This window comes from Lithobates pipiens, unplaced genomic scaffold (genome assembly GCF_037356315.1).
Source record: "Lithobates pipiens isolate NorthernLeopardFrog02 unplaced genomic scaffold, aLitPip1_a1.2 Scaffold_30, whole genome shotgun sequence".
NCBI lineage: Eukaryota > Metazoa > Chordata > Amphibia > Anura > Ranidae > Lithobates > Lithobates pipiens.
The window spans coordinates 50,874,985-50,947,073 of NW_027507791.1; the positions used below are offsets into that span (position 1 = coordinate 50,874,985).

General features: G+C 45.0%; 1 protein-coding gene across 1 annotated transcript; it reads right to left on the reverse strand.

Moving 5' to 3' along the window:
* Positions 1 to 1,216: 1,216 nt before the first annotated feature.
* LOC143942802 (high affinity immunoglobulin gamma Fc receptor I-like) lies at positions 1,217 to 44,799 on the reverse strand. The gene is made up of 8 exons (XM_077464204.1): positions 44,534 to 44,799; positions 42,152 to 42,169; positions 35,495 to 35,743; positions 29,500 to 29,751; positions 26,464 to 26,706; positions 19,352 to 19,609; positions 6,107 to 6,388; positions 1,217 to 2,126 (listed from the first exon to the last, which is right to left on the reverse strand). Exons 1-8 carry the CDS (start codon positions 44,583 to 44,585, stop codon positions 1,993 to 1,995), a joined length of 1,488 nt encoding a protein of 495 aa, XP_077320330.1. The 5' UTR covers positions 44,586 to 44,799; the 3' UTR covers positions 1,217 to 1,992.
* Positions 44,800 to 72,089: the final 27,290 nt, after the last annotated feature.

Sequence of the window (72,089 nt, forward strand, 5' to 3'; positions counted from 1 at the left end):
AATAATTGCACTAATATTAACCTACTAATATTGCACAGTGTACCACCAAATTAAGTGAATAATATTGAACATATAGTGAACCATACAAAATATAAGAAATATATAAAATATATAAAATTCCTTCTGTGTAATGGTAACAATAGAGCAAACTTTTTCCACAGGTAAAAGAATATCACATTCCACTGTGTACAAACCAAAGTCTCTGCTAATAAATTCACATACGTGGGACTAGATAATCAAGCCTTAATGAGTCTTCTGAGTAACAGATGGTTCATTCAGAGATTTCACTGCTAATTCCCATGGATGAACTTCCAGCTTTCAGCAGGACTTCCCCGCAGGATAGATCGCATATGAAATGATCAGTTTCATACAGCATAACGCTGGGATCTCCTCATACGCTGACAGTGCACACAAAACACTGCTGGTAACAGGCTCCTCCTCCCGACTAGTTGCGTCACTGGACACGCGATTTTTTCCTTTTTCCTGACTTTCCTTCAAGCCTCTGTTTGAGATTTGTTGTTTACAAGTTAAAAACATTTTTTTGCTAGAAAATTACTTAAAACCCACAAACATTATACTTTTTTTTTTCTAACAGCTTAGAAAATAAAATGGCGTCGTTGCAATACTTTCTGTCACACTGTATTTGCTCAGCGGTCTTACAAGCGCACTTTTTTAAAACAAAATACACTTTTTTGAATAAAAAAAAGGGGAACAGTAAAGTTAGCCCATTTTTTTTTATATTGTGGAAGATAATGTTATGCCGAGTAAATTGATACCCAACACATCACGCTTCAAAATTGCGCCCACTCGTGGAATGGCGACAAACTTTTACCCTTAAAAATATCTATGCTCAAAGTTTAAAATTTTTTACAGGTTGCGAGTTACAGAGGAAGTCTAGGGTTAGAATTATTGCATGTGATATATGTGATACCTCACATGTGTGGTTTGAACATCGTTTTCATATGCAGGCGCTACTCACGTATGCGTTCGCTTCTTCATGCGAGATCGGTGGGACGGGGCACGTTTCGAAAAATATATATTTTTTCTTATTTATTTTACATTTTATTTTTACACTGTTCTTTTAAAAAAAAAATTGTGTCACTTTTATTCCCTTTTAATAAGAAAAAAAGCATGGTATGACCTCTTAAATATGAGATCTGGGGTCAAAAAGAATATTTACACTATAATGCAATAAAAAAAAAAAATATGACCCTTTAAGAGCTATGGGCGGAAGTGACGTTTTGATGTCGCTTCCACTCAGCAACGGTATGGAGACGGGTGGGGGCCATCTTCCCCTCACTCGTCTCCATACCCAGCAAGGGAGAATATCCGATTGCCTCTGCCACTGGCGACAGATGCAGTAAGTGGTGGGAGGGGGGTCCTCTCCCGCTGCCGATTAAAGTGATCTCTTGGCGAATCTACCACAGAGTCCACTATTATCGGAAACGGGACTGCAGGCCAAAGAAGAGGATACCGGGGTTATGTCAGCTAGCTGCTGCCATAACAACAATATTTCACTTCAAAGTTAGGACGTATATCAGCGTGTGGCGGTCTGGAAGTGTTTAATGTCTGAACAAACTTTCGTAAAAAAATATACTGGTATATGGCCAGCTTTAGGCCAGTATTTATTCATTGACCCCCAAGGTCTTGGTTGGTCCTAAGTTGTGCCAAAACAAAATTTCAGTAATGAGTATTGAATAGAATAGACAGCCATGCATGAGCGCCTAGAAACAGGGCCAAAGTGATTAACAGCTGAATTGCAATTTTGTGCAAACATTACCCTCCTGTGTGGTTCATGCTTAGGTAAGTACACATTATTTTCAATGCAACCAAAACTGCCTTTCGTAGATCAAAACCAGATGGTAATTCTAAGTCAAAACTCCAGTTTATGGTGTTTCCCGCCAAAGAATGCCAGATGTCACTTTGGGGCTTAACACGGGACAGGTCTTAACAGGCAGGTATTAGCCCCGACCCACAACATAGAGTCTCCATTCATGTATTAGACGGTGTAATCACTTCTGTCTTGATGTGATGGATGAGGAAAACACATCCGAGGAACAACACACAACCTGATAGTGCCAGACGTATTATGTTCACTGTTGTATAATCCGTTCTGCGTTTTCCTCCTAAAATTAGAACATGGTACATTAGTATAGTAGGGAAATTACTAAAAACTTTGAAATGTACAACACTTTCAACAGTTTGTATTCACTATATTATAGGTGCACTCATGTTATTCCTATTCACATACAGTATATGGGATGTGCCACTCTATTACAATTTACTTTAGTAAGGTCTCTGTTCTGGTATTGCCATTACAATATATATCTACGAGAGCTCTGGCTACTTTAAATCTGAGTAAAGGGAAGGCTCAATATACTAATTGATTGCATTATTTTATGCTTTATCATAGATCTAATTTGAACTGGACAGAGTGTTGGTTTTGTGTATATTATTTTACAACAGTGAGCTTATGTGTCGGGTAAAAAAGAAGTAGAACTGGGAGAGAAGTTGGGTCCATTGTGGTCTAACTATTCTACTATTTTTGTACATTTGCATAAACAGTAAAGGTCCTCTATTTCTCAATTGTGGTATGTTATGTGTTTAGCTAGTGAGGGGCATTTTTTGGCACAAATGAGTCAAGGATAATTGAAATGTAGCGCTAAAGAAATGTATAGCCCTTTGCCAAATGTAGGCTGCATAAGGCTTATAATAAAATATCAGGGGCCAGGCAAACCAATGCAGGAGTTCATCAGACAGGATTCATTATAACCATTATGCACTTTCTGATCTTTAAACTTAGGTCAGCTGGTTTCGAAGAACCTCCTCAACATTAGCAATTCAACCCTCGTCTTCGTATTCTGATGTACTCAGGACTGTAGCCCAGGAGAATCAAAGACAGAGGATCACAGTTCAGAGGATCAGAGACATGTTTTTTATTAGAGGGGATCCTACCACCATCAGAAACTGCGATGAAGAGCTTCTTTTCCCAGCATCTCCTCAAAGTTCCAGATTTTGAGCACCCTTTGGGATGATGGCAGTAAATTTGCCATCTCACCCTTGTATTGGGGATCTAATAGAGTGACCACCCAATAGCGGCCTCCTCCTTTGATTACCCAAATCCTGGGGTACTTGTGCAGGCTTTTGAACTTAAAGACCCCAGTCACCAAAATGTGCCTGCAGTAGAGGACCTAGAATCCCTCCCAACCTCATCCCACCCACATACAACTTCTGGGATTGGGAAAGGATGAAACCTCTCACTTGAAGTCTGCCCCATTTCCTACTCCACCTCACTGGCAGCACCTCTTCCCTCCTCCCTGTATTCTTCCTCTGCCCCCTGCTGCCTCATTGCATTCCACATGATGGTGGAGGGCAGGAATGGCCTTCTGGGCAAAATAATGGCAGCTGGGAAAGTCTTCTGGTAAGAATAATGGCAGTTTGGTAGCGGCCACTGTGGTGTAGCACAGGCTAAAAGAGGTAAGTCCTTAATCTGGAATCAAATAAACTGCAGATCCAATAGTTTTGCCCAGCTAGCATTAAGATGCAGGGCATGTAGGTGATTTGGAGAATTTGTTTTCCATATACCTCTAACTTTAGGTCTGCTTGAATTTTTTTAAATACATTTAATGACAATTATGGCAATAGAGGGATAAATATGTGGCGCTTTGGATCACACTCCTGATTGTCTCTGAGAAAATAAACTCTAATTTTTATTGCAAGATAAGTGCTTACATACGTTTCTGACACTAGCCAATTTCTATCAAAAACATACTTAAAAGTGTTACTAAACCCAAAACAGTAAAATTAGTCTGTATATGCAGTAAAGCATGCTTGTTATACCCACTGAACCTAAGGGGTTAATCCTCCGGATTGTGTAAAAGGGCTGTTTGGTCCTGTCCGCTCTGATCCTCCCCTTCTTTTACTGTCCCCAATCCATCTGCTGATAGAATAGAGTCTAGGAGGTACTCTGCACATGCTCAGCTTGGTGTGTATTGCTAGAGAGTTTTTATTTCCTGGGAGGGGGCATGTGATTAGCACAGGGCCAATCAGCACTGTCGAGACAGAGGGTCAGGAGTCATGCAGCCTCTTAGGACTGTCAGAGCAGAATAAAAACCTACTCCTACAAGCTTTAACCAGTGCTCAGCCAGACACTGATAGAAGTGACAAGACCGCTATATACTGCTGATGAGAAAAGGTATTTATCAATTTATATTTACTAAAATAATTGCATTTCCATGTTCTGTGTGTAATGGATGACATTTTGGATAAAATGTCATACGCATGTAAATTTTGTTTTTGCCTCAGAACAGTAGGGGTTCTGAGGGTTAATTATGTAGGTTAGGCCTCAACACAAGTCTGGCCAGGCTGTGTTTGGAAGTTCTGCCTGGTCATGTGAGCGGTGAGGTACACATGACAGGCCAGAACCAGGTCTGGTTGGATGTTTAAGTATCAGCCTTCTTGGAACCAATCAGTTGGAGTGCCCGCTGAGGACTCTGGGAAGGGGTACTTAAGCTGTGTGGGTTACGTGTTTAGAGGAGAGAGGAGTTTGTGAGACCTGTGGGGTCTGGTCTTGTTCCAGGACCGGGGTAGGCCCCTGATAGACCCATCTGGTCTGGCGTAGGGATCCATCTGTTCCCGAGTCTCGGACGCGGCTGGTCCGAGGCGCAGTAACTGAGGGAGGATTCAAGGTGACCGGGTGTGCTCTTGGCTTAGAGAGGCACCACAGCTCGTGGAAGTGACTGGGGGAGGACTCTTCGGAGGAGGGTCGGCAAGTGGCATCCTGGGAAGTGCCTGGTTACTGAGTTGGGAAGGACATTGAGAAATTCACGTTTTTCTAGTACCATTGAGGAGATGGGAAACGTTCCAGGTACTGAAGAAAAGGTTCCCGTTCACCCTTAGTTACAACTTGTACACGTTCACGGGACTGTTTCAAGTTTTGAGTCAACGTGCTGACTGCCATGATCTCTGGCTAGAGATTTAGAGGAATTAGGTGGAATTAGAGACTTTGCTAGACCTGCAGTTCAAGGTGCCTGAGTTCTTCACCCATACCCTCTGTTCCTTAAGAGACTGTGTTGTCTGAAAATTATTATCGCAAAATAAAACCTTTTAAAGAGGACTTCATCTGTGTCAGTGTGCAAGTTGTTGGGTATCAACTCTGGGAACCCCTAGACGTGGAAGAGCAGGCCACAGGAAGGTAACTGGTAAGCCCAACAAGTCAAGGCCGCACAGTAAAGGTTGTGGCCGCTACATGTGTACTGTGGAAGACCAGATATAGTGAGTGCAGGGTCCTGGGTTTAGAAATACTTTAAAGTCTACAGTTTTAATATATTGGGAATAATTGGGATTACAGAGACGTGGTTCAGGGAATGTGAGGTTGTAGTTTTTGTGCACTAAGTTTTCACATTTTAATAACATTTTAAGACAATGAAGTGTGGTACACTGAAAAAAATAAATCAATAACATACACAAAATATCTGATGCCAGAATACATTTTTACTGATGCTGTCGGTGAGAATTGTTTTGTTCTGTAACACCACATAGAGCTTAAAGGCATCTCCCCAGAATGTAATTTAAAGGATTGGGGTTCTAACTTCTCCTCCTTAATTGCATTTAATTGCATTAAATTAACCCATAGATACATAGGCTAACCCATTAGCCTATGTATCTATGGTATTTTCAAAATAAAAAATGGCAGAATTTAGTATCAAGATTTATAGACTTCCCTGGGGTTAGCATCAAAGTTTGGGGTTAATGGATTACAAGCAGGAGTCAACCAACCCCTTGCGACTTGAATCCAGGCAGATTCACTTATTTTTGGCTAGCGAGGTATTGGGTATATTATAGTTAAAACATTATGGATTCAATGTGCGTTTATGGAGAACCTCCAGACTAGAGCTCATTCTTAAAGATTTCAGCAGTTGTACCATCGGGGCCTTTCCACTTTATCTACAGAATATTGGTGTGTGCAGATCTTTAATAGGGTTTGACCAGGAGACACGGTTTTATCCCATGGTTCAGCCATGTAATATAACTTTATATCAACATTGTGTATAAGCTCTCTCTTTCATACTGCGATCCCAGTGCCCTAACTATTACACATTATTACCTTGTATCTGGAAATATAATTCTTCACTTCTTTTGATGACACTGTTGGTCGGAGTTCTTACTTCACAGTAATAATTCCCAGAATCCTTTGGCTGAGCAGACTGGACTTCATATTGATGAGATGAACTAAATTTCTGAACCTCTAGTCCATCTCTGTAGAAAGCAAACTGAAGTTCTGTCCCCTGTCTGGGTGGACTGAGACTTGTGTCACATATCAGGGTCATGTTGTCACCTTCTGTCTTTGGATACAGAATGGTGGTAATATTTGGCTTTGAGAACAGGTCTAGGAAAAAAAAAACAATTGTTAGATTTAATAATAACATGGAACACAAACTAAAAGATAAATATGTCCACCTAAACTACTAGCAAGCATGGTTGACTCCTGACATTGGGTCACTTTGTGTCTGAAGAAGTCATATTTTGCTCTGCTTTGTAAAAATAGTTATTTCACAGGAATAATTCCCTAAATCCTCCAGCTCAATGGATTGGATGCCATTTTAATTGGATGAATTGAATCTTTTAACATTCTCTGCAGTAAGCAAACTGTGGTGTCACTTGAGTCTGCGGGTTCTACTGACATCACATCCAAGATGTAATAGGTCAAACAGAGCGCCAAACAAAAATCCTTGGGAGTCCAGAGTATTTAAATATTTAACTGATTATAACTGGAAGAGCAAAAGGACAGCCAATTTGTTTTAAGGGCCATACACCCCTCCCTTCATTAGGGGAGAGCTGGACACAAAATACTCCCAAAAAGACTAATCTGCTGAAGAGGATATTATAAATCACAGTCAGTGTTGATGTTACCAGCAGAAATGGCAAGAACCATATGGGCAATTAAAGATTTTGAACTCTCGAGGATTTTTGTTGGGCACTCTCATTGACTTATTAAATTTGCGGTAAGCTACCAAACACAAGCCATTAGGCTCAAATAATGATTTAGTCTGCCTTTTGATGATCTGTGAAAACGCATGTCCAGGAGCCTACCACCACATCTTCTTCATTCCATCCAAGTAGGAGGTACCCAACAGCAGTCTCACGGCTTTTGGATTTCACAGGGGAGGCTTTTACAACAAAATCATACCGTATCTCACAAAAGTGAGTACACCCCTCAGATTTTTGTAAATATTTTCTTCTATCTTTTCATGTGACAACACTGAAGAAATGGCAGCTTGCTACAATGTAATGTAGTGAGTGTACAGCTTGTACAACAGTGTAAATTTGTTGCCCCCTCAAAATAACGCAACACACAGCCATTAATGTCTAAACCACTGGCAACAAAAGTGAGCACCCCTAAGTGAAAATTGTGGAAATTAGGCCCAAATTAGCAATTTTTTCTCCCTGGTGTCGTGTGACTCATTAGTGTTACAAGGTCTCTGGTGTGAATGGGGAGCAGATGTGTTAAATTTGGTGTCGCTCTCACTCTCTTATACTGGTCACTGCAATTTCAACGAGGCACCATTTGGCAAAGAACTCTGAGGAACTACAAAAAAGAATTGTTGCTCTACATAAAGATGGCCTAGGCCAGTGATGGCTAACCTTGGCACCCAGATGTTTTGGAACTACATTTCCCATGATGCTCAACTACAATGAAAAGTGTATGAGCATCATGGGAAATGTAGTTCCAAAACATCTGGGGTGCCAAGGTTCGCCATCACTGGCCTAGGCTATAAGAAGATTGCCAATACCCTGAAAATGAGCAGCAGCATAGTGGCCAAGACCATACAGAGGTTTAACAGGACAGGTTCCACTCAAAACAGGCCTCACCAAGGTCAACCAAAGAAGTTGAGTGCACGTGCTCAGCATCATATCCAGAGATTGTCTTTGGCAAATAGATGTATGAGTGCTGCCAGCATTGCTGCTGAGGTTGAAGGGGTGGGAGGGCCAGCCTTTCAGTGCTCAGACTATACGCCGCACACTGCAAATTGGTCTGCATGGCTGTCATCCCTGAAGGAAGCCTCTTCTAAAGATGATGCACAAGAAAGCCTGCAAACAGTTTGCTGAAGACAAGCAGATTAAGGACATGGATTACCAGAACCATGTCCTGTGGTCTGATGAGACCAAGATAAACTTATTTGGTTCAGATGGTGTAAAGCGTGTGTGGCAGCAACCAGGTGAGAAGGACAAAGTGTGTCTTGCCTACAGTCAAGCATGGTGGTGGGGGTGTCATGGTGTGGGGCTGCACGAGTGCTGCCGGCACTGGGGAGCTACAGATCATTGAGGGAACCATGAATGCCAACATGTACCGTGACAGACTGAAGCAGAGCATGATCCCCTCCAATTGGAGACTGCAGGGCAGTATTCCAACATGTTAACAACCCCAAACACACCTCCAAGATGACCAATGCCTTGCTATAGAAGCTGAGGGTAAAGGCGATGGACTGGCCAAGCATGTCTCCAGACCTAAACCTTATTGAGCACATGCGCGAGGGATCCAAGATGGCCGCCAGCGCCTGATCCTCCGCACCACGCCGGACCAGGGGAGCTTGCAGAACGGCGAATAGCTCGCCAGGAAGGTGACACTCCGAGGCCCCTGTCTCCCGATTACCCAGGGATCCCCCCCGAATGTCCGCTGTAGCGACCAGGCGCGATCTAGTGCCACAATTTGAGGCGGCCTCCAGAGCGGGGTGTACCAAGATGGCCGCCGCGGCCGAAGCACACAGACAGCGTGCAGCACACAGCGCGGAACACGGCGCTGACCACAGGCAAGTGCTATCCCCGGCCATCCTGAATTATACACCCACAAACCAGGGGAACTTCCCCATGCGCGGAGCCCCATCACCGGCCTCCACAGAGTCCCTGATAGGCATGTCTATGGCAGACCAGGCCTTGTCTCCCGCGGAGGACTGCAGGCCTTCATTCCAAGGCCCCATCTTAGCAGATCAGTTCCCTCAGGAACAAGACTTGTCCACAGCAGACCTTTTTATCAAACTCTCGTTGTTACTTGAAAGGGGATTGGCCTCCACAGCAGCGAAAATCACCGGGGAGATTAAATCAGACCTATAAAACATTGGTCAGAGAATGGAAGCTATAGAATCTAAGCTTGATGTTACGGCCGCAGTTGCCAATCAGAACTCTGACTTGATACATTCCATGCAAGACCAGTTGGACACAGCGCTATCGCGAATTGACGACCTTGAGAACAGGTCGAGACGTTATAACTTCAGAATCAGAGGGCTGCCGGAATCCATCACGGACGTGACTGCTGCCACCCAAGACCTGATCAAATCGCTATTGCCCAATATTGATCCTCAGCGATTGGAGCTGGATAGAGCCCACAGGGCCCTGGGTCCTCCCAGGAAGGACGGCCTGCCCAGAGACGTAATAGTTAAGCCGCATCACTATGCAGTAAAGGAGGAAGTAATGAAGCAGGCCCGTGTGGCCCCACAGGTGACATGTCAAGGCCATGTGATTCAAGTGTTCGCAGATCTGGCTCCGTCGACCATTCAACGTAGACGTGCTCTGAAACCACTTTTGAATGTTCTTATTCAGAAGGACATTAAATATAAATGGGCATTCCCCTTCGCGGTTAAGTTCACACATATGGGAGCAAACTACTCCTTCGCCAACTTTTCCTCTGGCGAACAAATCCTTCTACGCCTGAAGCTTATCTCCCAAGATGCCGGAATGGACACATCGGCAGCTCCACCGACGTCGTCAAAAAGACCCCCCCCGGCCAGCCCATCAATCCCACTTTGGTCCAAATCCAAGTCACGACGCTCCGGTGACAATGGTCACACCTGAAATTCTTTGGTCAAGTCCATTCCCTACATCTCCCGTGATCAGAGATGGTCGCGCAACTCGACTCACCTCTTGTTGACTGTTCCTGGGTAACCGTACCTCGGAAACTTCCCATGTTTGAAGAGGGCCTGTGTCCCCTACAATACCACCGGAACTCCTCTGTTTCCCTATTTCCCACCTTTTTGGGGTTTTTGTTTTGTGTTTGTTCGATACTAGACTTTTTCTTCCTCACGGTACAAGATATTTGCCTTCATAGTACATGAACGTAAGCTGAACATGACTGTTCGAATTAGACACAAAATTTTTTGTCTATTTTTTATATACTATTTGCTCCTTTATATGACTACTCTCCTGGGTGGTGCACATGTTTACAACACAAGTTAATGTTTTTTCCTTTGCTTCATGTGTGTTCCTGGTGGTATTTTCACGTTTAATTTCTTCAAGCCGCTTTAGTGTTATGCTATCTACATTTTTCAGAAGCCCCTTGGTCCGGGGCGGTACACATGTGCCTTTGCCTACCCCCTGCAACCCTTCGGGATTTCAGGGGCTAGGACTTCCGAGAGCATGCTCTCTGTGATTTCTTTTTTCTCTTCGGAGATTTCTGACTCCGGAGTTTCTCTCTCCCCTCCGGAGGCAGGCGCTTTTCTTGGGAGACTACTTTCTACTCTCTTCCCTCCCCCCCCCCCTCAGGTAGAATGATTTGTGTTTGCTATTTTACCCTCACTATTTGTTTTTTGATTAGCAGGGTCTCCGCTACTAGAGATGGCGATAGCATGACTCTCTACGAAACTGGAAATCTCCTCTTAGGTCCCAGAAATTTTCTACTAATGGTAAGTGAAGATGTGTGTGCCCGAGATCCGAACCTCTGCTCCTATGGCTGATACCATTCCTAAGTTGTTGAAGCTAGCTTCTCATAATGTGCAAGGGCTAAATTCTCCCCTTAAACGCAAGAAACTGTTCAGCCTATACAAATCCCTTAGACTAGATATTTTATTTCTTCAGGAGACGCATTTCCCGAGCCGGTACAGCCCACCTTTCCTGCATGCCAACTATCCCAAATTTTTTCTTGCGAATGCCGAGAACAAGACAAGAGGAGTTGTAGTTCTCCTGGCGAGAGACTGTAACTTCACGTTGACTTCTGTTTTCAGGGACCCAGATGGCAGGTTTATCTTAGTGAAAGGCCTTGTGGAAGGGCAACTGTATTCTCTGATATCATACTATGCCCCTAATAAGGGGCAAGACAAGTTTTTTGTGAAACTCTTCCACACCCTTAACCCTATGCTCGAAGGTAAAGTGATTCTTGGGGGGGACTCTAACGTAACTTTTGAACAGGAACTAGACAGAACTAGACCCTTAGGGCAACAGCTTATTCGTCCATGCAAGGTCAGCCACAGAATAGCAAAATTGTTACACTCTCAGGGCTTAACTGATGCATGGAGGGAACTAAACCCGTCCACTAGAGACTACACGCATTACTCTGCTCCTCATAACACATATGCTAGGATTGACCACCTTTTTGTTCAAAGTCATGCGCTCCCCTCTGCTGAGCGCTCTTTGATAATAGACACGGTCCTCTCAGATCACGCGATTGTGGCGCTATACCAACGCCTCACCTCCCAATCCCCGGGTTTTAAGACTTGGAGACTTAATGAATCCCTCCTGACAGACCCTAGCAGAATCCCCGATTTAGAATTAGTACTACAGGATTACTTCAAACGCAACACTCCTAAAGATACTTCTATGGAGACAGTGTGGGCGGCACATAAGACAGTGATTAGGGGTGAATTCATAAAGCTGGCCACTCACTTAAAAAAGGAAAGAACCTCTGCAATCGCCAGATTGGAAATGGAATACGCAAATCTCAGAGCGAAACATAAAAAAAAAACCCTAAAAGAAAACATCCCACAATTGGACAAAATAAAGCTGGAACTAAACCTAGCCCTCACGACCCGTGCGGAGAAAAGTATCAGATGGAGTGGTAATAAATTTTACACTCAAAAGGATAAAATAGGTTCTATGCTTGCCTCCAAACTATTCCCCAAACAGAGATCGCACGGTATGCCCCACATCAGATTGCCAGGGACTGGACTTTCGTCTAATCCAACGAAAGTCCTGAAAGCTTTCCAAATTTTCTACTCTGATCTCTACTCCGCTCCTAAGACTGACCCCCTAGATGACATCAACTCCTTCTTAGACACGTTACCAATTCCTCGTATTTCTAATGCACACCGAGACGTCCTCGAAGCCCCCTTTACGGAAGAGGAGGTTCTCGAAACTATTAAGGGACTGAAAAGTAACTCAGCCCCTGGGCCGGATGGGCTATCTAACACCTATTACAAAAAGTTTGCAAATATTTTAGCACCACATTTGGCCAAATTTTGTAACCATAAAACCAAAGGAGACCCGCTTGACCCTCTTCTCAACTTAGCTTTTATCTCTGTAATTCCCAAGCCAGACAAGAATCCAGAAATTGTAGACAATTACCGCCCGATCTCACTTATTAATTGCGACCTTAAGATCCTAACTAAAATGCTAGCAAACAGACTAGCTTCTTTCATATCCATATACGTCAATAAAAATCAGGTGGGGTTCATCCCCGGACGACAGGGGCCAGACCAAATTCGAAGGGCCATTGATATCATTTCAATATTACAATCAAACTGGGACGGCGGCCCTAAACAAGAAGGTATGCTCCTTTCGCTAGACTTAAAAAAAGCTTTTGACTCAGTCTCCTGGAACTACCTCCTTTTGCTCCTGGACAGATGGGGATTTGGGGATAGGTTCATGGGGTTGATCAAATCCTTATATTCCACTCCTCAAGCCAGAATACGGCTTCAGGGCCATTATTCTGAGCCTATTCAGATAGCACGAGGGACCAGGCAGGGGTGCCCTCTCTCCCCGCTGATTTTTGCCTTAGCAATTGAAACTCTGGCTATCGCACTGCGGGAGAATCATAATATAAAAGGAGTAGACTGCGGATCGCAAATACACAAATGTGGGTTATATGCAGATGATATTCTTTTGTTTATCACTTCCCCTATCACCTCCCTTCCAAATCTTCTTCAAACCCTGGGAGAGTTCTCTAAAATCTCTGAAGTGAATTATAAAAAATCCCTGGCAATGAATATTTCGCTGCAACCACAAATGGTTGTTCAACTGCGTCAGTCCTTTCCTTTCGAATGGAATGACACAGCCATCAAATATCTGGGAGTGTACTTAACACCTAAAATTGAATCCTTATACAACGCTAATTATCCCCCGATGCTCGCTAAGTTAGCCTCAGATCTTAAAACTTGGGCCGGATACAACTTATCATTGTTAGGAAAAATTAATTCTATTAAAATGACCCTCTTGCCTAGACTCTTATATTTATTTCGTTCCTTGCCCATTCCTATCATCAGAAAGCATCTGAAGGTATTCCAGAGTAAGCTACTTAAGTTTGTTTGGGGTAGGAAGGGGTACAGGATACCCCAAAGTATCTTATTTCATCACAGGACGAAAGGAGGACTCGGTCTTCCCAACCTCCATTACTACTTTATAGCCGCTAGACTATCACAGATTTCGATTATTTACTCCAAGTTTGAAAAGCCAGATTGGGTTGGGATCGAGAGACATGCTGCCCCACGTCACACTTTAGACTTTTTAATGTGGACCTCTCCTAAGGAGAGACCCCCGATATTAGCACCCACTCTATCACACTCTCTAGCCCTTTGGGATAAGATTCGCAACTGGGACTCCATCTCATCTCCGTCCACACCGTTAGCACATCTGTTTAATAACCCAGCTTTCCCCCCAGGTCAAAATATATCAGCATTTAAATGGTGGTTGAACAAAGGGCTGTACCGGATCGGGCATTTCTTTTCCGGGTCTGGACCTCTCCCTCTGAAACACTACATTAAAAAGCTAGAATTGCCACAGTCGGAGAGGTTCAGATTCCATCAAATCTCCCACTTCCTACATTCTATCTGGCCCGAAAAACCTTTTCCTCCTAATTTCACAGAGTATGAGACATGGTGTGGTCAGGGCCCGGAGCAGAGGGGAGGTATCTCTTGCATATACTCTTCACTGACGCAGCCCAAATCTAAGACATCAGTCATGACCAAATGGGAAGAGGATCTCCAGTTTAATTGGGACCTGGGGTCCTGGCACACGGCGATCTCGGTGGCCTACAAAGGAATACTAAACACGTCTTTAGTAGAAGCTAGTCTAAAAGTTATTCTACGCTGGTACTACACCCCGGCTAGGCTGGCCGGCATATACCCCTCTGCTGATCTGCTGTGCTTCAGGGGTTGTCACCTCAGGGGTACTCTGGCCCACGTGTGGTGGGAGTGTCCCCGGTTACGACCCTTTTGGATAAGAATTTTTAAAATTATCGACGGGATCGCTGGGTGCCGGGTCCCCCGGTCCCCTACCATTGCTCTTCTTAATGCTCCAATTATCAAGATCCCCAAGCATTCTATGAGTCTGATCAGATTTATTCTAATAGGAGCCAAGCTCACCATTGCAAAAGCTTGGAAACAGCCCTCAGTTTCGGTCAAGGCGGCTCAAAGGAAAGTCTCCTGGATCATGGCTCAAGAGAAAATGGCTAGCATTATATCTGATAAATGCGCTAAATTTGACATTGTTTGGGAACCATGGGCTACGCTCATGGGCATCTCCTTAATCCACGCCCCATTGGAGCTATGATCACCTATTATTGCTTCTAGAGCATCAGAACTTGGGTAAATAGCACAGTCCTTTGGTTTAACTATGGACCATTCTACTTGATCCCCCTCCCCTTTATCTTTCCCCCTCTTTTCCTTTTCTTCTCCCTTCTTTACTTCTCTTTGTAGTTATGTTTGGCTTGTATGGCCGACAGCTGACCTCAATTTTTTTTTCACATGTCCTTTTTATGATGTCAGATATGATCCGTTTTGTGGGTTTAGGGGTGGGGTGGGGGGATTGGCCTCCTACTTATGGGAGCCCTCTGGCTAGGTCCCTCACTTGGCACAGCATGATCCCGCGAGGGGTGCCGAGTGGCCCAGGGACCGCTAGGGTGTTTTCCTTATCCCAGGTCCTGGAATCTGTAGGGGACTTCTTTAGATTGTTTTCTTCCCTGAACAGTGCTCTACCTTTCTAGAGTACTGGTATACGTTAGGTTCCTGGACCTTAATAACCCTATGTTGGTTGGATCAGACTCTAAAAGACATAGCTTTCCTCTGTTCAAATGTTTGATTGTGCATGGTTCAAATGTTTTGTTAAATCATCTGCTGGCCGTGTGAGCCTATCTCTTGTTTCCTAAGCTGTATTCAAAAATAAAATATTTTGAAAGTAAAAAAAAAAAAAAAAAAAAAAACCTTATTGAGCATCTGTGGAGCATCCTCAAACGGAACATAGAGGAGCTCAAGGTCTCTAACATCCACCAGCTCTGTGATGTCATCATGAAGGAGGGGAAGAGGACTCTAGAGGCAACCTGTGAAGCTCTGGTGAACTTCATGCCCAAGAGGGTTAAGGCAGTGCTGGAAAATAATGGTGGCCACACAAAATAGACACTTTGGGCCCAATTTGGACATTTTCAGTTAGGGGTGTATTCACTTTTGTTGCCAGTGGTTTAGACATCAATGGCTGTGTGTTGAGTTATTTTAAAGGGGGCAGCAAATTTACACTGTTATACAAGCTGTACACTCACTACTTTACATTGTAGACAAGTGTAATTTCTTCAGTGTTGTGACATGAAAAGATAGAATAAAATATTTCCAAAAATGCGAGGGGTGTGCTCACTTTTGTGAGATACAGTATGTCTAAAATATGTTAAATTTTCATATAATCTTATGAAAAGATTGTTATTGACGTAGCCTGGGTCTACCCACCACTTCATGATTCAGATAGTCCATAAGAAAATGGGACCCAGTTGCCCACATGATCAGCAAACTGTAAAGTTAAAATAGTGAAAGATGGTAAGAGCTGGCTTCAGCTTGGTTCTCCACTGGTATAAGAACCCCAATGCATTTCACCAATGTAGGGCTTAATCATAGTGGTAACCATGACTGCAAACATTCATTATATATAGCATCCTGATCCACAGAGAAGAAAATTGCTGCCCAGATGGTTAATATTCCAGCCTGGTTGACTTATGTGGTGTGAATCTGTACAACTCCCATTTGTAGGTTAGTCAGTGTTTAGTGACGTCTGCATTAGGAACAACTGACAAATAAGTGTCGCTTTGAGCACAGGCATATATTTTCTCTGTTGTAACACAGGTCACATTACGCCATTCATTTCCATCCTTGCATTTTATGTGACTTGACCCTTTCCTCTCCTGACCCCTCTGTATATGACCTGTACTGTATTAGTCTGGGTACAGTGGTACATATTGGGGTAATTGTCAGTCAATTGTCAGTCAACTGTCAGTATCAAAGCGTGGAAAAATGGCCTTGTAATGAAGTGGGTGTAACATGCTGGTACAGAAGTGGTTAAAGACAGACTGGGGAAGGGTTGGAACCCCTGTTTGGTTTTCTGATTTGCCTGGGAGACCAACACAGTGTGTGTGTGTGTGTGTGTGTGTGTGTGTGTGTGTGTGTGTGTGTGTGTGTGTGTGTGTGTGTGTGTGTGGGGGGGGGGGGGGGGGGGTGACTGGGGTGAATTCATCTTAAAGCGGACCTTTAGTCATTTTTTCAACTTTCCATCTATTAAATCTTCTGCCATTGTTGTTTTAAATTTGGATAGTAATGCCTCATACACACGGCTGGACATTCCGACCACAAAATCCATCAGATTTTTTACGATGGATTTTGGCCCAAATTTGTCTTGCATACACACAGTCACACAAAGTTGTCAGAAAATCCGATAGTTCGGAATGAGGTGACATTTGTAATGTACGACGGGACTAAGTAAAGGCCAGTAGCCAATACCTTTTGTCTCCAAATTTTTTCTGAGCATGCGTGGCACTTTGTCCGTCGAAATTCTCTACACACAATCGGAAAAAGTCAGATCGGATTTTGTTGTCAGAAAATTTTAGATCCAGCTCTCAAACTTTTTCAGGTGGAAATTCCGACAGAAAAAGTCTGATAGAGCCCACACACGATTGGATTTTCCATCCCTATGGAAAAAACAGATGTAAACGGGTGATTACCTCTACTCTAACTGGCGGTTGTAAAAAAAACTCAACAGGTGAAAAACTGATGTAAACTTCATCAATTTTTCCTCTTTGAAAAAAGTGACTAAACTGATGGAACAAAGGGACCGCATGTGTGAAAGGGGCCTTACTGATTCTGAGTGTTTTTTACATTCTACATCTACAGAATGGGCGGCACAGTGCTGTAGTGGTTAGCACTCTCACCTAGCAGTAAAAAGGGTCGCTGCTTTGAATCCCAACCACGACACTACCTGCCTGGAGTTTGCATGTTCTCCCTGTGCCTGCGTGGGCTTCCTCCGGGTAATCCTGTTTCCTCCCACACTCCAAAGACATGCAGGTAGGTTAATTAGCTTCTGTCCCAAATTGGCCCTAGTAAATGAAAGGGGGCCTTAGATTGTGGGTTCCTTGATGGACTGGTGTCTTTATTCAAGCTTAACTATGTAACTATTGATGTCTTTATTCAACCTTAATAACTATGTAACTATGTAAGAATTAGGCTCTGCTGAGATAAGAATCCCTTCTGTGTTTGTCCCTTTGATTTTCGGGGGTGGTATAGGTAGACCTAGTTATTAAAGAGGAACTTTGCCCCCACCCAACTGTGTGTGGGCTAAACTTCTCAAAAAAGGTACTTCCCGTCCAAAAAAAAGATGTTGGTATCTGTGATTTCTTAAAAGGTGGTTTGAAGGATCAATATTTTTGAAATAAAAAAGGAGTGAAACGGAGTCCACTTCACCTTCTGACTCTGATCTGAATCCATATAAACTGGACTTTTATTAGGGTTTGAGGCATTCAATGGCCTTCTGTCTGGATGAGTCTCTGGGCTCACCCTCAATCAAGCAGTAATGATTTGAAAGCAGTATGTATAATACACAAGAGCTTTTTTTTCAGCAGAAACGTGGGTGGATGCAGTTCCGGCACCTCCAGCGCTAAATGTATGTAATGGCAAGGGGTGCTGGGGTGTGCTTCAGGGTCTATTACTGGCTGCTGGGTGATCTATTGTTGCCGAGGGTGGGTCTTATGTTGCTAGGGGGATCTTCTGTTTAGGGAGGGGTCTATTGTTGCTGGCTGCTGGAAAATTTGTTGTTGCTGCCAGGGGACTATTGTTGCTGGGGGGGGGGGGGAGAGGGGTATGTTGTTGGAAGAGGTCCATTGTTGCTTGGGGGATCTGTTGTTGATGGGGGGTGTATTGTTACTGACTGCAAGGGATCTTTTTTTACTGCTTTTCTTGTTATCATTGACAAAGTCAATACAAATAGCTTAGCACTAATGCTACTTGTTCTGTATTTTCTAAAAGGGGCAGTAGGTAGGAGTTGGAACCAAGGGACAGAACTTTAAGGTGGGTAGGGGACAGAGACAAGGGGTGACTCTCAAAGGGGGAGTTCTTGAAACCTATTCTCTGAGAAAAATAAAGGCCTGATGATACATCTCACTTTGTTCTAGAATTTTAAGTTGTTTTTATTCCCTGATATTAAAGAGACCCTGTTATCAACGTTTTTTTAAAATCAGAACAAGGAATGTTACTTACATTTGATAAGAAGTGTCCCTTGTGCTGGTGCCGACTGTCTTTGTTGAGATCTGATCTCTTTGGGAGGATGGGCGGATGAATTAAAAGTTCTCCTCCTCTATTCATAGAGTGCTTTTCATCGATGGAAGCTATAGTACAGCTTCAATGAATGATGCAGGGGCAGAAACGTGGGAGGGGGGGCATATTTAGCACTTCAGCTGCTGTATTAACCCCCACAGCATTGGAATAGATTCGCTGCAGGGGTATGGGGGGGGGGGGGGGGCAGAGGACTGAAGATTTCAACTAACACAGCCAGCACCATCATAAGGAAAATTTCTCCTTGAATATAAAAATGTAAAAAATGGCAAAAAAAAAACAGTTATTTTTTTTTTTTAAATGCTTACTTTCAGGGTTTTTGCTTTCCATAAACAATTTGTTATATATTTGCAATATGCCTTTGAACTTTCTCCAGAAAGGTCAATTCCCTAGCACAGCCCCTTCCCTCCTTGCACATCATAGCCCTCTACTCTTCTAGGAGTGTTTAATGACTGTCTGTGTTGGCCCAGCTCCACAGCCCCTCTCCTCACTTCATTACATAACAGTTCATGTAGATGCTCATGGCTACTGTCTACATAAATACATGCAGATATATATATATATATATATATATATATACATATACTGTACATATGGAATGAGTTGCCGCAGGATAGGCAAATTCTTATCTCTCCGTGGTCCTGGTTGTCATCTACAACACAACAGACCTGTAGAAGTTGTGATCTTTGTGGGGAAGGATGTCCAACTCACACCAGCATGGGAACAGATGACCGGAGCCATGGTTATTCTTTATTGGTTTCAGACAACACCATAGACACACAATGAGTTACCTCTGACATGTAGGGACACTTCATCTGTGTGCGTTACATATTCATCCCAGGATAATTCTTTCACACATCTGTATGTTCCAGACCGGTCATAGTTTCCATCAAAAAAGAGGATAGAGCGATCACTGAATGGTCCATATATGGGATAATTATCCCTGTAGAATGTTGTCCTGTGTACAGAATATTCAGGACGGCTGTGACACTTTATATTTATATTTCTTCCCCGATACACAAAGATTGGAGTCTGCAGGATAAGAGGACCTACAATACAAAATGGTTATTAAATGATTATGATAAACAATCCTAAAGAAAAAACGGAATATACATATTGTAGTAACTCATACTATATCTGTCATTAGATTTCAGATTACAGTCAATGGTTAAATTAGATCCTAAGTGGATGACATTCACTTTGCTAAAGCACTATGAAGTAGTTCCCATATTTTGTTCGCTAAGAAAATACTGTTTTCAGCTTTTCTCTTTCCTTATTTGTATCCAAGGACGTGGATAAGGGGGTACCACTGGTCCTCCTGTATGGGGGCCCAGACCATCAGGGGGCCCAGGCAGCAGGGTGAATTGGATGTGATCGCCTCCATTACTAGTAAAACAAAAATTATCAATAAAAATGGCATAAAGCTATCCCCTATTTTGTAGACGCTATACCTTTTGCGCAAACCAATCAATAAACTCTTACTGCGATTTTTTTTAATCAAAAATATGTAGAAGAATACATAGCAGCATAAAATGAGGAAAAAAAAATGTTTTGTTATATATTTTTTGGGGATATTTATTATAGAAAAAAGTAAAAAATAATGCGTTTTTTTTTTCAAAATTGTCGCTCTTTTTTTGTTTATAGTGCAAAAAATAAAAACCGCAAAGGTGATCAAATAGCACCAAAAGAAAACTCTATTTGTTGGAAAAAATGGATGCAAATTTAAAGGTACAGCATTGCATGACCGCACAATTACCAGTTAAAGTGACGCAGCGCCAAATTGTAAAAAGTGCTCTGGTCAGGAAGGAGGTAAAACCTTCCGGGGCTGAAGTAGTTAAGACCGGGCCTATTTTTCAGATTTGTTGTGTACATTGTTAAAAATCTTTTTTTTTTTTTGCTAGAAAATTACTTAGAACCCCCAAACATTATATATATTTTTTTCTAACACCCTAGAGAATACTTTCTGTTTGTGCAGCAGTCTTATGCCGCGTACACACGATCGAACCACAGTACGCTGGACAATTCGATCGTGTGTGGGCTCCAACAGACTTTTTTATTGTAAAAGTCCGGTGGACTTAGAAAGTAGTTTTGACTCAAAATATGTTGGCGGACTAAGAACGACGCATGCTTTGAAGCAAGTACGAGAAGGAAGCTATTGGCTACTGGCTATTGAACTTCCTTTTTCTAGTCCCGTCGTACGTGTTTTACGCCATCACGCTAGCAAACGCCAGACTTTCAGAGTGTCCGTGTGTGACCAAGTCCGTTCGTTATAAAGTCTGGCGGATTGTTTGCCGGATTGTTTGCCGGACCAATTCCGCCGGACAATTCGATCGTGTGTACGCGCCATTACAAGTCTTTTGGAAAAAATTACACTTTTTTGAATTAAAAAATAAGGCAACAGTAAGGTTAGCCCAATTTTTTTTATTTTGTGAAAGATGATGTTACACAGAGTAAATTGATACCCAACATGTCACGTTTCAAAATTGCACCCACTCGTGGAATGGTGACAAACTTTTACCCATAAAAATCTCCATATGCGACATTTAAAAAAATCTACAGGTTACCAGTTTTGAATTACAGAGGAGGTCTAGGGCTAGAATTATTGCTCTCATTCTAATGTTGTGGTTTGAACACCGTTTTTATATTCAGGCGCTACTCAAGTATGTGTTCGCTTCTGCACGTGAGCTCGGAGGGATGGTGCGTCGGTTTTTTCTTATTTATTTTACTTTTTATTTTTAATTTTACACTGTTCTTTCAAAAAAAATAGTTTCACTCATATTCCTATTACAAGAAATGTAAACATCCCTTGTAATAGGAAAAAAGCATGACAAGACCTCTTAAATATGATATTTGGGGTCAAAAAGACCTCAGATCTCATATTTACACTAAAATGCAAAAAACAAAACAAAAAAAACTATTGTATGGAGCCGAGCAAGGGCCATCTTCCCCTCACTCAGCTCCATACCACAGAGGGGAGAGGACACGATGGCCTCCACAGCTGCTGTAAGTGGCAGAGGGCACCGGAGATCTACGGGAGGGGGGGCCCTCTCCCACCACTGATAAAAGTGATCATGTGGCCAATCCGCCACAGAGACCACTTTTATCTGAAAGTGGACCGCCCACTGAAGAAGTGGATACCGGGTTTATGGCAGCTAGCTGCTGCCATATTAAAAACTACTTACAATCATGTGAAGAAAAATTGCTTTGTGAAAGCCTTCCAATGATTGTAATCGGTCTAAGTATCGACTGTCTCCAGTGCAACAGAAGACATCAGGACTGCTGCTGACTGACGCGTTTCGAAGGCATACCATCTTCCTCAGAGCCTACTAGGCATCCCTTCGAAACTCGTCAGTAAGCCCCTGGGGCAGAGAAGCCTGAGGAGTCCTTTTCTTGATAACATCCCTTACTAAGCTTAGAGTGAGATTCTGGGTCAGAGTCTGGATAGAGGCAGGAGAATAAGAGTGAGGAAGCTCCACTATTTTGGGACCGAATGAGTACACAGTGTAGAAGTGACTGTGGGTTGTCTCTCCTTACCAATCTATACAGGAAGCCATAAGCTGTGCAAGACAGCCAGAAGCATGCCATATTGTTGAATTGTGCCTAGTGCAGCCAGGAGCGGAGTCAGGAGTTGCACAAGTTCAGCCAGCAAAGAGACAGTACAGTGCAGTTTAAGTTTGTGCAGTACAGTCAGCATCTTGTACAGAGCATCCAGAAGCCTAGTTTTCCTCCAGTTGTACAGTTTTGGAGTATCCCACTGCTCCCTGAACCCTATCCAAGTTATTGCTACAATATAGTCAAAGAAGGAAACCCTGATATTTTCTAGTATCAGAGTGTGAAGTTGCAGTTTGCTTGGCTGCTACACTAGCGGGAATAGAACCTGGGACTTTAAATTATCATCCTTGGTTGAGAGTAACGCTACAGTAGTTATAGACTTGGACAGTCTATGGGTACGCAAATGAAGACCATGCATGTGTATATAGCATAGAGGTTCTACTCATGAGGTCCTGGCTCATAGTCAGTCCAAAGATGAAGCCCCAGAAGAAATCAAGCCTGCAGTCCAGGAGCGCTTAAGGGACAGGGAACCCCCCTGAAGGTCACAGATCCATTTGCCTTCTGGGAAAAGACAATCCCCTCAGGACTTCAGACTATTTAACAGCAGCCCAGGGATTGGCTATGCCCTGCTGAATTTTTAGGCTATATATTTAAATTCTTCCGCCCTAAGCTTTAGAAAGTTCTCCTAGAGGCAGGGGGAAGCAATCAAACTCTCAGCCTGTGAAGCTCTGAACAGACCAAACTAAACAATCACTGATTCTGTGATTACAGCACGAGCCAAAAACTACATTTAACTAGCAGCCTTGCTAGAAGAGTGCTACACTTAAATTCTGAATAATGCTAAATAACGTAACTAATTATTTAAATAGAGAAATGGGTGGCCCTGTCCTGCTCTGTTTGTATATAGAGTACTCGTGTCCTTGCTCATGAGCTATAAAGACTATTAAGTAATTAACGTGTAAAAAGTTAGCTGTAAACCAACCCATCATAAGGGAAAGGTGCCCAATTACACATTTGCCAGTTGAGGTGAAGGCACCTAACCCTTATCAGTTCCATAAGATGCTATGTTGTGAAGTTGTAATAAGCAGATGTCAAAGTTAAGAGTAGCTTCACACTTGTTTGGGCTGTGTGTTCGCACAGCACGTCACAGGTGCAGCAGCCAATTTCATTTAACTTTGAGAGGGAAAAAAGTCCCTGACCTATCTTAAAAATACACCACATGGAACCGCATGATGCTAAAAATGTGAAAATGCACCAAGTTTTCTGAAGCATGAGTGTGCCATTAGGAATTGATGGAATGCATCTGCTGAAGAACAGTGTGTTGTGCCTCCAGGTTGGGAACGAATGTGATTATGCATGTGTTCCCAACCGGCACATAGATGAGCCTAGCCTAAGGAAATATATATTATGTTAGGATTCCCAATAAGTCAAGTAGTTCAAAGAAATTTCACTTGTGTCTGTTAAATATACTGTCTGTCAACTTGATTAGACTTTTGATATAAGTGGATTTACGCAATAAACATCTGTTCTATCAGATATGAAGAAAAAGCTCCAAAATGGCAAACGGGTTTTGATTTATGTGATCTGAGATATTTGTTAATTGCATTTTGTCAACTAAAAAATGTATATCAAGAGTTGGTCTCATATGTGAGACTCAGACTTGTTTCATGACTTTTATCTGAACTCCATATGGTACAGAAATAAAGATTGTTGAAGACATTTATCTTCTCTCTCATTTGAATATTTCTTTGACAACAGCCTTTCTACAACTCCAGGCCTACTCCTAAAATGCCTGGAGATCTTTCAGTATAAATGCAATATTTTTTTAAAATTTTAATTATTATTTTTTTTTTAATAGCTGTTTATTCACTTGTAAGAAGACTGAAAATATGCGAGTTAGGTGCTGACCTAAGGTAAGGGTAATTCCTTTCCCGACTCTCTGTTTTTTGGTGGGTATCCCACCGATCCTGTAATATAAAGGAGGGACAGTGGTCCAGAGTCGGGGGGGGGGGCTAGAAAGAGTAGAAGAGTCCCCAAAGATACCAGTCTATATATGGACTATAACCTTGCAGGTATGCCAGGGCAGTACATATCCTGAGTTAAGAGTAGGGATGTAGGAAAAAGCCTGTTCTTGTATGCTGGACTTTGAGATGTTAATTTTGCACTTATTTAATGCGGAGGTCCTGCCAAATAATTTTTTTTTCAAAATTCAGCAGCTACAAATACTGCAGCTGCTGACTTTTAAAATATGGACACTTAACTGTCCAGGGCGCCCGCGATGTCATCAGCCGACGCTGATCTGTCCCTCGGCTCTCGGATGGAGGCGCCGCCATCTTCAGTAAGGGAATCATTAAGTGAACCCTTGCGGCTTCACAGCCTGGTTCCCTACTGCACATGCACAAGTCGCGCTGCGCGATCCCCAGAAGACAGCAGGAAGGGCAGAGGAGGCACTCAAATAGCAAATAAAGTACTCCCAAATATGGCATAGATAGCCACGGGTAGCCGTGGCTATCCCCCCCCCCCACTCCGAAAGGTGCCAAATGTGACACTGGAGGGGGGAAGGATTCCGAAAAGCAGAAGTTTCATTTTTCGGTGGAACTCCGCTTTGAGTAAAGCATCTGAAACCATGTTCCCGTCTGGGAACAATATCCCAAAAGGTATGAACTAAGGAATCATCATGTTAGGATAAATTAAAGTGGTTGTAAACCCTCCCCCACAACTTTGTACCATGTAAATCAGCATAAAAAACCTTAATGAACTGCTTGTAGATATCTCCTTACTTGCTTAGTTTGTTGTAATCCTTGTTGTTCTGTAGAATGAAGTCACTGAGCATGCCCAGATCTCTCCTGATTTAAGGCACACTCTCTATGTGCTTATCTATCTGTTATCAGGACTTCCTACGGCACAACACTGAACTCTGCTAATCACTCAGAGCTTCCTCCTACACACCATGTGACCTCACATACAGTTTAAACTTGGCCATTACTGCAGTCTTATCAGCTGAAAAGCTGATAAGTCTGACAAAGGGAAACATTAGACATCGGCACAAGTAAATACTATGAAATAAACAAGTAAGCTATGAACAGGGAAGCAGGGTTGCCATAGAAAGGTTGGATTGAGAAAGAAGCTTGGTTAACAGCACAGGAAGTGCTCAATGTAAGGGCGGAAATACACTCCACTGTGGACTCAGAAAACAATACTTAAGATGGAGCTGCCTAACCCCTGGAAACAAGTTTCTTTAAACAGTAAGTAATATGCGATTTGGGCTGGATTACAGTGGCTATAGTCTGATAATGACTAAAGAAGCATCAGAGTGGGAGAGTTTACTTCCTTTTTAATTCCAATACTTTATTACAACCAATTATAGAAGAAACTCTGTGATCCTGATGAAAGGAATGAATCAATCCTGAAACATGTCGGGTTGAAGAGGATATTCATCTACATCAAGCTTCTGTCTTTTGTATAGAGTACTCAGTCATTGTTGATCAAATTTTTTCACAATTGTTGTACCTTTTGTCTATGGTTTTTATAAGTTGTAATAAAGTATTGGAATTAATTTATCCTAACGTGACGACTCCTTATTTGCCCCTAAAGTCTCAGTATTTTTGGGGGTACTTTATTTGCTATTTGAGCCCTCAACCTGTACACAAGTACAGAAGAGTTATGTAAATTGCATGCATGGATTCTGCTCTAACTGCATAGCGGAACCCCATACTGTTACAGGGAGTGAAATAGCTTTGTGACGCTGGACAGGTGCATATGAACAAGGCTAAGCGTGTCCCTCCTAAATGCAAGTTACAGAGAAGGTGTACATTTACAGGGGGACCCAAGAGTTAAATGGAGAACAGTTATGGTGTTGTGGTATCTCTAAAAGTAGAGGCCTGCCTTAAGGTCAAATATTCCCCCACATCAGCCTCAGCCTGTCTCAGGGCATTGATGAAAATGGCACAGAAGTAATGGTACCCAATAAACAAGGCAAGCGACCTTGTTATGGTGCCTAGAGTAGCCCAGAAGAGCCCACCCCTGTGGTAGAACCCACCCCTGTGGTAGAACCCGCCCCTGTGGTAGGTGTGACCCTTGCTTGGAGTCCAACGAGGAGAACATGGAAGACGTAACGACAACCCCATCACACCAATCCTGCCCCACAGATTGGTATATTTAGCTTTTTACCTTTGTGTAAATGCTTATGATGTTCTCTACTTACAATGTAACTTATAGAACATTAAATAAAATGTGTATAATAATAATAATGATTGTTTTTACTATTTTATGGCTACAGTATAGAATGAATGTGTAATACATTTCTTTTAATGATATAAAGCGCTTTAAGGAAATTAACTGATCGGCTCACCATCGCTGACTTCCAGCCTGAATGGTAAACTATAAGCGTGACTTGTCCGGCACTGGTAGATCCCGCTGTGTCCAACCTGGGCAGATGTGATTGTGTAGGTCTGTCCTTCTGCCACTAACGTATCATTCTGAAACCACTGATAAGTCCAGTCATTTCCTCCATGGCAGGTCATTGTTATATTGTCTCCGGCAAGTAACTTGTTCCAGTCTGGTGTGAAGGTCACTGGAATAGTCCCAGCATTTTCTAGAAGACATTATACAGAAATATAAACAAACAATACCAATTTATGAATTATTCATCAATACAAGAAATTTCTACAATATAAGTTGCCAAAACAAGCTAAGTCATTCAGTGGTAGGGTTAGTTTATTTTTGCCAAAGTTATATATTGGAGATAATCAGAGCCCGTTTCCCTAACTTCCTCTGTCTTCACAAGTACAATTCTATAGTTCTACTTTCATCTCCTCCCTTCTCAGAACATCCCCTCTAAGGCTGGGTTCACACTTGCTGCGGCCGTGGTTTACAGCAGGGGGTCCGTTGCGTCCTTGTACACCGATTCAGGTGCCAATCAACCTGATTCGGAGCAAAAGACACACAGATGAGGACTTTCATGTGCAATGAAGGTACATTAATGGTATATTGGTACATAGGAGAGCTGGGTTTCCATAGACCATTTGAATCTTGGTTGGTTCAGCAGGGGCTGGCCTAGATTTGAATCATGTATCGGCAGGCTGATTGTGCCCTAGTTGATCGATCAATCAACTTGGGTACAATCAGCATGTTGGATTTTTCACACAATTATTGATAGCATTAATCGCTATGTGTTCTCTCAGCTGGATGTTTCCCATGTGCCACCATCTACAGGGAGAGCACAATAGCTCTGCGGGAGGGAATCAATCGATTTTCTGAAAATTGTGGTTGCAGGAAAGACAATTGCTTCATCTATGGCTGGCTTTACATTTGATTTGTAATCAGATCATTTTCATTTACTGATTAGTGTAGCACCCTCTACCAATAAGTAGGTGCTAGTAATGTTTTTTTTTACTAGGAACTGTCAGCACAGGCAAATTTAGGCAGGCTTATGCTGCAAGATAGGCCTGTCTGTTTTGATCTGGGGGATGGGAGTGGTCAGAGCAGCAGTGGGTGTGAACACCTGTGCTCTAGTTCTGAGGTGCCTCTCCTACTTCCAGGGAGAATATTCTGGAATAGAGACTGGGCCTGGACCTGGAGTGGCAGTAGGGTTGCCACGTGTCCAGGATTCACCCGGACAGTTCGGGTTTGGAATCATTCCTCCAGGTTTCAGACTGTCTGAAACCCGGACACATTATTTAGACTGGGCTATGGCTTCCCAGTAGCCTCAGATCCATCTGGATGAGAGGTGCTGACTGCCAAGTGAGCTCACCATCCATCCATCCATCTGTCTGTGACTGAAGTCTCCCCCTTCTCTCTCTTGCCTCTGAGTGAGTACACTAAGGCAAATCAGGGTTCTCAGAGCACCCCTTACATCAGAGTTCCCCTTTACATCAGAGGCCACAGTGTTCCCCCTTACATCAGAGTCCTCTCCGTAAACCCTTAAATCAGGGTTCCCAGAGCATCCCATATGTCAGAGTCCCCAGAGATCTCCCTTATATCAGAGTCTGCAGAGTCACCCCTGACAGTGAATGGGAACTCTGCAAGTTCAGACTTAGAGGGGAACTCTGTGGACTCTGATGTAAAGGGGGACTCTTGTTATTAACTTCATATGACTGGAAATGTTATTTAGTAGCAAAATATATGTATAGTTTATACTATAAAAAAAATTGCTGCGTGGCGCTAAAGTGTTCGGGTTTGACTTGAAGAAAAGGTGGCAACCCTAAGTGGCAGGCAGCTCATGTGGGAGCCCTGACCAATCCCCAATTGGTATTGGCAGGGGGTGGACCTCTTATATAAGCTAGGTGATATGCCACTGGGGGGGGGAGATGTCAGCTGAGTGAATTGAGCAATGGAATGCTAGGCAGCAGCAGGAGGACACCTCCATCTGGGGGGGGGGGGGGTGTACTGATCGCAGGAAGAGGCCCAGATAGAGCTGTGAAGGAACTTTGCTTCTACACGGTCATTGGCAATGTCTTTATCACCACATGGTTGGTGGTAAAGGACTCCTGGAGCGGAAGGGCAGGTAAAGCTGTCGGAATGCATGGTCCAATCAAGTTTCTCATCAAGGACTCAGGGCAGTGGAAGGTCAGACAGTGTTACCACAGTGGAGGGCTGGATGTGCCAGGAAGTCTGTGAAGGAATTTTGCTTCTACACGGTCATTAGCAAAGTCTTCATTAGTCACACGGTGAATGATGAGGAGTTCTGGATCAGAAAAGAGACTGTGGGGATTTGTGTCAAGTCGATGTGGCCTGAGAGCACAGGATTTGCAAGTTGGGCTGGCTGGGAGCAGTAGTCCACCACTTAAAGACATGCTTTTAAACTATTAGGCCTCCAAGGAGAGGTACTGCAGGCCTCAGGCCTACTAGCAGCGAGCAAGCAGAGCCTGATTAGGAACTTATTCAGAGTAGGTCCTTCTCAAAAGAAAAAGATGTGACATGATTTTAACTCAGTAACATTACGCTTGTGCGGGAGGAAACAAGTCTGTGCAGAGTTCTAAGACCATCATTTTTACATAGTCAAAAGTGATGTCTTCATCCTTCACATGGTGATGGATGGGGAATTCATTGAAGGAATAGTATGCGGAGGTTGAGCAGAGGAGGAGCAAGTCTGCATGGAGATGCAGGAGGAGATTCATACTCAGTATAAATGCACATCCAATCTTCTGGCTCTAACTGTCTGTACTGTTGTGCTTAAATCTTAAAATATGATGGCTATTATATATTCTATGGGCACCCCATAAACAACAAAAACAAAACCAGCAAATGACTGCTCATTGTCTCTGTAAGTGATGTATGAAGTCTTGGCAGCGGGGTGAATTGGTGGATTGTTTGTTACTAGCGGCAACTACATTGCTACATTAGCATTTTGCAAATTACAAATCTAAATTCACTCAGCAGGATTTACCTGTATAGGAAATTGTGGTTGTAGCACTGTAAGTATAAGTGATAGTAGTCAGGACTTGTCTCGAGCAACTGTAGGTGGCTTTCAGGTCTGTATATTTTAATTGTAAAGTATCATTGGTGGTGGAGTTCGAGACAGTCTGATTGTTTCTGTAGAATATTGTCTCTGTTGCCAGTGATCCAGATGGACTGGAACATCGGAGAGATATCTTGTCACCTTCATATACATAGAGAGGAGACTGAAGGATGACTCGACCTGAAACACAACATGAGATTTGTTATATCTGAGGATGTGATGACCCAACATTGAGGGAAACATCATTTTGTGTTGAGAGAAACTACAACTTCTATTGGATTGGATGCACCTGTCAAAACATTAACCACTTACTTACTGGGCACTTAAACCCCCCTCCTGCCCAGACCAATTTTCAGCTTTCAGCGCGGATGCACTTTGAATGACAATTGCGCGGACATACAACACTGTACCCAAATTACATTTTTATCACTTTTTTCCCACAAATAGAGCTTTCTTTTGGTGGTATTTAATTACAGCTCGGAGTTTTATTTTTTGCTAAACAAACAAAAAAGATGCAAAAAAAAAAAAATCATGTTTAATTGTTTGTTATAAAATTTTGCAAACAGGTCATTTTTCTCTTTCATTGAAATGCACTGATGAGGCGGGACTGGTGAGCACTGATAGGCTGCACTGGTGGGCACTGATAGGCACAGTTAAGGCGGCATTGATAGGCACAGATCAGGTGGCACCGATAGGCACAGATAAGGCAGTACTGATGGGCACAGACAAGGCGGCACTGATGGGCAAAGATGGGCACAGATAAGATGGCACTGATGGGTGGCACGGATGGGTGGCATGGATGGGTGGCATTAATGGGCACTGATAGGTACCACTGATAGATGGGACTGATGGGCACTGATAGGGGGCACTGATAGGTGGCTCCAATAGGTGGCACTGCTGGGCACTGATGGGCGGCACTGATGGGCACTTATGGGCACTGGTAGATGACACTGATGGGCACTGATATGTGGCACTGAGGTGCAGCACTGTTGTTGAGGCAGATTGTGGGCACTGATAGGTGGCACTGTGGGCACTGACGGGTGGCACTGTGGGCACTGATGGGTGGCACTGATGGATGGCACTGTTGCCTATTCTGATGGGTGGCACTGGCAAGGGGCAGGTGGGGACTGAGGAGCTGGCGCCAGCTCGCCGTGATCAGGACTGAAGTCCCTCTCACAGCCGCCGTTGATCGGCTCTTTCTTTTCTGACAGCGCGAGGAAGAAAAATAGCCGATTACTGGCTCTGTTGTCATCACATGATCAGCTGTCATTGGCTGACAGCTGATCATGTGGTAAGGGGTCGGGATTGTCGATAGACGTAGTCCAGGCTAAGCAGGTCCACGCTGTAGCCATCATTCGGCTATAGCGCGGCTCTCTAGTGGTTAATGACAATAGTGTATGATCTCCAATATAACAAATCTGAAAATATAAGTGTAATGTACATTTGATTTTCAGGAGGATGTGCCACAGCAATCTGACAATCCAGAGAAGTCGTATTTATACCTATAGCATACCTCCCAACTTTTTGAAATGGGAATGAGGGGCACCTACCAGCAAAAGTATGCAGTCATAGGACACACCTCTTGCCACGCTCCCTTAAATTGTATAAAAAAACAAGATTGGTTAAACCCACAAGTGCTTTTTTACCACTACTATTCCTTTATATTAGCTTTTGGAATTTACAAATGCAGCAATTTAGAAATCAGATGAAAGGTTTAGTGTTAGAAAACACTTTTTGAAAGATAAAAAGTGCATTTTAGAAAAATCTATATGAATCAGACCAAAATGAGGGAAAAATGTGGAGGAATGAGGGACAGAGGGACATTGCTCCAAATTAGGGACACTCCCTCAAAATCAGGGATAGTTGGGAGCTATGCCTGTCCAGGGGCGGACTGACAAATCATGGGGCCCCCGGGCAATAGGAGATTATGGGCCCCCAGGCAATCAGTGATTATGGGGCCACAAAGTATACACACACACACAGTATACAATCACAGAGTATACACATACATGTGCACACAATATACACAGACATGTTTCTATTGGCTGAGAAGGTACTGGAGAGGCGGGGCTCAAAAGGACCAAAAGGATGTCGGTAAGGGACATTTCAGAGACAGATGTAAAAAAAAACACAGATTTTTACATACTGTCCCTGGTTTTACTGAGGCTGCCAACCCTAATGGGCCCCCTAGTGGCATGGGGCCCTCGGGCAGTGCCCGAGTGGCCAAATGGTCAGTCCGCCCCCGAGTCTGTGTGTATCTGTACTCCTAGTCTTTGGTGCTTCGAAGTTGCAATTTGGCATTTTAGTTTTCCTTGATTTGCGGGGCAGCTCTGTTGAAATATTTGATTATATTTATGTAAAGTGTTGCCTTTTATATATTTGGTTTAATAAAATGATTAAGTTTAGTGTTATAGTGTATATTAGTAAGCAGCTTTTAAAGTAGGAGTAAACTCCCATAGTTGATTTTTACCTATAGGTAAGTCTATAAAGCTTACTTATAGGACAAGTACATATTTTCTAAACGTGCACCATTTAGGTTAGGAGATATTTAGTTTAGAAACATCCGGTGACATGACTGACATGTGTATCCTGAAGGAGCCACAGTCCTGTACCGTTTCTTCAGAGCCCTGTACCGTAAACGGTGACTTCGGAGCATATATGCAGGAGTGACGTCACTGCGGCTCAGCCATTCATACCGCCAAAACCCACAAACCCGGGAGGAAGTCCAGGTGAAGACGGACGCACCTTCAGCGGTGACAGCGCACCCATGAGGGCTTTTTTTTCCCGGGTATGTCTGTCATAATTTGCTAGTATGCGATGTATACTAGCATTAAGGTGAAAAATGTATGCATAAGATGCATTAAAGTGAAAAAACACAAAGGTTTACAACCCCTTTAATTGTGTTATGCTTAATGGGTCAGCGTCATTATTTAGGTCTAGTTTTTTCTGGACCAATTATTTCCACACATGGGGAAGAAACAAGTGTTACCGTGGTAAACTGGTAAACTGTTTTGCATAACCACTTGAAGACCAGGCCTTTTTCTGACACTTGTTGCTTACAAGTTAAAATCAGTATTTTTTGCTAGAAAATGACGTAGAACCCCCAAACAAGATAGATAGATAGATAGATAAGATAGATAAGATAGATAAGATAGATAAGATAGATAGATAGATAGATAGATATATTTTTTTAGCAGGGACCCTAGAGAATAAAATGTCGGTCGTTGCAATATTTTATTTCGCACCATAGTTATGTGTCAGGTACTCTTTATGGAGAGATCTGGTGTATATAGAACCTAAATCCCTCCTTTACACTTAAAAGCATTCAAAACACCAAGTGACATTTTTTACATCTGGCATCTTTAAGGCTCCAGTAATCTGGAAGTAACGTCATGACATTGCTTCTGGGTTACTAGATCCGAGAGCCAAGCTAAGGCGATTTTCCCTTTTTTCAGATTTCCCGCCAGCCAGCAGACGCGCCGGCTGGTCCCTCCGTCCTCCCAGTGGGACTGACAGTGGGACCCGGATGGAGCGGTGGAAGGCTCCCCTCCTGCCGCTTGTGATAACACTTGAGCGGCTTCTTAGCCGCATTGGTTGTTATCAAAAGAAAGCTGACCATCCACTCTAAAAAGTGAAGCGAAACGACATACAAGTACGTGATTTTGTGGTAAGTGGATTATGAACTGCAGCGGGGCTTGTTGGTAGACACGTGCGATTAGTTTCGTACGAATTGAAAATTCATACGAATTTCCGTAAATCCTTACATTCGGGAGGATCCACAATACGAATTTTGTATGAAATACGATTTTTTTTAATACGAATTTCAGATCCAAATTCCGTTACAACGGAAATGGAACTGGTGTTTTGTTGACCAATCGGAGGTTTTCTTCTGCTGCTGAGGGAGGGTTGGGAAAATGACCTTTTTTAATAAGGGAGGGGGTGACCGGTACTGGTAGTCGATGGGAGATTCAGAATCGTACAAAATAAGAATGTTCGTTAATTACGATTATTCGTTATGATGACGTTAAAAAACCCAGGAAGTCATCACAGCACAGGGATGGTGGGAGCCTCTCATAACGAACACAGCACAGGGATGGTGGGGGCCCCTCATAATGAGCAGAGCACAGGGATGGGGGGAGCCCCTCATAATGACAAATTAATCATAATGAATGTTCATAATTGTTCCGCAGAGTTAACAAACCTAACGAAAATTCGTGTTTCGTACGAATTCAAATTGAATTTCGGACACAAATTACGAAATACAAATTAATTCTAATACGAAACGGAACAAAACGAAACAAAACAAATTTATTGATTGCGCACATGTCTACTGGTTAGTCGGTCGGCCGATCAGTTGGTGCACTTACCCCATCCATGGCAGGCATCACGGACGGCTTCCTCTGCTCTGCTCCGTGGGCATCAGGGCAGCAGGCATCATGAGCAGCGTCCTCTTTCCCTGCTCGGCGTCTTCCGTTTCCTCCCTCCTCCTCGGTAGCCAACCAAAACTCTTCTTCTTTCAGCCAATCAGGAAACGGGTATCAGACCCGCATCCTGAGTGGCAGAGAGGAGATTCAGTGTGAGAATAATGAATATTCATTCGTTATTCTCACACACCTGGATGGGCTCCATTCGCATTCTCTGTGCCCCAAGCCCACCCTATTTTGAAGCCGATTAGAGCCAGAGCTCTAATCAGTGCTTCAAAAAAAACATCCATCCCGCATTGGAATTCATGCATTCGGCATCCTGAAAGGGGCCCGATGTATGAATGGGGGTATGAACTGATGAACTATATCTATGCCTGTTGGCAGGGCCGGTACAAGGGGTGGGCAGGAGGAGCGGCTGCCCCTGGCGCAATGGTATATTGCAGGGGTAGGGGGGACCCTAAGGGAAAGGGGGGGTGCAGTTTGGCATCTTTGCCCTGGGCGCTGGATGACCTTGTCCCGGCACTGCCTGTTGGGATACAGAATTGTATTTTGTGCAACAGCTACTGTACATTAGTATTTAGTGGATATACAGTATATTGTTCAACCAGTAGATGGCAGTGTTTATACGTTTGTAGCTACATCTATAGTATGCTATATGTCTTTTCCCCTGAATAAAGTTCCTTTTCCTGTCTGCAATTAAGCAGCAAAGCACATGTGGATTGTGCACCATCTGTTCTGTAGAGCTACAGTATATACTGTACATAATTTCTAATAGTGCTGTTCTCATGCTGCTTACATACGATCGGAATTCTCGTCTGAAAAAGCTCTGATGGTTTTCCCGTCGGAATTCCGATGGAATTTCGCTTAAACTGTCTTGCCTACACATGGTCACACCAAATTCCGACGGTCAATAACACCACGACATACAACACGTTCGATGGCACTATAAAAGGGAAGTTTAATGCTTCCGAGCATGCGTCAAATTGTTTCTGAATTTTGCGCGTCGGAATTGCATACACATGATCGAAAAATCTGATAGAAAGGTTTTCCGTCAGAAAAATTAAGAACAGGCTCTCAATCTAAAGACTGCCGGCAATGCCGACAGAAAAAGACCGAAGGGCATACACAAAATCTGATGAAAAGCTCCCATCGGACTGTTTCCATCGGAAATACCGGCCGTGTGTACGCGGCATTATATTACTGCACCCTTTCCTTCCAGGGCTTTCCTGTTTAATGTCCCATTCTAAAACGTACAGGTGTTTTGGTGTCAAAAGTCCAGAGTTGGACTTCACAGGTACAGGGCAGAAGGAACCAAACAATCCAGGGGCTCCTCGAGGAGTAACACCATGAAAATCACTTGACAAGCAAGAGTTAAAACCTACTAGAGCACACAGAAAAATACAAACTCCATGCAGAAAATGTGAATGGTGGTAATGGCTACAATATGTTAATGATAGTGACAAATGAAGAAAACATAATAAATGTCCATATTATCTTACCATAGATAACGCTCAGTGTGACGATCTCACTTGTACTGTTATTGCTGGTCTGGCACTTATAATCCCCGCTGTCTCCCATCCTAGCAAAATCAGTCACATAGTTCTTCCCTGTAGATATCATATTGTTATTACGGTACCAGTAATAAAAAGGTGCAGGAGGCTCCACATTACAGGTCATTGTTATAGATTGTCCTACGTGGATCTTTTTCCAGTTCGGAGTGAAGGTCACCACTGGTCTTGCTGCAGATCCTGTAAAATAATAATAGTAACTATAAAAAATGGAAACATCTACCTGCCGGTTAGGCAAAAGGAACTGTAGATATTGTACATGTACAAAAATGAAAGGGTCAGTCCAAATTAGGCATCTGGATTTGACCAATTTACTGTTTTAACCTCTTTAGGACCGTATACTGTACATATACGACGACAAATCGGCTCTCCTGTGCAGGATCACGTACCTAGTACATGACCCTCCACTTCCAAGTCTGGGGCACGCACGCACACTGCTGGCGACTGCTCCCGCTGTGATTGGAAACAGCAGGAGCCAATCAGCGGTATCTGGTAGACTCAAAGTCCACCAGGACCCACCGATCATTCGGGAACACAAGCAGAACAGCAAACTGCCTATGTAAACAAAGCAGATTGCCGTTCTGTCAGTAGGGAAGGTAGTGATCCTGTGTTCCTGAAAACCAAAATCAGGGATCTGTGCTTTCCCACAGTACAAGCACCTCCCACACAGTAAATATGCACATTTTAGGCACACATTTAACCCTTTAATCGCCTTTGATGTTAACACCTTCCCAGACAGTGTCATTAGTACAGTGACAGTGCATATTTTTAGCACTGATCACTGTATTGGTGTCACTGGTTCCCCAAAAAAGTGTCAAAAGTGTCACTAATGCCGCATACACATGATCAGACTTTTCAACGCACTAGGTCCGACAGTCTTTCCGACGGACTTTGCAGCGGAGGTCCGCCGGACTTTCAAACGAATGGACACACACGATCACTCCAAAAGTCCGCCAGTTTCAAACGCGGTGACGTACAGCACATACGACAAGACTAGAAAAAGGAAGATCTAGCCCCAGTACACCACCCTTCGGGCTCCTTCTGCTAATCTCATGTTTAGCTCGTGTTAGTAGAAGCTTGGTTAGAGGCGATTTGCGCTTTTCAGACTTCAGCTTATTTTGATTGTTTTCTGCAGTTCAGTTTGTGCTTGTGGGATTGTATCTGGTATTCCGTGCATGTTGGTCAGTTCGTACCTGTATATCAGGCCGTTCTGGTCAGCTCGTTCCTTTTCTTCAGGTCGCTCTTCACAGGCCTTGCTGTTCTTCAGTGCGTTTGTTTAAGTTTGTTTGACCAGCTGACTGTTTTGAAGCCATGGTGCGTGGACGTACGGATTGGTGATAAATCAGTGGAGGAGAGACCTTTTTCCCATATTAACACTTACAGGAGAGAATTTCCCTTCCTACAGGTAGATTTCATTCACTTCCTGTTTTCTCCCTCCGTTTGTAAGTAGGAGTTGTTTGTAAGTCAGATTTTGTAAAATAGGGGACCGCCTGTATATACTATGTGGCCTGCCCTATACACTCTGTGGAAAATTGGGTTAGGTGGCTTAGGTGTTGGTAGTACCAGAACACTATAAGCCCTCACAGTTACTCTTTGTGGGCACTGGAACGGGCCCTGCTGTGAAATATTATATCAAGAATTGTAATTACATACCCCTGTTAAACAGGGGCAGAAAAATTGGGCCTTAGACAGTGGTGGGGGTGCCACAACACTGCAACCCCTCACAGATACTCTTGTTGAGTGCAGGAAACGAGCCTGTGCTCCAACAGGAAGACAAGAGGGACAGTATCACTGATGCATGTACTGTCACTACTCACCATCCTCGTGGCCTCCTCAGATGGTGACAGGACAGTGCATGCATCCTTGATCATGAGCCACTGGAATGGCAAAAAAAGCTAAGCTCCCGTGACCCTGTTCTGGTGCCATACTCGCACAGGTAGTCATTAATGGCCCTCTGCTGTATGTGCAGCTGCTGCAGCATTACCAACGTTGAGTTCCACCTGGTGGGCATGTCACAGATGAGGCGGTTCTTGGGCAGGTTGCATTCCTTTTGGAGGTCAGCCAGCCAAGCACTGGCATTATATGACCAGCGGAAATTGCCACAGATTTCCTGGCCTGCCTCAGGAGATCCTGTAAGCCCAGGTACCTGCACAAGAACTGCTGCACCACCAAATTAAGGATGTTTTCATTGTCACAAACCACCATTACTGGCTGAAGCTGGTGTGGCGTCAACCACCTCTGAGCCTGCCCCTGCAGAGCTGACAGAATTTCTGCCCCAGTGTGGCTCCTGTCCCCTAAGCAGACCAACTCAAGCACCGCATGGCATTTTTTTGCCCGATTGCTTGCGTAGCCCCTAGAACGCCTACAGAGCACCGCTGGTTCCAAGGACAAATCTTCACAGGAAGAGGCCATAGAGGAAGAAGAAGAGGAGGGGGTGGAGGAGAGAGGTGTGGCAGAATCACCACTGTCAGCATTTTGGAGGCAAGGTGGCGGAACAAGCTCCATCAATACTGCACCCTGTCCTGCATACTTCCCAGCTGCCAGCAGGGTTACCCAGTGCGCGAAAGAAAGGTAATGTCCCTGTCCATGCCTGCAGGACCATGAGTCAGCGGTAATATGCACCTTACCGCTGACCGCCCTGTCCAATGAGGCCAAGACATTGCCTTCCACCTGTCGGTAGAGAGCCAGAATGGCCTTCTGAGAAAAAAATTGGTGTTTGGAAACGTGCCACTGAGGAACCGCACATTCCACAAATTCTCAAAAGGGGGAAGATTCTACCAGCTGAAAAGGCAGCAGTTGGAGTGCTAGCAATTTAGCCAGACTAGCATTCAGCCGCTGAGCATGTGGATGGCTGGGACCAAATTTATTTTGCCGGTTTAGCAACTGGGGTAGGGAAATTTGGCTGCTACAACCAGATGTTGGTGTACCGCTAGCAGATTGCCTGGAAGTGCTTGGGACACCTAATTCTACACCTTCATTCCTCTCAGTCCAGGTCTCTGAGAGGACTGAAGTTATAATGGGGTTGGAGATCCCAGCTGATGAGGAGCAAGGAGAGGTCCACCTTGTTCTTTGGTGTGGGTCTTTTAAGCACTGTTGCCAATGGACTGCATGGGAGCTCGACATATGTCTGGTCAAGCATGTGGTGCTGTTTTGGCCTCGCTTGATACACTTCAGACATATGTTGCAAACAGCAATGGTGCGATCTGCTGCACACGTCTCAAAAAAGGCCCACACCAAACAACTTTTGGAAAAGCGGAGTCAGCAGCGTCCTGCACATGCGGAGCTCTGCGGTGTGATGCAGTCGCTTGCCTGCCCCTAAGTTGGCCCTGGAGGGCATCCTGCCTCATTGGAGATGTGCCTCCTCCTCCTCCTCCTCTTCTTCTCTTCTATCTGGCACCCACGTAGAGTCAGTGACCTCATCATCCCCTCCCTCCTCACCATTGGTGTAAACCTGGCAGTATGCTGCAGTGGGGGGACATGACTGCCAGTTTCTTGTCTTTCTTGGGCACCCCCTCTATCTGGGCTCACATTACTGCCTTCATCCTCAACCTAGGTACCATCATCAGAGCCTTCAAAACGCTGCACATCCTCCTGCAGCATGTACCCTACACTGTGGTCGAACAGTTCGGGGGACTCCTCAAGGCATGATGGTGGGGCTAGGGAAGGAGTGACTGACATTGAGCTGATGGAAGAGGCCACTTTGGCAGCTGCATTGGCAGACAAAGTACCCTGAACCTGGGTGACAGAGGACGAGGAGGATGAGGACGGCTTGGTCATCCACTCTACAAACTCTTGTTCTGGCACAACACGGCCAGCTGCCAAAAAAAAGGACAAGCGTGCCCCACAGCCACGTGCTGAGAATGAACCAGGTCCATGACTGGCACCGTTGGCTGTAGACACAGAGCCTGCTTGCCCTCTTTTAGAGGCCTGTGAGCGTCTGCCTCACCTCGGTGGCCTTCCAGACATACTGTACAATTAGATTAGCAAAACAACGCCTGAAGTTTACTAAAAACAGTACACCAGGAATGGCCTACAGTCAGGGGTAGGCTTGGCTAGACTATATATATATATATATATATATATATATATATATATATATATATATATATATATATACAAGCCTGTATATTAATATATTAAATGAACTGCAGCTCACTGAGTCACCTGCCTGAAAGTGTCTTTGAACACGTACTTCAGGAATGGCCTACATTCAGGTATAGGCTTTGCTGGACTACAATGCAGTGGATATATATTTTATGAACTGCAGCTCACTGAGTCACCTGCCTGCCTGCCTGAAAGTGTCATTGAGCATGCACTCCAGGAATGACCTACTGTCAGGTATAGGCTTTGGTAGACTATATATATATTTTTATATATATATATATATATATATTAGATGAGCTGCAGCTTACAGAGTCACATGCCTGAAAGCGTCTTTGAACACGTACTCCAGGAATGGCCTAGGCTTGACCTAGACTTGGTATAGGCTTGGCTGGATTATATATATATATATATTTGACTTGGAGCAATGTTCCCCTGTCCCTCTTTCCTCCTCATTTGTCCCTCATTTTCATATAGTTGTATGTAAAAAAGGACTTTTTATCTTTCAAATGTGTTTCCCAGTGCAAACTTTCCATCCAATTTCTAAATATCTTCATTTGTACATTTTAAAAGCCAATATAAAGGAATAGTAGTGGTAAAAAAAAGCACTTGTGGATTTAATTAACCTTTTTTTTGGTTAATTCTCCTTTAAGGGTGTGTGGCAGGGTTCATGTCCTATGCCTACATAAGTTTGTTAGTAGGTGTCCCTCATTCCTATCTCAAAATGTTGGGAGGGATGCTGAAAGTGTCTTTGAACATGTACTCCAGGAATGGCCTACAGTCAAGTATAGGCTTGGCTAGACTATATATATATATATATATATATATATATATATATATATATATATTAAATGCACTGCAGCTAGCTGAATCAACTGCCTGCCTGAAGTATATTAGAAACAGTACACAAGGAACGGTCTGCGGTGAGATGAAGCTTAACTGTATACAGTGTATATATATATATATATATATATATATATATATATATATATATATATATATATATATATATATATATATATGACCCATACAAAGCCGGGATGTGTATATATATATATATATATATATATACTAAATACACTGCGGCTAGCTGTATCACCTGCCTGCCTGAAGTTATATTAGCAACAGTACACCAGGAACGGTCTGCAGTGAGATCTAAAAATAAAAGTTGCAATAAACATATATTGATTGTTTGCGCAAAAGTTATAGCATCTACAAAATAGGAATAGATTTATGGCATTTTTATTATTATTATTTTTTTTTTCTATTAATGGCAGCAATCGGCGATTTTTATCGTGACTGTGACATTATGGCGGATACATCGTACACTTTTGACAATTTTTTGGGACTATAGAAATTATACAGCGATCAGTGCTATAAAATGCACTGATTACTGTATAAATGTCACTGGCAGGGAAGGGGTTAACACTGGGGGGCGATAAAGGGGTTAAATGTGTTCCCTGACTGTGTGTTTTAACTGTAGGGGGAGGGGACTGACTAGAGGAGATGACAGATCATGGTTCCTAGCTATTAGGAACTCACAATCTATCTCTCCTCACAGAACAGAACAGGGATTTGTTTACACACACACACGTCCCTGTTCTGCCTCTCTTTGCCCTTGTACACACGGTCGGAGATTCCGACAACCAAATCCGTCGGAGTAATTCCAACGGATTAATTCCGGAAGAGGTCCGGAAGTGATGTTGCATACACACGGTCGGACTAAGTTGTCGGAAAATCTGATTGTACATAACGTGATGCCATTATTTCGTTACGACGGGACTACGTTCAGGCTAGTAGCCAATAGCTTTGGTCTAGGAATTTGATCTGAGCATGCGTGGCACTTTGTCTGTTGGAGTAGGCTACACATGATCGGAGTATGTCCGATCGGAGCATTTTGTCGGAAAATTTTACCGGCAAGTTGGAAAAGTTGGTCCGTCGGATATACAGAAACGGAAACAGTCCGATGGAGACCACACACAATCAGAATATCCGACAAAATGGTCCGATAGGACACATTCCGTCAGAATCTCCGACCGTGTGTACAAGGGCTGAGTCTATAGCAGTGGTCAGTCCTCGATTACCCCCAACAGGCCATGTTTGCAGTTTTCCTTTATCTTGCACAGGTGTTTTAAATCAGAGTCACTGGCTTGGTATTTTGGACAGCTATTTTATGTAAGACAAAGCCCCAAAACATGGCCTGTTGCGTGTACGTGAGTACTGAGGTTGAGAACCACTGCTCTATGGGACATATCCAGCTCCCTGTATTGGCTGATAGTGTGAAAAGTACTACTGAGATGGGGATGGATATGGCGGGGGATCAGGACATCCATAGAGAGGTGGATAGGCAAGGCTAATGGAAATCATTAAGAATTTTGATAAATAAAACTTTTGTATGTATACAATTGCATCGCCCCAAGACTGAAAAAACATAAGGTTGTTATGTATAATTTTCTAGCAATATATGTATGAAAGATGTGAACTTACCTAGCTGCCCGATCAGAGCTGTTAAAAGGAACAAGGAAAAAAGTGTTATAAATGAGGCCTGTGGTTTATTTAAAATAAATGTTTTACAAAACCGGCCAATTCAAAACTAAGCATATGATAAAAAAGATCCAAATTCCCCAAACCTGCCTCCCTCGTCTTCATCTCAATCCTTATATGATAAATCGCCTCTTTATCTAATGGGGAAGCTGACAAATTGACAAAAATGGTTTCAAAAATGCATTTCTCTTATTTTACACATAAAAATTATTCATCCAATTTTTTTTTTATATCAATTTGCAGACTGCCCGCCCTCATTATACGTCGGTACTTTGATCTTTGGAGTGAGAGCAATAATTGTAGTAAAAGACCTATTCTGTTAATCAAAACTGGTAACCTGTAGAAATTTTTAAACGTCACCTATGGAGATTTTTTAATGGTCAAAGTTTGTCGCCATTCCCCCGAGCGGGTGCAATTGGGTATCAATTTACTCGGTGTAACATTATCTTTCACAATATAAAAAAAAATTGGGATAACTTTACTGTTGTCTTATTTTTTAATTCAAATTCCCAAAATATTGCGTTTGTGTTTTAACTGCCAATTGCACGTTCGTGCGACGCTGTAACCAAACAAAATTGACGTCCTTTTTTTCCAACAAATAGAGCTTTCTTTTTGTGGTATTTAATCACCCCTGCGGTTTTTATTTTTTGCTCTATAAACATAAAAAGAGCGACAATATTGAAAAAAATACAATATTTTTTACTTTTTGCTCTAATAAATATCCCAATTTAAAGAAAAAAATAATTCTTTCCTCAGTTTAGGCCGATATGTATTCTTCTATATATTATTGGTAAAAAAAAATTGCAATAAGCATATATCGATTGGTTTGCACAAAAGTTGTAGCGCCTATAAAATAGGTTATTGATTTATGGCATTTTTATTATTTTTACTAATAATAGCGGCGATCTGCGATTTTTATTGGGACTACGACATTGCAGCAGACAGATCGGACACTTTTGACACTTTTTTGAAACCATTGACATTTACTGATTGACATAGCCACTGATTACTGTATAAATGTCACTGTCAGGGAAGGGGTTAACTCTAGGGGGCGATCAAGCGGTTAAATGTGTACCCTCACTGTGTGTTCTAACTGTGGGGGGGTGGAACTAATAATAATAATAATAATACATTTAATTTATAACGCACTTTTCATCAAAGGATCTCAAAGTGCTACATGGTTACAAAAATATAACAAAAACATACATCTAACATAAACAAAAAAATTTGCTAAAAAGAAAAGTCTTTAGTCCTTTTTTAAAACAATCAGTAGATTGAGAAGCCCTCAGACTATCAGGTAGGGCGTTCCACAAACGTGGGGCAGCAGCACAAAAAGCCCTATCTCCCATTGTCTTTAATCTAGTTTTTGGAATTTGAAGAAAATTTAATTGAGTTGAACGGAGGGAACGAGATATATTTTGTAATCTAATAAATTCCTTAAGATAAGGTGGGGCATGTCCATATATGCATTGATGTGTAAGGAGAGAAAACTTATACTCAATCCTAGCAGAGACCAGGAGCCAATGAAGTGATTGAAGAATGGGGGTAATTGAGGGAGGAGACCGATCAGTGTTCCTATATACTAGGAACACACGATCTGTCTCCTCTCCCCTGACAGAACGTGGATTTGTGTGTTCACACACACAGATACACGTTCCTGATTTGTCAGGAGCGATCGGCTCCTGGCAGGCATCGCAGCCACCAGCACGCGCATCGGCTCCTCAGTGACACAGTGGGCGCGCATGCCCCCATAACGGCGGGAAGCGGTGGGCGTCATATGACACCTGCCAAGGATGGGAGATCGTATCTGCGGATGTCATTTGACTATACGCCGGGAATGAAGTGGTTAAATATACTTTTCAGCTATGACAAACCATGAGTGAAGGAATACAAAGTATGGCCTTTGATGGACTGGACAACTGCCAGATCCCAACTCTATCTACAACTTATGGGAAGTGCTTTGCCATAAGGTCAAAGAAAATAGAAACCCTAGGAAGAACTACGGGACATGTGGTTTGGAGTTTCCCCATATCAGCAAATCTGTAATTGCTGAGAATAAAAATTTTTTTTTTTACATTTTATTAATGTAAAGTCCAATGACCCGAACAATTCAAGGAATAAAAGAGAGTGTTATCACGTTGTCAATAGACTGATGATCATTTTTAAAGTTAATGCTACTTTGGGGAAGAAATGTATACTTTAATTTATAAGGAAAAAAATATTCTAATGATTCTAAACATTTATACTTTAGCGTATACAATTAATATATATTAAAATACCTACGTAGAAAAATACAGAGAGAGCATTGAGAATTTGTATACTTACAGATGAGGATGATCTGAAATGGAAGTTGAAGGCCATACATCTCTCCACCCATATTACGCAATGCTGGTTCTGTGCTGAAGAAAAATACAACCAGTGTTGTTGTATATAGACAAATGTATTATGCATTCGGGTGCTTTCAGTTTGCATTTAAAATTATTTTCAGATGCTCCTGAGGTCCTTCACATCTAACTACCTTCTGAACCTCACCTACATTAAGTCAAGCTGTATTGAGCTGTTTTGTATTTACAAGGACTGAGAAAAGCAGTTTTGAGGTGAATAAATGGCAGCGCCCAACAGGTCCTAATAGATATGATGAATCGGGTTGCATGGAGAGCTCAGCTGCAGCCAGCATAAAAGAGGAAGGAAGCAAAAGTGGCTTCAGAAAAGGCGGTGGACACGAGGGCTGAGATAATTCTTATCAGTTTTCACAATCTTTGACTCATAAAGAAGAATTAAAACATTAAAAAAACAGAAAAGATGCCGCTCTAAATATATATATATATATATATATATACATATATATTATATATATATATATACTGTGAGGGGTTAGCTCGGCAGCGGGTGTGTGTGACCCCCTGGATGGGTTCACAACACAAAGTCAGGCACAGCAGACAGCGGTGTAGGTTCAAAAAAAACAAAAGATCCGGTTTATTTATGCTCCATGCAGTGATACATATAACAGCCAAACAAAATAAAACAAGAAAATAAATCCTGGTCAGCTTGACCTCTAACTACACACATAGACTCCCTGTCTAACAACTGGGTACAGCCTTGTGCTGTACCAGTCCCTGCCTTTGTTGTAAAGGTTTTGCCACACAGGCGTTAACTCACCGCACAGTACAGGTGACACACTCCCCAGTCTATACAACACAAAACTGGTTCCAGGATGGAGCATCTCCCTATGCATGCTGGGGTTTTTTGTAGAGGCCTTAATGAGCCCACTTGCTTCAGCTGGGCTCATTAACTCTTCCCCTCTAATTGTAAAAGTCTGCATAAAGCCTGAATCTAGGACACACATATTTACCATCCTGGATACAACCAGGTGACTTCACCTGCCTGTTGCCACAATATATATATATATATATATATATATATATATATATATATATATATATATATATATATATATAGACCCTGGAATGTTATCCAGGGATGTGAACCAAACTACGAGGAGCTTGGGTAAAAGTGCCAAGTTCATATACAATCAGCGAGTGGACTGAAAATAAAACAATAACATTGGAAAACATTCAAAATGGTGACACAAACATGTGTGCAGTGCTATATATATATTCATTCAGTCACGTTTTCCTTCACGCAGCTTACATTCTTGTCACAGGTTTTCTCTGTCTGCTCACGTTTCTCTCACAAGTTATGTCCCTGACCCAGTTGTGTGTAATTTTTCACACTACCTTTAATTTCCTAGCTGCGTCCGCCCAGAGTTGCGCATTGGTAAGTCAGCCTGTTGCAGCTCCGGCAGCTTCTACTGGCTCAAGGGCTTTAGTGGATCCCAGAACCCTCTCGGGCCTAGGCCGGTATCAGTAGGCCCAGGTCTCAGACGCAGGTGCCAGCGTCTCACCTTCTCTCCAGTTCCAGTTTTGTGATAGATTGGGTTTTCATTTGGCTGGCGCAGCAGTCTTGATCATTAGGTTTTATTTTGAATGCCAGGAAAGCTCATTACACTGCTTGGCATGTTTTCCAGGCTTTCCGGTCTAGGTTTCCTAGTCCTGATGATTAACATCCAGTTCCTATTTGATTTTCTGTTTTTTTGCCTCTTCCAGCTTGTATTGGCCCACAGCACTTTTGGAGCGTATCAAGCTGAGTCTCGGCATTTCATGTTGTTGGATGACCCGTCAGGTTTCCTTTTCTGCACATTCTATTTAAGCTATCCTCAAAAGTAGACCTCCTTCTGTGCCCAGCAGACTTCCCATTGTGGGTCATATTTTTCATGACTTATCTGACATGCTCTCAGGTCTCCTTTGCATTGGTTGCCAGCTTGGTGCTCAAGGCAGTGCTATAACTGGAATTTTATGGTTCCTGAGGCCAGGGGAGTCGGGCTCCTGGCCCAGGGTCTCACTTACTTTTGGCCAATTAACTGGTTTGGCACCCTGGTCTTTTCTGTTACATCTGCATGCTCGCAAGACGCAGCAATCGGGGACGACACTGTTATCGGGTTCTTGGAGCCTGGCAAGGCGTGGTGCCCGGAGTTGTCTTTATACCAGCTCGTTAGTGCTACATTTGTCAAACTCTGGGATGGTCCTCTGATGCCTTTTCCTAGCACTCCCCTCTCCGCAGCTCAACGCATACTTCATTGCCGCCTCCCTTTTTTGGCCAAACAGGGTCTGGACCCTAAGCATACTTTGGCTATTCATTCAGGGTAGGAGTGGCTTCTGCGACTTTGCGCCAGGGGGCCCCAACCCTTATTATTTGGTATTTGGTTAGGTGGAGGTCATCTTGTTTCTCTGGGTATGTCCCAGAGCCACTTTTTTGAGATACCACAAGCGTTTGTCAATTTTGGGAGGTCATACGTTAATTCACTGTTATAAATCTGGTTGTTAAGCTTTCATCCTACTGTGTTTATTTTTGCCCCCTTTTAGGCATACTGACCACGTGACCCCAGCACACTTCAGGTCTATGTTCCCTGTTGCTCCTTGTTCCTTTCCTATACTATTCACAGATTGACACCAAGTACATGTGTAAGGCTCACCTCATGTCAGCCTGTATTTGTGGGAGGAGTCAGGCTGCATAAAGCCTGCCCTCCTTTGCCTCCTCCCCTCGTGGTTGTAGGCTCTCATGTCCCACCCACCCATCTCCTTTTCTTTTTCTTTCAATTCATTTCATACTTGGGTATGCCTCCTTATAGGCATACTGACCACATGACCCCGGCACACTTCAGGTCTATGTTCCTTGTTGCTCTTTGTTCCTTTCCTATACTATCCACAGATTGACTCAGAGTACAAATATATATATATATATATATATATATATATATACACATTCAAGGAGTAATCCTGATGGTATTTGGCAGTGAAACCTACTGTGATACTCAAAACAAAAGTCACTCAGATGAAAATAAAATTCATCATATGACTGAATCATATCATGTTCAATCCCTTAAACATGATACCAAGTTGTATATATCACATGGGAGGTAGCAATGAAACTGGATAAAAAACTGTAATGTTCACACACGACACCCAGGAACGTGCCTCCAACAGCAGGGGAAAGGGGTGGTTACTCTTACCAGAAGCTGTGGACCCACACGCCAGCGGTGGTGAGTCAAACAAGCATTGATGATGTTCAGGAACTAGCTCTCCAACTCAGACTCCTTTAAATGGACTGGCGTGCATCCATGTACATCAGGCCGAAAATAGCATAAACACTCGAGCCTCAATGGTAATGTTCCTGGTATATGTAGTACTTCAGACCATATGATCTACGTTGCTCCTCTGAAGTACTACATATAACAGGCACATCACCATTGAGGAGCGAGTGTGTCATGGTTATGCAATAGTTTGTCTGCTTACCTGTTTCCATGTGTTCATCTAGAGACCAGCCGACCCTCACCTGTCTGCTTTTGTAATCCATCCTCTGGCATGGCTCCACCCTAGCTCCTATCAGGGAGCTCTATATTAACCTGTGCACTGCAGGCCAACCCTGCTGATCAACCTTTGTGTGTTAGCTTCCTGTTACCTGCCGTGTGGTCTTCTGTTGTTCCGTTACCGACTGTGGCATGTCCTTGACTATTGGTGAACTACAGTTCCGTATCCTCACAGCTGAATTGAGCTGGAATAATGAGTCCCTAGTTGCAACCTTTTTACATGGCCTATCTGATAGAGTGAAGGATGAATTAGCAGGAAGATCCCTTCCTGCTGATCTGGACAGTGTCATCACCTTGTGTAACCAGATCGATATTCGCTTTCAGGAGAGGGCCCTGGAAAAAAGACGCCAGCACTCCCCGTTCTTTAGGCAGCCTGGGCCCCCGGTCTCTTCTCTTCGATCCGAGGAGCACCCCCTGCCTACTGAGTAACCTATGCAGTTGGGCTGGACTAAATTATCTCCCGAAGAACATGCTAGGTGCAGAACTCTGGGCCTATGCCTCTATTGTGGGGCCAAAGGCCATTTCCGTGACACTTGTTCTCTTCGTCCGGAAAAAACGCTCAGGGCTAATACATCTGGAAGGTGGAGTATTAGACCCTGAAATATCACCATCATCTTCTCGTCTTCTCCTTTCCGTGTTGCTTCATGTCGGTGCTTCCTCTCGTTCGGTCTCAGCACATCTGGATTCCAGAGCCACTGCCAATTTCATGGATTGGGAAACTGCATCCTCCATGAGACTTACCCTTTTGCCCCTTACAATGCCATTGGTGGTCTTGGCGATTGATGGCAATGTTCTCCCAGGGGGCCCTATCCGCTTCCAGACTCTTCCTGTTAAGATGTCAGTAGGGACACTCCACCAGGAGTGGATATCCTTCCTTGTCTTACCTAAGGCTTCATCTCCTATCATATTAGGTCTTCCTTGGTTACGGCTCCATTCTCCACACCTTGACTGGTCTGCTGGACAGATCCTGGCTTGGGGTTCCTCCTGTTCCTCTTCTTGCCTACTCAAGGGTACCCCAAAAGAGAAACTTCCTGTTACCACCATCCCAGTATCTTCTGCTCTTCCCGCTGTATATAGCGATCTCTGGGATGCGTCCTGCAATAGTCGGACTGATGCACTCTCTAGGTCATGTGGTACTCTGTATGAGGGGCCCACCTATGAGCCTGAGTCGATCATTCACTCCAGTTTGCATAACCATTTACCTTTACCTATCCCTAATCTCCCTTGGATGCACAGCCAGGCTAACTTGTCTGCAAGTTCCACAATCGCTATGCCCTGTGATGCGATTGAGATGGTCGCTACACCTGACAATACTATTCAGGCAGCCTCTGCACCAGTTATGCCAGTCCAGCCCATGCCCAATGAGCTTCCTGCTTCTTGTTCAAGACCTTCTGTGACCTGGCCTCACCCTACTGCTACTATGTCCGTTCAAACCCATTTAAGAGGCTCAATCCATCCTTTGAATAGAATACCTCATTCGGCCAGGTGGGGTTTTCAATCTTTTTCTCAGGGCTCTCTGCATTCTGTTTGTGTTTCAGCTATCCAGCTTGACTCTTGTGACATGTCACCTTCTAACCAACCTGACCTCAGGGATCCACTGACCTCTGCCCAGTCTGGTGGTCCTGTTCTGGATGCCCAGCTCATCTTTAAGGGTCTGGGGGACCCTGCTCAGGCTCCTGATCTTCTCATGCCCTTACCCATTCCTAAAAAGCCTTTAGTCCTCAAGTCCTCTCATCCTCTCCCTACCTCGGTTCCAATCTCTGAGGATAATCTAAAATATGACGTTAGTCAAGTTTCTGGCTCCGTAAAGGCATTCTTCAGTACCTCGTACATTGGAAAGGGTTTGGCCCTGAGGAGAGGTCTTGGATCCCTGTATCTGAGGTCTTTGCTCCTAGTCTGTTGAGGAGGTTCCATCTGGAGTTTCCCTTTAAGCCTGGACCCAGGCGGGGGAGGGGGAGGCCTCGTAAGAGGGAGGGTACTGTCATGGTTATGCAATAGTTTTTTCTGCTTACCTGTTTCCATGTGTTCATCTAGAGACCAGCCAACCCTCACCTGACTGCTTTTGTAATCCATCATCTGGCATGACTCCACCCTAGCTCCTATCAGGGAGCTCTATATTAACCTGTGCACTGCAGGCGAACCCTGATGATCAACCTTTGTGTGTTAGCTTCCTGTTACCTGCCGTGTGCTCTTCTGTTGTTCCGTTACCGACTGTGGCATGTCCTTGACTATCCCTGTTTGCCTGTGATCCTGACCTTTTGGCGCGTCCCTGACTATTCCTGTCTGCTTGTGGCCCCGACCTTGGCTTTGTCCCTCACTATCCCTATCCTCCTGTTGCCTACTGTGGGTTTGAGCTGGGGGACCCTGGGGGTCACGACCTGGACCTAGTTGCAGCCAAGTCCATCCTCACCACTAGAGGCTCTGGTGAACTCCTGCTGGCTCTTAGGCCGCGTACACACGGGCGGACTGTTCGCCCAACCTTGTCCGCTGAACAGTGTTTGGGCGGACAGTCCGCTCGTGTGTGGGCTTTCAGCGGACAGTTTCAGCGGACAGTTGGACGGACAAAGTCTTTCGGAAATTCCGAAAAACTGTCCGCTGAAACTGTGTTTGAGCGAACAGTCCGCCCGTGTGTGGGCTTGTCCGCTGTACTTTCGAAATGAGCGGACTGTTCCCGCTCGGAAAGTCCGCCCATTTCGAGCGCGTGTACAGGTAGGCGGGGCCCGCGAAGGAGACGTCGCGGGCTCCGCCGCCTGGAATGGGCTTAAAGGGGAACCCCAACGCCGAAAAAAATCGGCGTGGGGGTTCCCCCAAAGTCCACACCAGACCCTTGTCCGAGCACGCCACCCGGCCGGCCAGGAAAGGGGGGCGAGCGAGCGCGCCCCCCTTCCTGAGCCGTACCAGGCCGCGTGCCCTCAACATGGGGGGGTGCCTTGGGGAAGGGGGGGCCGCGCGGCCCCCCCACCCCAAAGCACCTTGTCCCCATGTTGATGAGGACAAGGGCCTCTTCCCGACAACCCTGGCCGTTGGTTGTCGGGGTCTGCGGGCGGGGGGCTTATCGGAATCCGGGAGCCCCCTTTAAGAAGGGGGCCCCCGGATACCGGCCCCCCACCCTATGTGAATGAGTATGGGGTACAATGTACCCCTACCCATTCACCTGTGAAATAAAGTACAAAAAAAAACACAACACAGGGAAAAAATATTTTATTGCACAGCTCCGGGGGTCTTCTCGCCGGACTCCTCCGCTATCTGTGTGTAGCTCTTTTACTAGCGGAGGAGTCCGGCTTTCTTCCTCCCCGCCGCCGGCCTCTTCTCCCGACTTCTGGGGTCTTGTCCCCCTCTTCGGTTCTTCTGCCGGGCCACCGCGCCTTCTTGTAGCTCTTTTACAGGCGGTGGCCCGGTCTTCTGTCGCCGCTGCCGCTGTCGTCGTCGCCGCCGCCGCCGCCGCCTTCCGTTCTTGTTCTTCTTCTTGTTCTTGTTCTTCTTCTCCTGGAGATGTTGACTCGACGATCTCTCCGGCCGGAATGCCAGAGCCGCGCTGTGCGGTCACTTATATAGTGACAATGGGGCGGTGTCACATGGTATATGTCACATGGGTTGGTCACATGGGTTGATGTCACATGGGGACTATGACATCGTAAGGGGGCGGGGTCACCATGTGACCAACCCATGTGACATATACCATGTGACACCGCCCCATTGTCACTATATAAGTGACCGCACAGCGCGGCTCTGGCATTCCGGCCGGAGAGATCGTCGAGTCAACATCTCCAGGAGAAGAAGAAGAAGAACAAGAAGAAGAACAAGAACGGAAGGCGGCGGCGGCGGCGGCGGCGGCGGCGGCGGCGGCGGCGGCGGCGACGACAGCGGCAGCGGCGACAGAAGACCGGGCCACCGCCTGTAAAAGAGCTACAAGAAGGCGCGGTGGCCCGGCAGAAGAACCGAAGAGGGGGACAAGACCCCCGAAGTCGGGAGAAGAGGCCAGCGGCGGGGAGGAAGAAAGCCGGACTCCTCCGCTAGTAAAAGAGCTACACACAGATAGCGGAGGAGTCCGGCGAGAAGACCCCCGAAGACGGAAGACCCCCGGAGCTGTGCAATAAAATATTTTTTCCCTGTGTTGTGTTTTTTTTTGTACTTTATTTCACAGGTGAATGGGTAGGGGTACATTGTACCCCATACTCATTCACATAGGGTGGGGGGCCGGTATCCGGGGGCCCCCTTCTTAAAGGGGGCTCCCGGATTCCGATAAGCCCCCCGCCCGCAGACCCCGACAACCAACGGCCAGGGTTGTCGGGAAGAGGCCCTTGTCCTCATCAACATGGGGACAAGGTGCTTTGGGGTGGGGGGCCGCGCGGCCCCCCCTTCCCCAAGGCACCCCCCCATGTTGAGGGCACGCGGCCTGGTACGGCTCAGGAGGGGGGGCGCGCTCGCTCGCCCCCCTTTCCTGGCCGGCCGGGTAGCGCGCTCGGACAAGGGTCTGGTGTGGACTTTGGGGGAACCCCCACGCCGATTTTTTTCGGCGTTGGGGTTCCCCTTTAAGCCCATTCCAGGCGGCGGAGCCCGCGACGTCTCCTTCGCGGGCCCCGCCTACCTGTACACGCGCTCGAAATGGGCGGATTTGCCTCCTCCTTACGTGGGCGAGTCCGTTCATTTCAAAAGTTGAGCGAACTGTTTGCCCAACCTTGTTCGTCAAACAGTCCGCTCGTGTGTGGGCAAGTCCGCTCATGCAAATTTTGAGCGGACTGTTTGCCGAAACTGTTTGACGAACAAGGTTGGGCAAACAGTCCGCGCGTGTGTACGCGGCCTTAGACTCCGTGCCCCAGGGAATCTTACGCTCTAACCCCAGTGGGATCTGTCTCCCGTCCGCAGCAGTCAGCCGTAGGGTCCACAACCTTGCAGTGCACTCCTGATTCCTACGGTGTGCATCTGTCACCTCGCCTCAAGGTGACCTGACAGTTTGATCAGCCATGGACCCGTCTGCCGCTTCCTGCAGTCGATCCGTTGCAGGGCTTAGTTCGCAGACTTGAGACCCAATAATCGCATCAGACCCAGATGATGCGATTCCTTCAGGATTTGGCATCCCGTTTTGAACAGGTTCAGGCCTCATTAGGACCCCCAGTTCAACAACCTCAACCGCTATCTGCTGCTGCACCTATCGCATCAGTCGCAGCCACACATTTGTTACAACTACCAGCTCCGGTCCGTTTTTCTGGGGACTCCAAGGCTTGCAGGGGGTTCCTTTGCCAGTGCACAATTCATTTTGAACTTCTGCCCCAAAATTTCCTGTCCGATCGGGCGAAAGTTGCATATATTATATCCCTCCTGTCCGGCGAGGCGCTAGCTTGCTGTGGGAACTGAATGATCCAGTGGTTTCTAGCCTGTCTGATTTCTTGAAACTTTTTCGGAATATCTTCGAGGAACCGGGTCGTGTCTCCTCAGCGGCTAGCGCTCTTTTACGTCTCCGTCAGGAGTCCGCGTCTGTGGGACAGTATGCTCTTTAGCGGTGCACTCCTGATCCCCACGGTGTGCATCTGTCACCTCGCCTCAAGGTGACCTGACAGAGTGTTTATGCTATTTTTGGCCTAATGTACGCGGATGCATGCCAGTCCATTTAAAGGAGTCAGAGTTGGAGCGAGTTCCTGAACATCACCCATGCTTGTTTGACTTACTGCCACTGGCATGTGGGTCCACAGCTTCTGGTAAGAGTACCCACCCCTTTCCTCTGGTGTTCGAGGAACGTACCCGAGTATCGTGTGCGATCCAGTTTAATTGCTACTTCCCATATGATTTTTACATCTTGGTATCATGTTTAAGGGATTGAACATGATATGATGAACTTTATTTTCATCTTAGTGACTTTACTATTTTGGACCATGTTCTTTATATAAAGGGTATTATTTATGAGATATTTTGTAGCCATCATAGGTCTATAAATAGTTTGTTTTGACTATCACATTAGGTTTCACTGCCTATATACCATCAGGATTACTCCTTGAATATATATGCAATTAGCACTGCACACATGTTTGTGTCACCATTTTGAATGTTTTTCAGTATTATTGTTTTATTTTCCGTCCACTCACTGATTGTATACGCACTTGGCACTTTTACCCAAGCACTTCATAGTTTGGTTCACATCCCCGGATAACATTACGGTCTACATATATATATATATATATATATATATATATATATATATATATATATATATATATATATTAGCGCTGATTTTTCATATTCCATTGTAATTAGTCTTATTGCTGATGTCGGCAGCTGTTTGCTCTTAGTAGCGCAAATTTCCCCTTTTTATAACTGCAACTCATGACAGTACTTCCACACAGCTCCCAACTGTCCCTGATTTTGAGGGACTGTCCCTCATTTTGAACAAAGTCCCTCTGTCCCTCATTTGTCCCCGATTTTGGAATGATCTATATAGTTGTATATAAAATGCACTATTTAGCTAACAAAAAAGTGTTTTACTGTGCTAAACCTCATTTTAAAAGCCAGTATAAAGGAATAGTAGTGGTAAAAAAAAAGCACTTGCAGATTTAACCAATCATTTCTTCTTTAAATTCTCCTTTAAAAGAAGCGTGGCAAGGGGTGTCTCTTATGCCGACATACTTTTGCTAATAGGTGTGCCTCGTTACCATCTCTGAAAGTAAGAAGATGCACTTTTTATCTTTAAAAATGTGTTTCCCCGTGATAAACCTCATCCAATTTAGAAATTGCTGGATTTGTAAATTCCAAAAGCAAATGTAAAGGAATAACAGCTGGTAAAAAAAAAGCACTTGTGGGTTTAATTAACATTTTTTTTGTATAATTCTCCCTTAAGGGGGTGTGGCAGGGGGGTGTGTCCTATGTCTACATACTTTTGTTAATAGGTGTCCCTTGTTCCTATCTCTAAAGTTGGATAGAAAGGTTTGGGAAGTTCCTGGCAACCTGATGAGATGAAAGGTCAAAAAAAGAATGGCGAAAACAATTGCCATTGAACATTCTACCAGGGCATTTAAGCTTACTGTGCTCAGGCAACAGCAGAAGCAGATGTATGGAAAAAAAAAAATTGAATAATTTTCCCTCAGAAGCCTCTTAGAAATCAGACCCACAAAATGTAAATTTATATTTGACCATTCAAATCCAGGAAATTATGTCCACAATTCTGGATCAACTCTATTTGGAAAACATAATTCTAAAATTATATACAAACTATATTACCAGAAGTATTGGGACACCTGCCATTATACACACATGAAATGTATTGGCATCCCAGTCTTAGTCCGTAGGGTTCAATATAGAGTTGGCCCACCCTTTGCAGCTATAACAGCTTCAACTGTTCTGGGAAGGCCATCCACAAGGTTTAGGAGTGTGTCTATGGGAATGTTTGACCATTCTTCCAGAAGCACATTTATGAGGTCAGGCACTGATGTTAGACGAGAAGGCCTGGCTCTCAGTCTCTACTTTAGTTCATCCCAAAAGGTGTTTCTGTCGGGTTGAGGTCAGGACTCAAACTCACTCCATCTATATGTGTCTTTATGGATCTTGCTTTGTTCACTGGTCCAAATCATTTGGTGGAAGGGGGATATGGTGTGGGGTTGTTTTTCAGGGGTTGGGCTTGGCCCCTTAGGACCAGTGAAGGGAATTTTTAAGGAATCAACATATCAAGACATTTTGGACAATTTCCTGAAAAAACAACCCCACACCATTATCCCCCTTCCACCAAATGATTTAGACCAGTGCACAAAGCAAGATCCATAAAGACATGGATGGAGTGAGTTTGAGTCCTGACCTCAACCCTACAGAAATACCTTTTGGGATTAACTACAGTAGAGACTGAGAGCCAGACCTTCCCGTCTAACATCAGTGGTTGACCTCACAAATGCGCTTCTGGAAGAATGGTTAAACATTCCCATAGACACACTCCTAAACCTTGTGGACAGCATTCCCAGAAGAGTTGAAGCTGTTATAGCTGCAAAGGGTGGGCCAACTCAATATTGAACCCTACGGACTAAGATTGGGATGCCATTAAATTTTATGTGCGTGTAAATGCAGGTGTCCCAATACTTTTGGTAATATAGTGTGTTTGTGCATATATATATATATATATATATATATATATATATAATACAGTATCTCACAAAAGTGAGTACACAGGGCAGTATTCCAACATGATAAGCTGAGGTTAAAGGTGATGGACTGGCTAAGCATTTCTCCACACCTAAACCCTATTGATGATCTGTGGGGCATCCTCAAAAGGAAGGTGGAGGAGCACAAGGTCTCTAACATCCACCAGCTCTGTGATGTCATCATGGAGGAGTGGAAGAGGACTCCAGTGGTGACCTGTGAAGCTCTGGTGACCTCCATGCCCAAGAGGGTTAAGGCAGTGCTTGAAAATAATGGTGGCCACACAAAATATTGACACTTTGAGCCCAATTTGGACATTTTCAGTTAGGGGTGTATTCACTTTTGTTGCCAGCGGTTTAGACATTAATGGCTGTGTGTTGAGTTATTTTGAGGGGACAGCAAATTTACACTGTTATACAAGCTGTACACACACTACTTTACATTGTAGCAAAGTGTAATTTCTTCAGTGTTGTCACATGAAAAGATAGAATAAAATATTTACAAAAATGTGAGGGGTGTACTCACTTTTGTGAGATACTGTACATGTTCTAGTGGTTGTCATAAACATTTTGAATTTATCATGACTTTCTGTTCTGATAACAATGGTAAAGACAGAAAGGATCTTTTGTACTACGCTGTACTAATACTATTCTATACTATACTATCCTATACCATTCTCAAAATACTCAGAATCTAGGGTGAGCAGAGTAAGCAATGCACATACAAATATCATACCTGGTCATGTAATAAGATGTCTGGAAATCCTACAGATCTTCTTAATGTTGATCTCCTTTAAAGATTAATAAATATTGATAAAGACTGGAACCTGTTATCCCGAGGCATCTCAGCAAAAGAGATCCTGACCGAGTGGCATGACACTGAGAGGCTATGTGCCAATGCCCCTATAGCTTTCCTGTTTTATGATACATTATCATGTGTTTTCTTTTTTTGCACTTATGGGGAAGTGATGATTCTTAGTTTAAAATAAACCACATTCTGGCGTCATCTACAGTACTGTATTTACGTCTGGAAACTGATCTTCTAGTGAGTTTACAGATCTTCCACATGGTGGCTAGGGATGAGCTTCGTGTTCCAGTCGAACATACGTTCGACTCGAACATCGGCTGTTCGTCCGTTCGGCGAAGTCTGAACATTTTGGTCCATTCGCGCCAAATTCGTGTGGCGCTCACGGCCCACAATGCACTGCGATGGCGCAGTGCATTGCTGGCTCATGATTGGCCAAGCATGCACTGTGACCCCGCATGCTTGGCCAATCGCAGCGCCAGCAGCGAGGAGAGCCATGATTGGCCACAGGCAGGATGCCTGTGGCCAATCATAGCTCAGGCTGTGTAGTGCACGCCCCACACTATATAAGGCCGCCAGCGCGGCGGCCTTGTGTAGTGTGTTGGCGTCTGAAGCAGTGGGTGTTCTGTGTACCTTCAACACAGTACACACCGATCGTTTTCGGCCGATTTTCGATCTTGCTGTTGTGTAGTGGTTGTTGTCTGCGTGCCCTGACCGCAGTATACACCGCTATATTCACCTCACCTATATAGCTAGTGATCTATCTTTTATAATAGAGCTTGCAGTCAGTAGTGTTAGGAGCTTGTGCGTGCTGTCTGCGTGCTCTGTACCCAGTACATACCGCTATATCCACCTACATAGCTGTTCTCTATTTGAGACCACTTGCCATCTGCAGGAGTTATTGGAAGTTGTGTGTGCCTCCAGCACAGCACAGTATACATCTGTATATACCCCTTTATCTCTGGTGTTCTATAATAAAGGCATCTGCAGGAGTTAGTGGGTGTTCTGTGTACCTTCAACACAGTACACACTGATCATTTTCGAACGATTTTCGATCTTGCTGTTGTGTAGTGGTTGTTGTCTGCGTGCCCTGACCACAGTATACACCGCTCTATTCACCTCACCTATATAGCTAGTGATCTATCTTTTATAATAGAGCTTGCAGTCAGTAGTGTTAGGTAGTGATGGACGAACTTCCGACGGGACGTTTCGCGAACGCGAAATGCGAACGGACCCAAACGTTCGCGAAACCGAACGTTCGCCGCGGGCCCCATTGACTTCAATGGGAGGCGAACTTTGCAAACCTTCATGTCGAATTTGCGGCCACGTGGTAATTATTAGGGGGTAAAACGTAGTCCCACCATCTGGACAATGACATAATACATGTATGAGGTGAATTTGGGATCGATAACTACAAGCATTTTTATTTTATTTGGGAAATTGTTCTAACAATTCAGGACTATGGAGCTAATGAAGGCAATGGAGGAGAGGGAAGGTCAGGGACCAGGGTAGGCAAAGAAGAGGGTGCAGGAGATGATCACCAGCAGCGTGACATACCGGAATGACACATGCACCGTGATAGAGGCATCTGACAGCAGCACCGTAATACAGAGCACTGACAGCAGCACCGTGACATACAGCGCTGACAGCAGCACCGTGACATACAGCGCTGACAGCAGCACCGTGACATACAGCGCTGACAGCAGCACCGTGACATACAGCGCTGACAGCAGCACCGTGACATACAGCGCTGACAGCAGCACCGTGACATACAGCGCTGACAGCAGCACCGTGACATACAGCGCTGACAGCAGCACCGTGACATACAGCGCTGACAGCAGCACCGTGACATACAGCGCTGACAGCAGCACCGTGACATACAGCACTGACAGCAGCACCGTAAGCAGCCCCAGGAGGAAGTCAGCACAGCACAGGGATGGTGTGATCCCCTCATAATAAGAACCCCCAGGAGGAAGTCAGCACAGCACAGGGATAGTGTGATCCCTTCATAATAAGAACCCCCAGGAGGAAGTCAGCACAGCACAGGGATATCATAAGCAGCCCCAGTAGAAATATGACACCGCTCAACCTCTTCAAAGAGGAGGGTAGGGGCATATAGTACGGTGTGCTTTTTTGGGTCAAGGAAGTGAGCCAAATGAATTAAGAAGGTCTGTGTGCTTGATTAAAAAAATAGTTTATAGACATATACATGGTCTACTGGTCACATGTGTTGAATTCCTCCGAGATCCATGCCTCATTCATTTTTAGAAATGTGAGGTAGTTAACACTGTGGTGAGCTAGGCGAGTACGCTTATCGGTCACAATCCCCCCTGCTGCGCTGAACGTCCTTTCGGACAGGACACTGGATGAGGGGCAAGCCAACAGTTCGATTGCAAATTGGGCAAGCTCTGGCCAGAGGTCAAGCCTGCCCACCCAGTAGTCTAGGGGTTCATCACTCCTCAGAGCGTCCACATCGGCCGTTAACCCAATGTAGTCGGACACCTGACGGTCTAGGCGTTCCCTGATGCTGGATCCGGATGACACCTGTCGATGGGTCGGCTGAAAGAATGACCTCATATCCGAAGTCACCAACACATCTTCAAACCGGCCTCTTCTTGCAGGCGCTGTTGGATTGGTACCCGCAAATCCTTCTCTGGGAGTGGGAATTGCTCCTCTGCCAGCGCACGCAAAAGCAGAATGCAGCATTTCTCGAAGCAAGGCCTGGAAGTGCTGCATTCTGACAGCCCTCTGCGACGGCGGTAACATTTCCGCCATTTTGTGTTTGTACCGGGGGTCTAAGTACGTTGCCACCCAGTACTGGTCCTTGACCCTCATGCTTTTTATACGGGGGTCCCTATTAAAACACTGGAGCATGAAGGCCCCCATTTGCACTAAAGTGGAAGCGGTGTGGTGGCCTGGCTCCTGCTCATCATCCAGGATAATGTCGTCCTCTTCATTCTCCTCTCCCCATCCTCGCACAACAGGGATCCCAGAAAGGTTTAAAGCATGCTCTTCTTGCTCCTGCTCATCCGCCCCGGCACCATCCTCCTCTGACTCCTCATCAGACTCCTGTTGTTGACTTGTCTCAGATAGAGTAGCCCCCCCTGGGAATTCATCCAGCATTGCGACTTCCTCATCTTCCCGCTCCTGCTCCTCCACAGCCTGATCAATGACACGACGCAATGCACGCTCCAGAAAGAAGGCATAAGGTACCATGTCACTGATGGCGCCATGGCTGCGACTGACCAGTTTGGTGATCTCCTCAAATGGCCGCAGAAGTCTGCATGTGTCGCGCATGAGCAGCCACTGGCGCGGTGAAAAAAAACCCAGCTCCCCAGAACCGTTTCTTTCGCAGAGTTCATACAGGTAGACGTTAACTGCACGTTTCTGCTGGAGCAGCCTATCAAGCATATAGAAGGTTGAGTTCCATCGCGTCGGGCAATCGCAAATAAGACGTCTGACCGGCAGATGGTGTCGCCGCTGAATGTCAGCAAGGCGAGCCATGGCCGTGTAAGATCTTCTGAAATGGGCCGAGATTTTCCTTGCCTGCCGCAAGATGTCCTGGACCCCAGGGTATTTGACAAGGAATCGCTGCACGACCAAGTTTAAGACGTGTGCCATGCACGGCACGTGCGTGATTTTGCCCTGTTTCAATGCGCTAAGCAGATTGGCACCGTTGTCACACACCACTTTACCAACTGTCAAATTGAGCGGTGTTAGCCACTCATCTGCCTGTGAACGCAAAGCTGAAAGGAGTGCCGGGCCAGTGTGGCTCTTTGCTTCCAGGCACAACAGACGCAGCACGGCATGGCAACGTCTCACCTGGCATGTGGAATAGGTTCTGGGGAGCTTGGGCGGTGCAGTGGAAGAGACGCTAGCAGCGGAAAAGGAGGAGGCAGCTGAGGAGGAGAGGGAGGAGGATGGAGTAGGAGGAGGAGAAGAAGAGTCAGGCCTGCATGCAATCCGTGGCGGTAAAACCAAATCTACACGGGTGCCACGGGTTACATGCTTGACGGCCGTCAGAAGGTTCACCCAGTGGGCAGTAAAACTGATATACCTTCCCTGCCCGTGTTTGCTAGACCACGTGTCTGTGGTCAGATGTATCTTGGCACCGACACTGTGTGCCAGAGATACATTCACTTGCCGCTGAACATGGCCATATAGCTCTGGGATGCCCTTCTCTGAGAAATACTTCCTTCCTGGGACCTTCCATTGTGGTGTTCCAATGGCCACAAATTTGCGAAAGGCCTCCGAGTCCACCAGTTTATATGGCAGTAGTTGGCGGGCTATGAGTTCTGACAAGCCAGCCGCCAACCGTTGGGCAAGAGGGTTATCCGGCGTCATCATTTTTTTACGCTCAAACATTAGGCCCACGGAAGCCTGCCTTTTTGCAGAAAAATGTGAGCTTGGCGTGATGGAAGGTGGAGTGGAGGACAATTGTGAGGAGAGAGGAGAAGGAGAAGTAGAAGACGAGGCTGGACGGTGAGAGCCTGCAGTGTGGCTTTGTGTGTTCCGTTGCTCCCACTGGGCTCGGTGATGGCTGCTCATGTGCCTTCTTAAGGCGGTCGTCCCTAGGTGAGTATTGGGCTTACCGCGACTAACGCGTTGACTGCAAAGATTGCAGATGGCAACGCTATTGTCAGCAGCGGACACGTTAAAAAAAGCCCACACTGCGGAGCCATGTGCCGGTGTCCTGGGAGCGCCAGATGTGACCGTACATGGTCGATGACTCGCTCCTGATACATTTGCAGTCTGCTTTGTCCCTGCTGTGCAATGTAAGTCATTGCTGCTTCTCCTCCCTATCTGCTGGTCCATATCTCCCTCTGAACTCCCCTCCTCTTCCTCTCTTGTGGGCACCCACGTGACATCACTAGACACGTCATCATCAACGTCACCTTCCCCACCGCTATAAGTAGAGATCTCGGAGTAGGCAGCAACACCGGGGACCAACCTCCTCCTTGGGCTGATCTGGGTACTGGCGTCAGACTGCTGAGTAGCGCTTGTTGCTACCTCCTCTTCCTGATCCAATACCAAGAGTGGCTGCGCATCAGAAATGTCCTCTTGATATGGATCGGAAAATAATTCCAGTGACTCAAGCGGAAGGTATGTGGTGGTGGTGGTGGTGGTCGTGTTGTTGGTGGTAGTGTCTTTGGGGGTGCACATAGCAGAGAGTGAAGAAGAGGGTGCAGATCGAGAGGATGAGGAGGGTGCAGAAGAGTAAGGCTGAGCGAGCCACTCAACCAAGTCTGGTGCATCCTTTAAAGTAATTGAACGCACCTTCTGCAACTTCCCACTTTGGCTCAAGCCTGTTGCTCCTGCCCTACCCCTACCACCCCTGCGGAAGGGCCTGCCTCTTCCTCTGCCTGTCATTTTTTAAATGACCCTGTGACAAAACTCTTAGTCCCTATACCGATGAAGGACTGCTGCAGTATAGGGCAGCGGTCAGCAGTGGTGCACGTCAACCCTATCTATTGTGGACCGATAGCGGTCCTTACAGAACAGCAGACTGTACCGCACTCAAGCCTATGTACCGTAGCACCCTATACCAAGTTACCAGTCCTTATAAGAACTTTTGTGGAACAAGCAGGTTGTGTGTTAGTGATTAGCAGACTGTACGTCAGTCCCTATACCGCTGAAGGACTGCTGCAGTATAGGGCAGCGGTCAGCAGTGGTGCACGTCAACCCTATCTATTGTGGACCGATAGCGGTCCTTACAGAACAGCAGACTGTACCGCACTCAAGCCTATGTACCGTAGCACCCTATACCAAGTTACCAGTCCTTATAAGAACTTTTGTGGAACAAGCAGGTTGTGTGTTAGTGATTAGCAGACTGTACGTCAGTCCCTATACCGCTGAAGGACTGCTGCAGTATAGGTGAGCGGTCAGCAGTGGTGCACGTCAACCCTATCTATTGTGGACCTATAGCGGTCCTTACAGAACAGCAGACTGTACCGCACTCAAGCCTATGTACCGTAGCACCCTATACCAAGTTACCAGTCCTTATAAGAACTTTTGTGGACCAAGCAGGTTGTGTATTAGTGTTTAGCAGACTGTACGTCAGTCCCTATACCGCTGAAGGACTGCTGCAGTATAGGGCAGCGGTCAGCAGTGGTGCACGTCAACCCTATCTATTGTGGACCGATAGCGGTCCTTACAGAACAGCAGACTGTACCGCACTCAAGCCTATGTACCGTAGCACCCTATACCAAGTTACCAGTCCTTATAAGAACTTTTGTGGAACAAGCAGGTTGTGTGTTAGTGATTAGCAGACTGTACGTCAGTCCCTATACCGCTGAAGGACTGCTGCAGTATAGGTGAGCGGTCAGCAGTGGTGCACGTCAACCCTATCTATTGTGGACCTATAGCGGTCCTTACAGAACAGCAGACTGTACCGCACTCAAGCCTATGTACCGTAGCACCCTATACCAAGTTACCAGTCCTTATAAGAACTTTTGTGGACCAAGCAGGTTGTGTATTAGTGTTTAGCAGACTGTACGTCAGTCCCTATACCGCTGAAGGACTGCTGCAGTATAGGGCAGCGGTCAGCAGTGGTGCACGTCAACCCTATCTATTGTGGACCGATAGCGGTCCTTACAGAACAGCAGACTGTACCGCACTCAAGCCTATGTACCGTAGCACCCTATACCAAGTTACCAGTCCTTATAAGAACTTTTGTGGAACAAGCAGGTTGTGTGTTAGTGATTAGCAGACTGTACGTCAGTCCCTATACCGCTGAAGGACTGCTGCAGTATAGGGGAGCGGTCAGCAGTGGTGCACGTCAACCCTATCTATTGTGGACCGATAGCGGTCCTTACAGAACAGCAGACTGTACCGCACTCAAGCCTATGTACCGTAGCACCCTATACCAAGTTACCAGTCCTTATAAGAACTTTTGTGGACCAAGCAGGTTGTGTATTAGTGTTTAGCAGACTGTACGTCAGTCCCTATACCGCTGAAGGACTGCTGCAGTATAGGGCAGCGGTCAGCAGTGGTGCACGTCAACCCTATCTATTGTGGACCGATAGCGGTCCTTACAGAACAGCAGACTGTACCGCACTCAAGCCTATGTACCGTAGCACCCTATACCAAGTTACCAGTCCTTATAAGAACTTTTGTGGAACAAGCAGGTTGTGTGTTAGTGATTAGCAGACTGTACGTCAGTCCCTATACCGCTGAAGGACTGCTGCAGTATAGGTGAGCGGTCAGCAGTGGTGCACGTCAACCCTATCTATTGTGGACCGATAGCGGTCCTTACAGAACAGCAGACTGTACCGCACTCAAGCCTATGTACCGTAGCACCCTATACCAAGTTACCAGTCCTTATAAGAACTTTTGTGGAACAAGTGAGTTGTGAATGTTTAGCAGACTGCAGCAGAAGGGCAGCAGTCAAGTATAATATCCTTTCTATATTTGGAAGAAAGAATATTATACATGTACAAGCCTATTACTGTACCACTGATACCAGTCCTGAAAAGAACCTTTGTGGAACTAATAATAACAGCAAGTCTTTAAAATTACCCTCACTGCCTGACAACACTGCTTCCTTCCTGTCCCTATACAAATTGGCAAAAAAAGAGAACGATTAGTGGTTACTGGAACAGCTCTTTTGTGGACCTTGATAGTAACAGCTAATGATGATGATGATGATGATGATGATGAAAGACTAATCTGGCTGTCCCTGTAGCATACACCGTCCTTTCCCTTTCTCTAAACTAACAAAAGACACTCAGGCTGCTGCAAGAATCAGCAGCACAGCAAACCTATCAACACCTAACACCTATACCAGTCCTGAAAAGAACTTTTGTGTACCAAATAGCTAGTGGTTTATCTCTCCCTACTCCACACAGGAACCTGTCCCTATCGTAACAGAAGAAAGAATGTAAAATGGCCACCGGATCGGGTGTATTTATAGGTTAGGGGGAATGTACAAGTGTCCATGTGCTGTCATGTCTCAATTGGCTGTCCTGTATCACATGATAAACGTGTCACCAAAGGTTAAAGTTCTTGTATACATTAAACACGTAAGTCCGCCGCGGCGAACGACGGAAAAAGGCGTTCGAACGTGCGGACCGCGAATGTCGGAAATTCGCCGCGAAACGACCGCCGGGCGAACCGTTCGGCCATCACTAGTGTTAGGAGCTTGTGCGTGCTGTCTGTGTGCTCTGTACCCAGTACATACCGCTATATCCACCTACATAGCTCTTCTCTATTTGAGACCACTTGCCATCTGCAGGAGTTATTGGAAGTTGTGTGTGCCTCCAGCACAGCACAGTATACATCTGTATATACCCCTTTATCTCTGGTGTTCTATAATAAAGGCATCTGCAGGAGTTAGTGGGTGTTGTGTGCCTCTAGCACAATATACACTACCCAACTGCTTTTTTACCCAACTCCCTTCAGGCCATTACCATGTCTGGAAGGCCAGCAAGGAGAGGCAGACAGGCGCAAGCCGATAAAAGATGGCAGGCAGGCTCTGTGTCTAGAGACAACAGTGCTGGTCGTGGACGCGGTGCATTGTCATCAGCACGTGGCCATGGGACACGCTTGTCCTTCTTTTCGGCAGCTGGACATGTTGAGCCGCAACATGCCAACGACTTGGTAGAGTGGATGACCAAGCCCTCTTCATCCTCCTCATCCTCTCTCACCCAGTCTCAGGGTACTAGCAAAGCAGCTGCCAACGCATCGTCTTCCCTCCTCTTAATGTCATCATCAGTGACTCCTTCCCTAGACCCACCACGCCCTCCTGAGGAGTCTCCTGAACTCTTTGAGCACAGTGTTGGGTACATGCTCCAGGAAGATGCCCAGTGTTTTGTGGGCTCTGATGATGACACTCAGCTAGAGGAAGGCAGTAGCGTGAGCGCAGAGAGAGGGGATGCTCAAGAAGGACAGCAATCTGGCAGTCATGTTCCACAAGCTGCAGCATACTGCCAGGTTTGCTACAGCGATGAAGAGGGAGGGGATGATGAGGGCACTGACTCCACGTGGGTGCCTGGAAGGAGAGAGGAGGAGGAGGAGGAGGAGGCACATGTCCAACGAGGCAGGATGCCCTCCGGGGGCCAGCTTAGGGGCAGCACACCGACTGAATCACACCGCAGAGCTCCGCCTGTGCAGGGCGCTGCCTCTGCGCGTTAGTCTAAAAGTTCTTTGGTGTGGGCCTTTTTTGAGACGAGTGCATCAGATCGCACCGCTGCTATTTGCAACATATGTCTCAAGCGTATCTCGTGTGGCCAAAACATCAGCCGCTTGGGCACCACATGCTTGACCAGACATATGTTGACCTGCCATGCAGCTCGTTGGCAAGCGTACCTCAAAGACCCACACCAAAGAACAAAGCGGACCTCTCCTTGCTCCTCATCAGCTGGCATCTCCAACCCCACTAGACCTTCAGTCCTCTCTGAAACCTGCTCCGAGAGGAATGAAGGTGTAGAATTAGGTGTGTCACAGCCAAGTGCTTCCGGGAACTCTGCTAGCGGTACACCCACGTCCGATTATAGCAGGCAAATGTCCCTGCCCCAGCTGCTGGACCGGCGAAAGAAGTTCACTCCCAGCCATCCACATGCCCAGCGGTTGAATGCTAGCTTGGCTAAATTGCTAGCACTTCAACTGCTGCCTTTTCAGTTGGTAGACTCGGCCCCCTTCCGTGAGTTTGTACAATGTGCGGTTCCTCAGTGGCAGGTCCCCAAACGCCACTTTTTCTCACGGAAGGCGATTCCGGCTCTCTACCGGCATGTGGAAGGCAATGTCCTTGCCTCGCTGGACAGGGCGGTCAGCGGTAAGGTGCATATTACCGCTGACTCATGGTCCAGCAGGCATGGACAGGGACGTTACCTGTCTTTCACGGCCCATTGGGTCACTCTTCTGGCAGCTGGGAAGGATGCAGGACAAGGTGCAGTAGTGTTGGAGGTTGTTCCGCCACCACGCCTCCAAAATGCTACTATTGGTTGTGACACACCTCTCTCCTCCACCCCCTCCTCTTCTTCTTCCTCCATGGCCTCTTCCAGTGCTCTGTCCTCAGAACCAGCGGTGCTTCTTAGGCGTTCCAGGGGCTACGCAAGTACGCAGGCAAAACGATGCCATGCCGTGCTTGCGCTGGTTTGTTTGGGGGACAGGAGCCACACTGGGGCGGATGTTTTGTCAGCTCTGCAGGGGCAGGCCGAGAGGTGGTTGACTCCACGCCAGCTTAAGCCAGGAATGGTGGTTTGTGACAATGGCACCAACCTCCTCTCCGCCCTCCGACAGGGACAACTGACCCATGTGCCCTGTGTAGCTCACGTCCTTAACCTGGTGATGCAGCGGTTCTTGGGCAGGTACCCCAGCTTACAGGATGTCCTGAAGCAGGCCAGGAAAGTCTGTGTGCATTTCCGCCGATCATTTAATGCCTGTGCTCGGCTGGCTGAGCTCCAAAAGGAGTTGAACCTGCCCAAGAACCGCCTTATATGTGACATGCCCACCAGATGGAACTCAACGTTGGCCATGCTGCAGTGGCTACACACGCAGCAGAGGGCCATCAATGAGTACCTGTGCGACTACGGCACCAGGACAGGGTCAGGGGAGCTCGGTTTTTTCTCACCACGCCAGTGGGGCATGATCAGGGATGCATGCACTGTCCTGTCACCGTTTGAGGAGGCCACAAGGATGGTGAGCAGTGACAGTGCATGCATCAGTGACACTGTACCTCTTGTCCACCTCTTGGAGCATATACTGTGTGGAATAATGGACAGGGCACTTGAGGCAGAACAGAGGCAGGAAGAGGAGGACTTCCTTGCCTCTCAAGGCCCCTTTTATCCAGACAGTGTTCCTGCTGTGCCACCCATCACACAGGAAGAGGATGAGGAGGAGGAAGAGGAGGAGGAGGATGATTGTGTCAGCATGGAGGTGGAGGCTGGCACTCAGCATCAGCAGCAGCAGCAGCAGCAGCAGTCTTGTAGGGATGATTTACAGTCCCAAGAAACACGTGGACTTGTACGTGGCTGGGAGGAGGTAGCTGCGGATCATGTTGTCCTTAGTGACCCAGAGGACTCCGGACCGAATGCCTCAGCTAACCTACGCTGCATTGCCTCCCTGATCCTGCAAAGCCTGCGGAAGGATCCTCGTATTCTTCGGATCAAGGAGAGGGACCATTACTGGCTGGCCACTCTCCTTGATCCACGGTACAAGGGTAAGGTTGCCGACCTTATCTTGCCATCGCAGAGGGAGCAGAGGATGAGACATCTCCGGGAGGCCTTGCAGAAAGGTCTGTGCAACGCGTTCCCAGAGACTGGGAGGTTACAAACTCCTGGTCCTGGACAACGTGTTGCTGAGGCATCGGTCAGAAGGAGGGGTGGAGAAGGTGGCCGTCTGACTGATGCTTTCAGACAATTTTTTAGTCCGCAGCCCCAAGGTATGATCGGTTCCAGCACCCATCGCCAGCGTCTGATTTACATGGTGTAGGAATACCTAGGGGCAAGGTCAGACTTGGACACCTTTCCCACGAAAATCCTCTGGCTTACTGGGTCTTGAGGATGTATCACTGGCCAGAGCTTGCACAGTATGCAATTGAGCTACTGGCCTGTCCTGCATCCAGCGTTCTTTCGGAACGCACCTTCAGTGCTGCTGGTGGCTTTGTTACCGATCACAGGGTGCGCCTGTCCACCGAATCAGTTGATCGACTGACCTTCATCAAGATGAATCAGTCTTGGATCACCCACAGCTACCAAGCACCTGAAGCTGATGTAACAGAATCATTTTTTTTTAAATATCACATCCCTTCAAGACTGCCTATGCTGATGCTGAGTGACTGTCCTGTTATGTTGATTGTCTATCCTCTTCCTCCTCCGCTGATATGTTGGAAGAACATTTCTGGTTCTGGTTGATGCCATCAGCCCAATTTTTCTGCCCCTGTTTAACAGGGGCATTTAAGTACAATTTTGGATGCAATGCTTTGCAGCAGAGCTAATTCCTGCAATCAAACAAGAGTATATGGGAGAGGTTGCAGTGTGTTGGCACCAGCACCAGTGCCTAAGGCCCAATTTTTATGCCCCTGTTTAACAGGGGCGTTTAAGTACAATTTTTGATGCAATGCTTTGCAGCAGGGCTAATTCCTGCAATAAAAGTAGAGTATATGGGAGAGGTTGCAGTGTGGTGGCACCAGCACCAGTGCCTAAGGCCCAATTTTTCTGCCCCTGTTTAACAGGGGCGTTTAATTACAATTTTTGATGCAATGCTTTGCAGCAGGGCTAATTCCTGCAATAAAACTAGAGTATATGGAAGAGGTTGCAGTGTGTTGGCACCAGCACCAGTGCCTAAGGCCCAATTTTTATGCCCCTGTTTAACAGGGGCGTTTAAGTACAATTTTTGATGCAATGCTTTGCAGCAGGGCTAATTCCTGCAATAAAACTAGAGTATATGGCAGAGGTTGCAGTGTGGTGGCACCAGCACCAGTGCCTAAGGCACAATTTTTCTGCCCCTGTTTAACAGGGGCGTTTAATTACAATTTTTGATGCAATGCTTTGCAGCAGGGCTAATTCCTGCAATAAAACTAGAGTATATGGGAGAGGTTGCAGTGTGGTGGCACCAGCAGCAGTGCCTAAGGCCAAATTTTTCTGCCCCTGTTTAACAGGGACATGTAATTACAATTCTTGATATAATATTTCACAGGAGGGCCCCTTCCTGTGCCCACCCAGAGTAATGGTGAGGACTTATAGTGTTGTGGCACCAGCACCACAACCACCAAAGGTCAATTTTTCTACCACTGTTCAACAATGGCATGTAATTACAATTCTTGATATAATCGTTCACAGCAGGGCGCTCCAGCGCCCACCAAGAGTCACTTTCAGGGCTTACAATGTTGTGGCAAAACCAACACCTTGTTCCGCCATTTCTGCAGAGCATATAGGGCAGGCCCCTACTTTCAAACATCCAATTTACAAACATCTCCTACTTGCAAACGGAAGGAGACAACAGGAAGTGAGATGAAAAAAGACGGACGGCAAAACAAATTATACAGGGGTGATAACCCTTCCCTATGTTTTCCAAAAAGCTTAAAAATATTTTTTTTGACTGGAGCTACACTTTAAAAATGTACCAGTTGAAAATTACAAACAGATTCAACTTAACACAACAAACCTACACAGTCCCTGTCTTGTTTGCACCGCCTGTATACTGCTGTTCTGAGTATATAGGGCCTGGGGGGCCACACACATTTCCTTTTTTTAATATGGGTACAGGGTTCCCCTTAATATGCGTACAAGACCCAAATAGGCTGGTAATGGGCAGGGAGGGCTACCCATGCCATTTTTCTCAATGATTTTCAACCATATTGCAGGAACCAGATATAACATTAAAACCGCAAGCAGTTTTAAATGGTGTTATTTCCGTTTAATGTCATTTTGTGCAGGGACTGTTCTAAACACGGGAAACGCGTGGCACTTCACAGGCATCCTACAGACACCCCCCAGGCACCATATTTAAAGGAATATTTCACTTTTTTTTTCACTTTAATCGTCATTAAAATCAGTGCTCCCGCCAAAACGGCCATTTCTAAAAACATTTTAGGCATTGACCCATGTCCCCTGGGGCAGGAGCCAGGTCCCCAAACCCTTTTTAGGACAGTATCTTGCATATTAGCCGTTAAAATTAGCACTTTTAATTTCGAACGTTCAAGTCCAATAGACTTCAATGGGGTTCTAAAGTTCGTTCGAATTTGGGGTCCGTTCGAAAGTTCTGGTGCGAACCGAACCGGGGGGTGTCCGGCTCATCCCTAATGGTGGCCATGCACATATTGACTTAAAGAAAAAAAGAAAAATAAATAATGAATAAATAACGATTTTTTGTCAATTTTATTTTAATTTTAAATCTACAAGTTTATATACTGAATTTCCTAACCACTTCAATACTGGGCACTTTCACCCCCTTCCTGCCCAGGCCAATTTTCAGCGCTGCCGCACTTTGAATGACAAAATGTCATGCAACACTGTACCCAAACTACATTTTTAGCATTTTGTTCACACAAATAAAGCTTTGTTTTGGTGGTATTTAATCACCAGTGGGGTTTTTATTTATTTTTTTGCTAAATAAACAAAAAAAAGACCGAAAATGTTTTTCTTTTTTTTCTGTTATAAAACTTTGCAAATAAATAATCGTTCTTCATGAATTTAGGCCAAAATGTATTCTGCCACATTGCTTTGGCAAAAATAACCCAAATCAATGTATATATTCTTTAGTCTGTAGGAAAGGTGTACAATTCCACAAACTATGGGATATATATCAGAAAATGTATCAATTCTGATGCACTGACTCGTTTCTCGAGGCCCAGAAATGCCAGGACAGTACAGATATCCCCAAATGACCCCTTTTTCTAATGTAGACAGTCCAAGGTATTTAGTAAGAGCCTTGCTGATTTCTCCATTATCTATCCAGCTGGTGCACAACATGTAGCAGGAATCTCATTTGCTATAATTCAGGTGAGGGAGCCCCCCAGAATGTCTATGAATGCGTGGACATGTGATTATTATGTACCCTAATGAATTGCTTTAACTACCATTTTAGTTCTCTCTTTTCATATACAGTATGTTCTTTGTAAAATTTGTACTAACACATTGTTCTTTAAATTTTTAGTCATTATCTATGCAGTTTTTATATAAAAAAACTCCTGAAGAAGCCATAGGTTGGTGAAACATGTAGAGATGAATACACTGCATCGTCACTGTATGGACTTTTTTTCAATAAAAAAATTGATGTGTTTATAAAATTCATTTGTGTTTGGCAGCTTTAAAATCCCATCCTGTATCCTTTTTCCTTAATATTTAGTAAGAGGCATGACAAGATTTTTGAAGTTGTCATTTTTGGTCACAATATTTTGGGAAATTAAGAAATTCATTCATAATTTTTTTTACATACTGTCACCAATGCAGTACAGTGTCATCATATAATTGGCGTGGCGGTGATCACGGACACTGACTGGTGATGGTACAAGAAAAAAAAAATAGAATAATAATAATATATATATATATATATATATATATATATATATATATTTTTTTTTTTTTTTTTTCATGA

Bases quoted from the DNA above. Each gene is read 5' to 3' on its own strand.
- LOC143942802 (XM_077464204.1), bottom strand. From the start codon at position 44,585: ATGGGTGGAGAGATGTATGGCCTTCAACTTCCATTTCAGATCATCCTC. The intron at 29,752-35,494 runs GTAAGATAATAT...GTTGTGTTTCAG, and splicing joins CACACTGAGCGTTATCTATG to GTCGAGTCATCCTTCAGTCT. The intron at 26,707-29,499 runs GTAAATCCTGCT...AATGTCTTCTAG, and splicing joins AACCACAATTTCCTATACAG to AAAATGCTGGGACTATTCCA.